The 72089-nt window shown below is 37.0% G+C and overlaps 1 protein-coding gene across 1 annotated transcript; it reads left to right on the top strand.

The window, feature by feature from the left end:
- The first annotated feature begins 32691 nt into the window (after positions 1-32691).
- On the top strand, positions 32692-33327 carry LOC149247763 (cytosolic sulfotransferase 1-like). Its single transcript, XM_089445443.1, has one exon. The coding sequence runs from the start codon at positions 32692-32694 to the stop codon at positions 33325-33327; it is 636 nt and encodes a 211-aa protein (XP_089301569.1).
- The last annotated feature ends 38762 nt before the right edge of the window (positions 33328-72089 follow it).

The following is a 72089-nucleotide window of genomic DNA, read 5'->3' as shown; positions in this document are numbered from 1 at the left end:
CGACGAGGATGGTGGAGGACGATAATGGCAATGTTCAGGGGTGCCATCATTGGCATGCATGCATTCAATCCACTCCTCAGTCGCTAGATCTTCATTTGAAACACATTTCGGCCATCGTAACCTTCTACAGGAAGTTTCCTGTAGAACACAGAGCTTCCTGTAGAAAATTGGCACTTTCCTGTAGAAGATCTGCGTCTTCCTGTAGGAAGACTGTCTGTTCCTGTAGAAAAACTGTATCCTCCTGTAGAAGATCCAAAGCATGATAATAATTGCACATACCTTAAAAAACATTGCTGTTCTTGGAGGTGGTGCTGATGACATCCTTTGCTAGCATGATGAAGGCCCCTGGCTTGGAGTGGAGAGGCTTCTTCTCCTCCATAGAACATCTGCATGCAAACCTTTTATGGTGCTGATTGCTTTTTCCTTTTTTTTTTTTTTTTTTTTTTTTAGAAAGACAATAGGAGCGCCTCAATGAGGTTTTCACCCCTACTGCCTGCCTTGGGCGCCTCAGAGAGGTTTTCACCCAAGGATCTTTATTTTTCTCTCTTTTCTTTTTCGAAAGACAATAGGAGCGCCTCAATGAGGTTTTCACCCCTACTGCCTGCCTTGGGCGCCTTAGAGAGGTTTTCACCCAAGGATCTTTATTTTTCTCTTTTTTTTTTTTTTTTTTTTTTTTTTTTTTTTTTTTGTGTTTTAGATCCTTCAGGGTATGCCCAAAGTGGAGGCAGAACCCTTCTCTATGACCAAAACAGATTTCTCCATAGTGCTGATAAACTCTTGTCTTGAGAGAGGTCTTCTATAGATCTTCAATCGGTGCCCATTGACAAGCATGGGAATGGATTCCTCATCAATGGTTCGAATGAGGACAGATCCATTGTCATGGCACTGTTCCACCACATAAGGTCCTAGCCATCTGGTTCTCAACTTCCCCTTGAAATCTTTGAATCTGGAGTCATACAACAAGGCCCAATCTCCCGGCTGAAATTGCTTGTCATGGAGATGTTGGTCATGCCACACCTTCCTCTGAAGTTGAACCACTTCTGAGTGAAGGAGGGCCTGCATGCAGTGCTCATCCAGTCCATTCAGCTGCAATAACCTTTCTTGCTGTGCATGGCTGAGATCTAGGTCCAGCTGAGCTGCCAACCTCAAAGTGTTATACTCAAACTCAATGGACAACAAAGCTTTCTTCCCATAGACCAGCTCATAAGGTGTGAAGCCGGTGGTGGTCTTCCAAGTGGTGTTGTAAGCCCATGTGGCCTCAACTAGGCGATCTGCCCAGTCTTTTCTGCTGCTGCTCACCACTTTGGTCAAGATCCCTTCTAATGCTCTATTGGTGACTTCCACCTGCCCATTTGCTTGAGGATGATAGGGGGTGGAAGTCCTATGCTTGATCTTGTGATGAGCTAGTAGATCTTCAACCAAGTTGGATGTGAACTGGCTCCCTTGATCGGTCACCAGCTCTCTTGGGTAGCCAAACTTGTAGAAGATGTTCTCTCTTAAGAACTCGACCACCTTTTCTTCAGTTGCTGCTTTGATTGCTTTAGTCTCTGCCCACTTTGTCAAGTAGTCAGTACACACTATGATGTAGGATCTCTGCCTCGAAGAGGGATTGATTGGGCCCACAAAGTCCATGCCCCACTTCTCAAATGGCTCGAGAGTCACTTGAGGTTGGAGAGGCATCTCATCCCTTTGGGTCGGTTTCCCCATTCTTTGGCATTGGTCACACTGGCTAACATATCTCCTGACATCTTGATGAAGTGTGGGCCAATAGTAGCCTGCCTGCAGGATCTTGAAGGCAGTTCTCTTTGCTGCAAAATGTCCTCCACAAGGCCCATCATGACAGGTGAGGAGAATGTCAAAGACTTCCTCCTCCCTTACACAACGCCTTAAGATCTGATCGGGGCCAAGCTTGAACAGGTTGCCCCCAATCCATGTAAATGAGGCACTCTTTCTGATGATTTTGCTCTTCTCTTTTGAAGAGAGGTGCGGAGGAAACTGAGCTGAAACAAGGTAGTTTGCTATATCAGCAAACCATGGAGAGAGTACTGAGATAGCAAACAGATGCTCATCAGGCATCTGGTCATCCACCGTCCCATCTTCATCTGCAGACAAATCCAATCTAGACAAGAAGTCAGCAACAACATTTTCTTTTCCTGGTTTATCAACAATGGTTAGATCAAACTGCTGCAATAAAAGTAACCATCTAATAATACGAGCATTCACATCTGGTTTATTCATCAAATATCTAATAGCAGCATGGTCAGTATGTACAAATGTTTGATATCCGGTAATGTAATGACGGAACTTGTTTAGTGCATGGACTACAGCTAAGAACTCTTTCTCGGTTACAGTGTAATTCAGCTCAGCTTTGGACAAGTTCTTACTAACGAAGTAAATGGCATATGGAAGTTTTTCCTCAATTTGTCCTAAAGCTGCCCCTATGGCTTTGTTTGAGGCATCAGTGTGGATGTGGAAAGGTAGGGCCCAGTTTGGACCTCTCAAGATTGGTGCTGACACCAACTTGTCCTTTAACTCATTCAAACTCTTCTTACAAGCGTCAGTCCACTTATACTCCACATCTTTTGCCAACAAGCCAAACAATGGCGAGGCGAGCTTGCTGAAGTCCTTAATGAATCTCCTGTAGTATCCCGCTAATCCCAAAAAACTCCTAACATCCCTTACCTTTTGTGGAGGTGGAACCTTCTTGATTAGAGAAATTTTGTTAGGATCCACCTATAATCCTTGGCTAGAGATGGTGTGGCCTAGCACGGTCCCTTCAGTCATCAGGAATTCACATTTTTCGGGACTGAGGGACAGGTTCATCTCAATGCATTTGGTGAGGACTTTTCCCAAATTGGACAATGCTTCCTGGAAGTTGGCCCCATAAGGAGTAAAGTCATCCATATAGATTTCCACTGTATCATGGACCAGCTCCGAGAAGATGCTTAGGACAGCTCTCTGGAAAGTAGCAGGAGCATTGCATAGCCCAAAGGGAAGGACTCGGTAGGCAAAGGTACCCCAAGGGCAAGTGAAGGTGGTCTTATCTTGGTCTTCTGGGCTGATTTGGATTTGATTGTACCCGCTAAACCCATCCAGGAAAGAGAAGAACTTCTTTCCTGCCAGTCCATCCAACACTTGATCTATGAAAGGTAGAGGGAAATGGTCTTTCTTGGTAGCTTTGTTCAGCTCCCGGTAATCTACACAGATCCTCCACTTCCCATTCTTCTTGGGAACCAACACTAGAGGGGACACCCATTCACTATCTGAGATGGGGTAGATGAATCCGGCATCTAACAGTTTTTGCAATTCTTCCTTGACAATGTCTTTAAGGGCTGGATTCATTCTCCTCTGCGGTTGCCTAACCGGTTTACAGTCCTCTTTGATGTATATATGATGAGTACAGACCGAGTGATGGACTCCTTTCATCTCCTTATAGCTCCAAGCAAAAGCATCTAAGTGGCTGGCCAACAGGTTGCACAGCTCCTTTTCCTGAGAAGGAGATAGGGAGGAGCTGATTTTCAATGCTCTCTCAGGGCCGAATTCCACATTCTTAACTCTGGGAGTGACAGGGGTGGTTGTACAAAGATCCACTAAGGTGCTGGCTTGGGCATCCTCCACCAATTTTTCTAAAGGTAGTGCACTGGTAGGTGGGTTTTGGATCAAGTTCTCGATCAAATCATCCTCGGTTGGGGGATTTCTTCTATTGGTTTCTATGGTACATAGAGGTGCTGAATACACCTCGTCTTCTTCTCCTTCTTCCAACCAGAGTGGTAAGTCATGCTCTAAAGAGGGTTGGGCAGGAGGGTATAGGACAAGTTGCTTGGACATAGGACCATTTTTGATGGTCATATTTCCGGCATGACAACTGATATAGGCATCTGCAGTGGCTAACCAAGGCCTTCCCAAAATGAGGGGATATCCAGTAAGCTTTGCCTTTGGTTGCAGAACCAGGAAGTCTGCAGGATACTCCCAAGAGTCAATAGAGACCAAGACATCCTCCACAATTCCTTCGGGAGTCACAGTGGAGTGATCTACTAATTGCAGTACTGTCGAGGTCTTCCTCAAGGAACCTTGAAGATTGAGCTTGCACATGGTATCCCTGGTCATTACATTAATGGCAGCCCCCATATCAATCAGGGTGTGGGGTATGATGGTGCCATTGACGTGGACATCTACTACAGGACTTCCAGGATCTAAGTACTTTGGGCAGATGACTTGTCCTAGCATAAGGTCAGACAGTTGTCCTATGACATTGATAGTTGAAGCATCTTTCTTCCGTCTGCCTGGATGTTTGAAACACTTCTCCTTAACCAGCTTGTTATAGATTGGCACATCCTTGATGGCCTGGAGAAGGGGTATCTTCACACACAACTGCTTGAGCTCTCCCAGAAGCTCATCTTCCTCCGGGTTGGGTTGTGTGGTGGTTGTAAGTCTCTCAGGAAAGGGTGGAATAGGTTTTGGTTCACTCTCCTGATGGTTTTCCTCATCCTATGGGGGAGGAGGTTGGCGATCTGGAAGAGTCTTTCCAGATCTAAGATTGATCTCCTGGATCTCCACAGCATAGGTAGGGCATGAGGTCTCCCCAGTATATACCTGCTGAGCCTGTCTATTGTTGGGGTTCGGGTTCGGTTGAGCAGGCATTTGAGGTTGCCTTGGAGGAGTAGGAGGTAATGGTTGTGGCTGAACTGGGGGTGGAGGCAGAATGGCGGGAGGATTGATGTATTGAGGCCTCCACCCCGACTGAGGTGCACTCCACTGAGGCTGTGACTGGGCATGTGAGTGATATGAATGAGTAGTGGGTTGAGTAGGATACTGAGGTGGATAAGACCATGGCGGAGGCATGGACCAAGAAGGATGAGCAGGGGGACCCCAGGAAGGCATAGGAATCGATTGGTTGGGGTTGTAATAGGCTTGTGGTGCCCCTTGCATTCCCTGCTGATAGGGTCTAGATCCTTGTGGCCTCCTTTGGTTGATGAAGTAGAGAGGTTCAGTGGGGGCTTCAGTCCCTTGGTACATGGCTTTAAACCCAGGTAAGGTAGGACACTGATTGGTAGGATGGTCCTCCTCACAAACAAAACACACTTCAACCGAATGCAATGGGCATTCGTTCTTAGGATGTCTTCTTGTGCACCTAGGGCAGAAGACGGCCAGGGCTCTCTCAGCTTCTTCTTTCTTTTGCTGGATCCTGAATGTGTCCAGCTGCATGGCGATGGTATGTCTCACCTCACTCTTAATGTCTTCTAATTGGTTTGTAAACTCATGTTTGGAGAAAGGGACACCAGTGGAGAGGAGGTTTCCTCTACCTCGTTTCCTAGCTGCCCTAGAATTATTTCTAAACACAGTTTTGATGTCCTCATAAGGCAGTTGGTAAATGTCCCCCCCAGCTAACATGTGAAGGGTATCTAAGAGATCTTCAGGTACTCCTCGGAGCAGAACCAACTTAAGGGATTTAGGGTCAAGTGTGCACCTGGCCCGCTTGTAACTAAGTTGGAACCTTTCCTCATAGTCCTCTAAAGATTCATCGTTTCCCATGGTCATCCGAAAGATTTCCCCCTTTGTTTCCTTGGACCTACAATAATCCCGGTACTTGGTGTTGAAGGCTTGCTGCATCTGAGCCCATGTGGTGATACTATTCCCAGGCAAACCCATGAACCAGCGTAGTGCTGCATCCTTGAGAGTAGAAGGGAAAAGTTTTAGCTTTTGTTCATCCTCAGTATAGTCATAGGTCCTACAGAGGACAGCAAACTCAAATAGGAAGGTATCAGGATCCTCAGTGGTCATTCCATGGAAGTGAGGCAAAGCAGAGGGGCTAATGTTTTTCATTTTCATCTCACCATTGGTCTCTCGGATGGGGAAAGCTCCTTCTATCCTCTCATCCTCTCTATTGTCAGCCATAGCTTTAGGTGGAGTGGTCTCTAACTCTTCTTCTTCTATAGGATTTCGGTATGTCTTGGGATGTTCACCTATAGTTTCCTCTGAATCACTGTCACCACCGAAGAGTGAAGGGTGACTAAGTGATGTGGTGGGGGTGTTTGGTAGGAATTTGCCTGATCTATCTCGGTTCCTACGAGGCATGAAAGGGAAAGGACTCTTCTCTGTTTTTAGTGCTTTTGTTTTTTTTTCCTTGTACCTGCAAAACTGAAACAAAGTGATCTACAACTAACTAGATTACTCAAATGAAATTTGCGGAATTGGAAATATTAATCTAGGAAAGCAGGAAATATTAATCTAGGAAAGCAGGAAAGATTAATCTAGGAAAGCAGGAAATACTAATCTAAGAAAGCAGGAAAGATTAGTCTAGGAAAGCAGGAAAGTCTATGCTACTTTTGCAGAATGGAAATGAAGCAAACTACTTAGCAGAAGTAAGAGCACGAAAGTAGAAGAAAAGCAACAATTACTAATACTCTGACGCTTCCCCGGCAACGACGCCAAAAAGATGGTGAGCTCTAGTATTGTAGCAATAATGCTACAACTCCTGGGGCTTCCTGTCTCTTAATTTTATCAACCCAGTAGTTCGTACAAACTTGGAAGCGACGGTGCTGTATGCACAAGTACTAGCCCTTGTCGCAGCTGTCACTTGGTCAGCTGGCACAAGTCCGCTAGGGCTTAAGCCAGCTTCTATAGGCTCACAGAAGAATCTTTATCAATGATGGATGAAAGCTAACTCAAAGGAAGGCTACTCTACTTGACAAACTGAATCAAAAGCAATTTAAAGCATGTAAATCTATGAAACCCTAATTTAACTAGTCTATCCTCTATAATGCAAAGAATGTGGATGAAACTCTTATGAATGTTGTCATTACCTCTAACAAGTGTAAATGCATGGGTCTAAGCTACTTGCATCATGAGAAATGTGTTTTTGAGTTTTTCCTTTAGGTGTGTGGAATGAGTGTGAACTTGGCCTAATTAGGGTTTGATTGTGCAGGTGGGATGTAGAAGGAAGGAAAGTGTGGGACAGGTTGGGGAGGCTAGGAAAGGTCCCTAGGGATCCTTAGCACCCATCCATAGAGGTCCCTCACATTCAGAAGCTCGGCAATGAAGTGAGTGGCCTCCTACAGGAAGGCTGCAGGGGATCCTACAGGATACTCTGTTTTCTACAGGATGTCTACAAATGGCTACAGGATGTCCTACTGTGAGTGGTTGGAGTGATGGAGGAGAAATGGAATGGTGTGGGAGGCTAAGGGAGATGGAGATGGACCTGATGATGTCTCAGGAAATGGAAAGTCAGACGAAGGAAGGGTGCATGCAATGGGTTGATGTTTTGGAAAGGTGGAATCAACGAGAGTGCAGGAGATGGAGCTGTACGTGAAATGAGAGAGTTGGAGGGCAAGTGAGTGAGATAGAAGGTGAATAGAACTTGCAGGTGGATGGAGAAAACGACGAAGGAAGTGGCTTGAGAAAGAGCAGTGTAAATGAAACAAATGACCTGTGCATCAAAACAAGAAATTCATTAACCTATTATGCCATGAAACCTATAAATCCGAAATGGAAAACAAGAAATGAAACTAATGCGTGAGAGTGCAGTATGGATCAATGGCGAGAATGTATGAATGGATCTTCAATACAAACGTTCATGTGGCAGCTTGCGTGGAGATGAAACGACTGCTGTTCTTTTTGGTGGCTGATCATGGTCTACACCCCAATCCCAAACAGTGAGATGGCAGTGAACCTTTACAACCTGTTTTTGTTGGAGCTCCAAGAGATTTATTCTACCAACCTATCAAACTTGAATACTGAAAGCAAAGCATCATACCAGTCCTATCTATGCTAATGAAAACAATTAAACTAACAAGCTGGAAATCCGAATTGCATAGGAAACTAAACAAACTCAAGTGCTGGAACTAGTGGTAAATGCATTACAACACTAAGGAGGTCTATGGCTCTCAGGTTGGGCCCTAACCTGAGAGCTATAGCTCCTTGAGAAAACTCAGAACTAACTCAAAAGTGGCCTTCTTTATTCATAATCTGATAACATGCCAAATTGGCTTACAAAAGAGAACGAAACTTGAGCTGTGCTCCAAAATTACAATAGTAATACGAGAGTTTCAACAACCTAACCAAGGCTAAGGCCTCTATACTTATACAAAACGATGCTCCAACAAGTATCCATGATTCTAGGAGCTCGGCTGTTCAATCTATAGTTTAACTGCTGATCCTGTAGGATGATCATAAATGCTGTTTCCTGTAGAGCAGTTTTGAACTGCTGTTCCTGTAGAACAGTTGGCCGTGTATTAAGCTCGGAGGGAGGATGGAGTGGGGCTCGGAGTTCTTGGTGAGGATCACGAGGAATGTCCCCCAAGACCGTGGACAACCTCTCCTTACGTCAGCAATGCTAACTCGTTGTCTCCTTGCCACCTTTTCGTTGTCTTTTGCTCCCTTTTAATGCCAAAACCTGGAATCACAATGCATTAGCTACGTAGATAAAGTGCCTATCCTTTCTCCTACAAACAACATGAATAAACTAAGAAGTGTATGCATAAACAATAAAAATGAATGGTTTGAGCAAGCAAAATAGGCCAAAAATGAGCCCAAATTGTACCAAAATTGGGGCTCATCAACATCCTCAACAACTCCCTCAGGAGCCATTGTGGACCTATTTGTAAGTTGAAACACTGTGGTGGTCTTTATCAAAGATCCTTGGAGGTTTACTTTGAGCATGGTTTCCTTAGTCATCACATTGATGGCAGCCCCAAGATCAATCAAGGTCTGAGGGATAATGATTCCATCAATGTGTACATCTACCATAAGACTTCCAAAATTTCTAGACACAAGAGAAGTGTGAGATTCTCATATTACATGGACTCTTTCATTGGTAGGAATACATTGCTTGCAAAAGGTGGTAAAGTAGTTTTCCCTGCAGATGTTAGTTATCTACCTGTGTTCAATGGTTTTGATTCTCACAAACTTTTTTAAAATCTTTATCAACAACATATTGCTCAACATAACTTTCATGAGATAAAGAAGCATTTTTCAAAATAACTGATGCAAAAACAAGAGGTCTAGAGAGCATATCTAGTAATTTTTTGATTCTACCCTTTTTGTACTTTATTGCCAAGTGAAACTATTGGAGGAATTCCATTCACCTGAAATGAAAGGCCCACTGCAACTTGGTTTGTGATTGGACATACTATAAAGTTTGGTGGTCTATATGAATTAGAGTCTCCTGCCCAATCAAGTAACGTTCCCATTTCTTGATGCTTTGTACCAAAGCATACAACTCCTTGTCATAAGTGGGATAGTTCACAATAGCTTGATAAAAGGTCTCTGAATGGTAACAAATGGGTATCTACTACTACATAAACACTACACTGATGGCTTAACCACTAGAACTTGTCACAATATCAAATGGCTATTGAAGATTGGGAAAGGCTAGTACTGGTGTAGTAGTAATATTTTCCTTTAGGGTGTCAAAAGCCTTTTTCTTCTTTCGTCTCCACTAAAAAGTATGTTTCACACTAGTTAAGGCAAGCAAGGGAGATTCTATGATGGATAATTTCACTATGAACCTCCTTCAATATTGTATTGCACCCAAAAATTTTCTTACCTATGTTACATTGGTAGGATTAGGCCATTGAACAACTACATCAACCTTTTACGGATTAATTTTCAATTGTCCTCCACCAACAATATGACCTAAATAAACCAAAGAAATTTTTCCATGTTCAAATTTGGACATTTTTAGTATAATTTCTCCTTTTGTAAAATATCAAATATATAGTTTTATCTTTTAGCTATAACTAGAAATTTTCATTGTTCGTATAAATTAGGTTTAAGTAGGCTATAAATTTCCATTATTGTTTTTATAAATTAGGTTACATTAATGTAATGAAGTATTTCCTTAGTCTTTTGATTTCTTCATCTATTTTTAGATCTTGCAATTCCATCTCTCTATTTTGCACTCATAGACAATGTTTTCGTATTTCCATTAAGTCTAGGTGTAGATTGGGTAATTGTAGACAAATATTGAGGAATGATAGTATGATGTAACCTATTATAAACCAAAACTTTTGTTTGAATAGAATTGTACGAGCATGCATCTCACTAGAGAACCAACAACAGTCCATGCTTTTGTTCCAACACATTTCTAATTTTTTTGGGGGGGCTCATATCTACGTGAATATTCTATAATGACATTCATGCTGCTTCATTGGATAAAATACAAGAGTTTATCTTGAAAAGTTTGATAGTTATGCAATATAAAGAGATGCTTGCTTATTATTATTTTTTTGGTTACTATTATAGTTTGTAAGATTATATAGTATTTTTATTTATTTCTTTGGATATTTTTATCTTCTAGCTATAGCTAGAAATTTCCATTGCTACTTAAATTAGGTTAATGTAGTGAGGTATGCCTTTCATTTTTCACTTTTCTTCATCAATTCTTAGATAGTGCAATCTATTCTATGAATGCTCTGCCAGTCTTACACAAAGTTTCCATATTTCAATAAATGTTTTTGTATTGGCTAATTGTATACAAATGTTGAGGATTGTGTTTTGGTTACTTATTTAATTCGAAATTTTTTGGCTGCTTGTTTGCTTGATGTGGTTGCTATAGTAAGTTTTCTGCTTTAATGTTTAATTAGCATAATTATATTAAAAAGGATCATAAATAGGTTATGTTTCATTGGTATTATTTTTATTTCTAATTGATGGTATTAATTTATATTATGAATTACTTTTATTTTTTAAGTATGTGTTTATGGTAATTGAGGTCCATGTGTGTGGAAGGATTAATAGATTTTTAAAATAAAAATAGAAATTGTTTTGTTTTTTAATGCGTAAAAAAACATACTTATGCGTCATGGATTTTTAAATTCAATTCTTATTTTTAATACATATTTTTGGATGGAAGAAGACTTATTATGGCATTATTATGCAAGAATTTTTGTATGGATATTTTAATCTCTTAGGTAATCTAATTAAATTTATGTCATATATCCTTGAAAGTGTAAATAGTGCATTATTGTTATGTGAGAAAGTAAAAATCTTGGATTTTAGAATTCAACTGCAAAATCCAATCTCAATTCTAGTTCTAGTACATATTTTTGGTTGGAAGAAGGGTGGGCATTTTCATACCCAAATTTTTGTGCTAGTCCTTTAAGTAATCCAATTAATTTCATGTCAGAACAAGATAGTCCACTAATGCATGTCCATGAATCTACTCGACAAATTGTGTCAAGACCCATGAAGGATATGTTAGGTAATTTGCAAACATGAAAGTTTTTTTTTTTTTTTTTTATAGAGAGAATGAGGTTGGGAATAGTTACCACATTTTTTTATCCCACAAAATAATGTAGGATTTTAAGCCCTATATAAACCCCATGTTGGCCCTAAAACCCCTTATTAAACACTATATATTGAGTTATTACATTTTTACTATTATATTGGTAGGTTTCTGTCCTTTCTATCCTATATGTATACTAAGGAGACATAGTCTTAGTTTTGCATTATACATTGGATTAATTGTAAAAGGAGGTTTCCCTTTGAAGTGAATTGTAATTATTGGTTTCTTACCATTTTAAGACACAAAATCATAATATTTGGCATCAACACATACAATAATATGGTTTTGTTGCTATAAATAGGTCATCTTTGAATTTGTTTTTATCACTTTTTCCTATGATGTTTTTTTTTTTTTTTTTTTTTTTTTTTAACCACATGGTGAATCGGTAACTATCAAGTTTAATCCACGGGAGACCCAGGATCAAACCTCATTGCTGCCACTATAACACCAAGAGCATAACCAACCACCTGCAAGTCGGGTATACTAAGATCCTATGGTTTTAGCAAGAGCACACCCACGGTAGGGGGGTCTGTTGTGGGGAAAAGTATCCGATGCGGATGACACTAACCCTTTCTAAAGGTGACAGACTTTAGCAACAACCGAATGACAAAGTTTTCATGTTCATCTTTATGAAAGCACAGAGAGAATAGAAAGAGGATCAACCAACCTGGTGTCTTGCGCTTAGTCGATCCTGTTGGCATTATGGTTCAAGTGTTGTCCTTGATGGCAACTCACTCACTGGATGGTACAGGTGCTCAGAGGTTAGTACAGGTGATGGCAACTTAATCAGAAGACAGATCTCAGTACAGCATGCCAAGGAAGCTCATACACGCTGTTTCGTTAAGCCCAAGTCGCGTGTACACGCAAGTTCGACTCAGAAAAAGCGCGTGTATGTGGAAAGGTTCCTTTGGTTCATGGTGGTTAGTCCTTGGAAGTTGTGCCTATGATTTCGGACCATTATGTCTCGACGGGCGTGTCGATCCCTAGTTTTAAAGTTGATGGTATTGTGTTACTATGGTTTTGGCTCTTGGTATTGAGAAAGGCCTAAGGCTATATAAGGAGAAGAAGATCATTAGGCAAATATCATCTTTCGACAAGGCATGAATATCTAAGAGAGAAAGAGATCTGATATGCAGGTTCTGAGTTGGTTGATCTAAGCCAAGGAGAGATCACATCGGTTAATGGAAGACTAGATCTAAGGATAGATCGAGATCTAATGGTTTGAAATGCACTATCATGATATGGTTGATTATGCGTATTTCTAGATCTGCATATTGTCGCAATGTTACGTTCTGAGTCTAACTAATATCTGGTACAGCTGCAAATTGAGAAAGTTTATTTTTAGATCTGTACGCAGGTTGGCTTCGGTAAAAGGGCGTGTATACGCGGTTTCTGCTCATTAAAGTAGCGTATATCTTTTGAAGCTTGATTTGGGTTTACAGTGGGGTCTGACTGTTATTACAGAGTTCTGTAGTCTGCTCTGTGTTCTGGTAACTGGTGATTGACAGGGTTCAGTGGTTCAGTGATTCAAAGTTGGGTTGTTTTATGCTTCAATGATCTGTTGTGAAAATTGAATGAATTGTGGTCTTCAGATTGTAATGTTGTGCTTCAGGAATATCCAAGTCTGAAAATGTATGAAAAGTGATACCTGGAAGAAGGAAGATTGTAGGTCAGCACCTACGTACTAGTATCTTGGCTAGTACAAAAGCAAAGGGGGTTGGAGCTCCCTTCCAAGGAAGTTTGGAGAACGAGAGAAGGTTGAAGCCTTCTGCAGGTTGTAGCCTGCGTACTGGTATAAGGCTGCACCAGTACAAAAGATTGTAAACTGAAGTTTCATATTAAGAAAGATAGAGACAACTTGCAGCAGGTGGTTTTCACCCACATTGGGTTTCCACCTTATATCTTGGTGTTCATGTGTGTGGCTTTTTATCTGTTCTGTTATACTGCACATGTTTACTGTTAATATGATGAATAATGTCTTGATGCACTTAATTGAAGAATAAGCCAACTAAATTGTGAGTTTTCTGCTTATACGCTGTTTTACTTCGTCACAGTAGCGTGTACACGCTGGTTCACTTAACTGAAGTAGCGTATATGTTTTGGGCATTTAAAAAGTTTGATTAATCTGATAATACTGATTCACCCCCCCTCTCAGTATTATTTCCAACAATTGGTATCAGAGCAGGTCCTTCAGAGAAGCTTGATCGCTTGAAGGAAGATCATTCATCATGAGCAACTACGAGAAAGAAGCATCAATCAGGCCACCGGTTTTTGATGGAACAAATTTCAATTATTGGAAGGTAAGAGTTACTGCATATCTTCAATCTCTTGGTACAGAAGTTTGGGACATTGTAGAAACAGGCTATGCTTTTCCTTCAGCTACTCCTACAGATCCAGCTGAGAAAAGGGCATATGAAACAAATGCAAAAGCAGTCGCTACTCTATTAGGAAGTATATCTCAAACAGAATTCATGAAGGTCATGCACTTCAAATCAGCAAAAGAAATATGGGACAAAATGATCACTAGCTATGAAGGAGATGAACAGGTAAAGCAAGCTAAACTTCAAACACTCAGGATTCAATATGAGACTCTCAGGATGTATAATGATGAAAGTGTGGCTAATTATTTTCTCCGGGTAGATGAGATTGTTAATTGTATGAAAAATTTGGGTGAAGAAATAAGAGAAACTATAGTAGTTCAAAAGGTTCTAAGATCTTTATCCCCCAAGTTTGAATCTAAAGTATCTGCAATAGAAGAAAAAGAAAATCTCTGTGTTCTCACTATGTCTCAGCTACATGGAATTCTAACCGCTTATGAAATGAGAAAGGGAGGTCCATCTGACAGAAGGGAAGCTGCTTTTAAGGCATCAGGAAAAGAAGATTACTATGAAGCAAGCCATGTTCCAGAAGAAGAGGAAGAAGAATCAAATTTTGTCAGAAATCTTCAAAGGGGTTCTGGAAGGTTCAGAGGTAAGCTACCTTTCAAATGCTTTGCTTGTGGGAAAGTAGGTCATTATGCTGCAAAATGTCCTTATAAGGATAAAGGAAAAGAACCTGCTAGATGGAACAAGAAACAAAGTGCAAATAGGAAAAGCTACTACACCCATGAAGATAGTGATGGCTTATCAAACAGTGATGAAGATGAACAAGGTAATAAATATAAGCTGTTAATGGCATTTGAAGATGATGATTATGAGGATGCTATAGATGTGGATAATCTCTATAATGAAATCACTAGACTCAAGAGAAGCATAGAAGAAAGGAATGTGATTATTGATACTTTGCAATTTCAGATTGATGAAAAGGAAAAACATCTTGAAAAACTAGAAGGTGAAATTGTTGGTCTCAGAAAAGAAATTGAGAAAACAAAAACTATTAATCTTAAATTTGTCAAAGGATCTGAAACCTTGGATGAGATTATTAATGTGCAGCGGTCTCCTCTAAACAAGACAGGTTTGGGCTATAATGGAGAAACCTCTCAAGCATCCACCTCAAAAAGTTATCTTGATGCAGCAAGAGGAAATGAGCGGAAGAACAATGAAGATAATCAGGTAAAGCAGGGACGAGTTACAAACAGAAACTATCAGGGACAATCCTCCTTAAGGATGAACAAAAGCTACAACCAACCACAGGTAAAATCTTCTCAGTTTGACTCAAGAATAGATGAAAATAGAAATTACAATCAGTTGGCTGGTAGATTCAATAACCGCAGAAGCTTCTTCAATGGACAATGCTTTTCTTGCCACAACTTTGGTCACAGAGCAGCTCAATGTGTTGCATATAAAACAATCATGACTAGGGAAGCTCAAAAACAAAGAAGTATGACAGGGATTACAAAAAGGACCTATAACAACTTTTCGGTGCTTGAAAATGAAGTTGAATGTTCTATTTGCAATAATTTTGGTCATAAAGACTCTGAATGCAGGAGCAGGTTTCAGGAGAAAAAGGAACAAGCCACAAGCACCAAAACATGGAGAATAAAGGAACCTCAAACAGAAAGATGTGGGATAGCATTTTATGCAGAAGGACAGGAAAATCTATGGTACATTGACAGTGGATGTTCGAAACATATGACAGGTGATAAAGAAAAACTTGAATCTTATTCTACTTTAGAAAAGGGAAAGAAAGTCTCTTTTGGAAATGATACTCCTGCAACTATAAAAGGAAAAGGTATTGCTCCTTTGAAAGAAAAGGTCAAGGCTGGAAATGTTTTGTATGTTGATGGATTGAAACATAATCTTCTAAGTGTCAGCCAGATGTGTGATCAAAAAACAGAGGTTATTTTCAGATCGAATGGATGTCTTGTTCGTGATCTTGATACAGGTAAAACAGTTCTCAAAGGCAAAAGAACTCCAAATAATCTGTACATATTTGAAGAAGAACAACAACAATGCTATCTTAGCAAGGATGAAGAGCACTGGTTATGGCATCGAAGGTTGGGACATCTAAGCTTCTCACAAATAAGGAAAGCATGCAAATATCAGGCAGTTCGCGATCTTCCAGATATCAAAATTCCAGACAACACCATATGCAAATCTTGTCAGTTTGGAAAGCAGACCAGAACTAACTTTCCAGAGAAGGAAGGATCAGCTAGCTTGCCTCTTGAGCTAGTCCATACAGATGTATGTGGTCCATTTAGGAAAAGGTCACCTCGAGGAGAAGAATATCTGATATTATTCATTGATGATTTCTCAAGGTTTGTTTGGTTAGGGCTTATGAAGCACAAAGATGAAGCATTCGAAAAATTCAAATCCTTCAAAGCATTGGCCGAAAATGAATCAGGACACAAAATCAAGTGCCTCAGATCTGACAGAGGTGGGGAGTTCACATCAAATGAATTTTTTGATTTCTGCGATGAACATGGGATAAGAAGAGAATTCTCTACAGCTAGAACTCCTCAGCAAAATGGGGTTGTGGAAAGAATGAACAGAACTATCCAACAAATGGCTCGTGCTATGCTCGATGAATCAGGTACTCCTGCAACCTTCTGGGGAGAAGCCGCACATGCTGCTGTTATCATTCTTAACAAAACAAATGTCCGAGTAAACAGCACTCAAACACCTCATGAGCTTTGGAGTGGTAAAACTCCTTCCGTGAAGCATTTCAAAATCTTTGGGAGCAAATGTTATATTAAGAACACTGATGAGCAACTTGGCAAACTTGAACCTAGAGCAGATGAGGGCATTCTTCTTGGTTATTCTCCACATAGCAAAGCATACAAGTGCTACAATAAAAGACTTGGCAGAATTGTTGACAGTATTGATATAGTGGTTGATGAGAAGGGATATATTCCTAGGCAAGTTCATCATGAAGAAGATGAAGGTTACTCTCAAAGGCGAAATGATGAAGAAGAAGAACCTCAAGAAGAAGAAGAATCTCAAGAAGAACCAGAGGAGCAGACAAGAATAGAAGAGAAGACTCCATCCAGATATGTCCAAAAGAATCATCCAGAAACTCAGATTGTGGGGCAGAAAGAAGCAGGAGTACAAACAAGAAGGACACTTGCAGAAGCTTCAAGCTACTTGGCTCTACTCTCCTCCATTGAACCACAAAATGTGAAAGAAGCATGCAAAGATGAATGTTGGGTCAAAGCAATGGATGAAGAACTTGAGCAAATCGAAAGGAACAACACTTGGGAATTAGTTCCTAGACCAAAAGATAAGAATGTAATAGGAACAAAATGGGTCTTCAAGAATAAGTTAAATGAAAATGGAGAAGTAATTAGAAACAAGGCCAGACTTGTTTGTAAAGGGTATGCACAGCAAGAAGGAATAGATTTTGAAGAGACCTTTGCTCCTGTGGCAAGACTAGAGGCCATCCGAATGTTCCTTGCTCTCTCAAGCTTTCAAAACTTCAAGGTATTTCAAATGGACGTGAAATCAGCCTTCCTGAATGGAGACTTAGAAGAAGAAGTATATATTGAGCAGCCAGATGGGTTCATTCTTGGGAATGATCCAAACCTTGTATGCAGATTGAAAAAGGCTCTCTATGGGCTCAAACAAGCCCCAAGGGCTTGGTACTATCGGTTGGACAAATATCTTCACCAACAAGGCTTTTCAAAAGGATCAGCAGATAGCAATCTCTATATAAAAGTTGAAAATAACAAATTGCTAATTCTTGTTGTTTATGTAGATGATATTATTTTTGGCAGCAATGAAGAGACTATGAGTCAAAACTTTGCCTTGGTTATGCAGAAAGAGTTCGAAATGTCACTTCTTGGAGAATTGACATATTTTCTTGGATTGCAAATCCAACAAAATGAAGGAGGTATCTTCTTGTCTCAAACCAAATACCTCAAGCAGATCTTGAAGAAGTATGGCATGGAAGAGTCAAAACCAGTATGTACACCCATGGTTACAGGATGCAGCCTCAGTGCAAATGATGAATCAGCAGCAGTTCACCAACCCACTTATAGATCCATGATTGGGAGTTTGCTTTATTTGGCAGGTACTCGACCAGATATTACTCATGCAGTAGGGATGGTTGGAAGATTTCAAGCCAACCCAAAGGAAACCCATCTTCAGGCAGTCAAAAGAATCTTCAAATATCTTCAAGGGACCCAAAACTATGGCTTATGGTATCCTAGAAATACAGATCTCACTCTTCATGCTTACACAGATGCAGATTGGGCTGGAAGTGTGGATGATAGGAAAAGCACAAGTGGAGGTGCTTTCTTCATGGGTTCCAGATTAGTGTCTTGGTTCAGCAAGAAGCAAAGTTCAATTGCCTTATCTACAGCTGAAGCAGAATATGTGGCTGCAGCATCTTGTTGCACACAACTTCTTTGGATGATGCAGACCTTGCAGGACTTTCAAATCACTTGCACTCCACCTGTCTCTATCTTATGTGATAATACAAGTGCAATCAGCATTTCAAAGAATCCAGTCATGCACTCAAAGACCAAGCACATCCCAATCAAGTACCATTTTCTTCGGGAACAAGTGCTTGAGCAGAAGGTCAAATTGGAGTATGTTCCTTCTAAGGAGCAAGTTGTTGATATTCTCACAAAACCATTGCCCAGGGAAACTTTTGAATATCTCAGACAAAAGCTGGGAGTAGTTGATGCTTCATCCTGTTGTTGAAATTTGTTTGTTCTACAGAAAAGTTGGTATACGCAGGTTACGGAAGAGATATGAGCGTATACACGCGGATTTATGATGAGTAAGTCGCGTGTATGCTGGACGCTTGTTGCAGAAAGAATATCCGCGTACATACGCCGTTTTATACAGGATAAAACGCGTATATGAAGTTCTGAACAGCAAGGGAAAACTCTGAAGTTCTGAACAGCAATAGGAATGTCAGAAGTATTCAGGCACAGTTTCAGGGAGTGCAACAGGCACAGGTTCAGGGGGAGCAGCTCAAAAGTCTCATAAAGCATTGTTGGCATTCAGATGTTTTGGTTGTTGGTTTAAGAAGAAGGAGCTCAGAAAGAAATTCTAGTTGCTGATCTAACAAGATGTTTATCCGATGCTGCTGGTGTCTTTCCTAAGTCTTGGTCTAGATCTGTTGTCTCTATGTCATGTATCTTTCTTGTCTCTTTTATGGTGTCAAGGTCATGTAACGGCCTTTGTTGGTTTCCCCACTATGCCTGGGATGAATGATGAAATGTTCATGTATTATCATGTATCTTCACATGGTTAGGTGGATGAGTCAATATTGGTATATCCCCACTAGGTTGGGTGATGAATGTATGTTGAGTCTTTTGGTGATAGGAAGGTCTTCTTTAATGTATAAGTCTTTGTTCTTCTTGAAGAACATCTTTTGCAGATCTTGCCTACAGTCAAGTGGAGCATGAACAACACTTGGTAAGCAGGACGGATAGATTGGTACACTTTGGCATACACAAAGGGGGAGCACACTTGGAGATTTCAGCATGTACTCAGGGGGAGTATGGACAACAGTATGGACAGTAGAAGGCATACCAAGGAAGAGAATATTTTGGTCCACCCTTTGCCCTTGATGTCAAAGGGGGAGAGTGACTTGGTGTGGTGGTTGCCATCAAGTCCAAAGGGGGAGATTGTTGGCATTATGGTTCAAGTGTTGTCCTTGATGGCAACTCACTCAGTGGATGGTACAGGTGCTCAGAGGTTAGTACAGGTGATGGCAACTTAATCAGAAGACAGATCTCAGTACCGCATGCCAAGGAAGCTCATACACGCTATTTCGTTAAGCCCAAGTCGCGTGTACACGCAAGTTCGACTCAGAAAAAGCGCGTGTATGTGGAAAGGTTCCTTTGGTTCATGGTGGTTAGTCCTTGGAAGTTGTGCCTATGATTTCGGACCATTATGTCTCGACGGGCGTGTCGATCCCTAGTTTTAAAGTTGATGGTATTGTGTTACTATGGTTTTGGCTCTTGGTATTGAGAAAGGCCTAAGGCTATATAAGGAGAAGAAGATCATTAGGCAAAAATCATCTTTCGACAAGGCATGAATATCTAAGAGAGAAAGAGATCTGATATGCAGGTTCTGAGTTGGTTGATCTAAGCCAAGGAGAGATCACATCGGTTAATGGAAGACTAGATCTAAGGATAGATCGAGATCTAATGGTTTGAAATGCACTATCATGATATGGTTGATTATGCGTATTTCTAGATCTGCATATTGTCGCAATGTTACGTTCTGAGTCTAACTAATATCTGGTACAGCTGCAAATTGAGAAAGTTTATTTTTAGATCTGTACGCAGGTTGGCTTCGGTAAAAGGGCGTGTATACGCGGTTTCTGCTCATTAAAGTAGCGTATATCTTTTGAAGCTTGATTTGGGTTTACAGTGGGGTCTGACTGTTATTACAGAGTTCTGTAGTCTGCTCTGTGTTCTGGTAACTAGTGATTGACAGGGTTCAGTGGTTCAGTGATTCAAAGTTGGGTTGTTTTATGCTTCAATGATCTGTTGTGAAAATTGAATGAATTGTGGTCTTCAGATTGTAATGTTGTGCTTCAGGAATATCCAAGTCTGAAAATGTATGAAAAGTGATACCTGGAAGAAGGAAGATTGTAGGTCAGCACCTACGTACTAGTATCTTGGCTAGTACAAAAGCAAAGGGGGTTGGAGCTCCCTTCCAAGGAAGTTTGGAGAACGAGAGAAGGTTGAAGCCTTCTTCAGGTTGTAGCCTGCGTACTGGTATAAGGCTGCACCAGTACAAAAGATTGTAAACTGAAGTTTCATATTAAGAAAGATAGAGACAACTTGCAGCAGGTGGTTTTCACCCACATTGGGTTTCCACCTTATATCTTGGTGTTCATGTGTGTGGCTTTTTATCTGTTCTGTTATACTACACATGTTTACTGTTAATATGATGAATAATGTCTTGATGCACTTAATTGAAGAATAAGCCAACTAAATTGTGAGTTTTCTGCTTATACGCTGTTTTACTTCGTCACAGTAGCGTGTACACGCTGGTTCACTTAACTGAAGTAGCGTATATGTTTTGGGCATTTAAAAAGTTTGATTAATCTGATAATACTGATTCACCCCCCCTCTCAGTATTATTTCCAACAGATCCTTGTCCTTCTCGCTTTGTATCCCGTTCCCAGCTCTTTACTCTCCAAGCCGATCCAGCTACACACAGAATCTGCACAACAAAAGGGAGCAAACTACGAGATACAAGCAATCATAATTGAAGCATGGATTAGGTTGCATCAAATATACATGTAAACACAAAAGCATCTATGTAAAACAAGTATATAGAAGAACATGCAAACTTTATTGATAGAAAGTAACAGGGTTCCAGAGGAAGTTACAACCAATGATGTTGGCCCCAATCCAGCAGCACCTCCTCGGCAGCAAGAACTCTCTTCTTCACCTCTAGTAAAACAATCACCCAATAATCCTGGCAGTATACCAACAGCACCTCCTTGCTTATACCTAATTCCCTCCTCCTTAGACCTCATAGAAGAGCTCTATATATAGGAGAGAAGAAGAGAGGATGAGTCAGCTTGAGGCTGGCATAGAGCTGACTAGTGTCCTCTCCCTCTTCAGTTAATCTTCAGTTCTTGAGTCCACTTGGAGATCCTTGGTTACACATGGTGATCAAGTACCTCTTACTCATCACAAGGCGAATCTGATGAACCAAGTGTCAGTTTGGAAGCTTCCTGGGCAATTGACACCTTGCAGGAGGACTGTGCCACTTGGCCAATCTCGCCCAGCGCAGGTAGCCTTCATTGTTTTTGACTTTCAGCGCAGGTACAGAGTGGGACAGTTGCAATACAGCGCAGAAGCTCAGTTAAGCAGCTGACATGATCCAAAATAAGCCTGTTCTGAAGTGTTTTCAGGTGGAGAACTGATTGGAAGTGTTGTTGATTGATGACCTTGTTCTTTTAGGGGTAAGAACAACATGTTTAGGGACTGAGGATCCCTGTAATTATCGACATTTCCTGCTCCTTGACGCGAGGCACAAAAATGTCTATAACAGTTGCCCCCTAAAGTATGAGGCCGTTAATCAGGTGAAATGCTTTAGCTAGAGGGTCCGAAGTTCGTTCCAGTGCTGAGGAGAGTGCCCTGTAATACAATACAATACAATACAATACAATACATTATCTTTCATTCATCATTATTCTCATGATCTAGCTGAGGCGGGTATTCCCATGCTCAGCTTTCTATAAATACATTTTGGTACATATGACAGACGATCGTCTGAAGACAGACTGATAATCTTCCGCTAAAATTATCATCCTTTGAGGAGGATGATCATCTGCTGCAATGATGTACATGGTAAATGCTTTTATATTTCCTGAATATATATCGCAGCCCGGATGGATGAAACTAGATCCGGGGTCTTCAAACTCGTTCGATCTTCACTCTAAGTACAAGTCGATCCATGTGAGAATTACGCTGAAGTCGAACATGGAAAGACATCGCTTGATTACCGGTCAATAATGAAAACCGTTAACAAGCGCGAGAGGAATCACCAATAATGACGATGACCCTCAAGGTACGGCAGTACAATTCACGTGGCGTGAATAAAAGACTTGGCGTCGAACGCCACGCAAAATCTTCTGGTCGAAGGTCATTGATGTATACCTGTCGCCGGAAGTGAGAAACTTGCCATTGAGGCATGCAAGCTTCAAAGTACTGATGGGGTTGTTCCTAGATCGACTTCTTGGATAATGAGCTGATGTCGACAAGAAGCGATCCATCAAAGGAGGGCCTTAATGAATCCCACATCAATGACACGGAACGGAGCTAATGATTTAGTGGAGGTGGAAACAAACTGTGACATATGATTCAGGGTGGCGATCGTGAAATGGATGAAGGAAAATGTATGGTAGTGGATGGGACACGGTTGACACTTTCTGAATGACCCCTCTTGAACATATAACGACACTGATGTGATGGATCGGTAGCATTACCCCGAATGGATGGTGTGGCGAGGACCATGGTGATGAAACCGGTGAATGAGACAACCCAACCCGATGTGATACGGAAGAAAAGTGTCATGTTCAAGAGTGACTTGCTACCTCTAAACTTTGATGTTCTCCCAATTTTTCTCCAGTCATTTCTGACCAGTACCTCTTTATTTTTGTCAAGCTTGAGGAGGATAACATATGCTTGTTCTATAACCTGCCCTTCGAGCAAGCCCATCGCTAAGATTTAACGAGCCTAGCGATAGGGAAACTCGTTCTCGTCTAAAGACAAGTTTGTCGCTATTTAATTATTTTAACGAGTCTAACAACAAGGAAAACTCGGTCCTTTTCATTTTTAGAGAGTCTAAAAAGGTACAGAAAGTCAACTCCATAATTCCTTTTTCGTCAGCTAATCCCTTAAGTCCGAAAAAGTATAAAACAATACAGAAGGGATGGCTGTTCGGTATTTTTAACGAGCTGAACCAGGCAAGCGCTCGATCCTTTTGTGCAATAATCCCTCAAGTCCAAAAAGATTAAAAATTTAGAGGAGGGATAGCGTTCCGGTCATTTTAACGAGCTGGAAGGCCAAAACTCGGCAAACTTTTCATATTTTACGAGTCAGTGAAAAGAGCTGAAAGAAGACTCGTCTTTTGAGGAACGAGTGATAAATAGGGATAGCTACAGATTCCAGGTACAGGTTGGAATTTCCAATCACGGCAGTGTCACAAGGATGGCTAGGTGAAATCACTCTTTGCAGCTGTTTCTCAAAAGAGGTAAACACACCAATGGAAGTGAATGATCGGCCAAATGAACGGTGGAGGTGGTGGATGAAAACACGATCAAGGTTCTTATGGCTAATGAATTTACGATCTCAAAAGGTTATTTACCGGTTCATTTTTTCCATGAGCTTGAACTCTGGGGGAAACATTTGCTCACACTTTTCTATTTTTTAACGAGCATAAATTCAAGCCTAAAACTGCTCGAATTTCGCGTTTATTTTTTAACGAGCATGAACTATATGCTAAAACTGCTCGATATACCAGTCATAAGAATGCCTCCTATAAGGACCAATTTTTATAGAGCTTATTCCTTACTACAGCTATGCTCTTATTTTGGCAAATTTTACTTCTGCCCCATAGGCTTTCTTTCATGCAAGTTTGGAAACGGCTAATCTTAAAACCAGATAAATAACCGCCCCTAGCTTGCACTCTAGAAAGTTTGCATGCCCCCAGGTATAGGATAGAATTTCGAGGTTGCCCCTCCTCTCTCCTACTTCTGCTTTTCTTTGGGTGTTCATAGTTATTTGTCATCTTGCTAATCTAATGCTAACGATACTTGTCTTCTCGTTATTTTAAGGGGTCTTACGTAGTACTCAGACTTCCTGTCGGCCCACTTTTAACAAACAGCTATTGTGACAATAGAAGAACACTACTCAAAGATAAAACATTGGTATTATCGAGGGAGGCTTGCCTCTTTCTTATTATCCGAAGAGTGGTTCTATTCGCTGTCGCAAATCAATCTCTTTCTTCGGCGGTGTCTATCATTGGGTTGTCCAAAGATGGTTACCCTCTGTCACAACAATACGGTCTCCTTCTTAGTTTACTGCCCCTGCTTATCCTTCAAAACATATGTTTCGATGGGCGAGGCTTGAATTTAAAGATGGTGACTACTTGTTACAATAAGGGAATTCCTACTTGGGCATTGCCCACTTTTTTAGACAAAGGTGAATGATTCCCAAACACATAACTTTAACAAAAGATCATTATTCCAGAACAACCCCACTTCCTTCGGACGGGGTACGGACTAGTCATGTTCTCCTGCGGAAATTCTTCCTTATACCCGGAGTTTCTTCTGCCCGAAGCAGACCAGGGTGCATGCCCCCTGGGTCCTAGTCTTTCTTTCCTAATTACTCGCGCTCATCGGGAAGGAGGACTGGGGGCGGAGGCGAATCTTGAGTGAACAGACCATTTAGGATTGGTATTTGACTATTTGCGATGCGAGATCCCGGAAATGAAAGCTGGTCTACGAGCTTGACCACCCTTCCTTCGTGTGGAAAACACATTACTCTAAAGAGTGAGGAGACTATCGCTCCCATGCAATAAATATAGTCGCGTCCAAGGAGTAGGTTATAATCCAAGGGTCCTTGAACTACCAACACGTTCATCCTGATGGTCTTCCCCTTCAATGTAACAGGTACATCGAGGAGGATTCCTAATGGTCGACTGGTTCCTTTATCAAAACCTGAGAGATTTCTCAACTCAGGTAAAAGCGCTGGGGAACCCAGTGCTTTCCAAGCAATAGAGGAAAGGATACTCACAGACGCCCCTTCATCAATGATAGTACCAGCCATAACCATTCTATAGATCTGGACAATGATTCTAAATGGTGTACTGGCTGGTAACCGGGGTCTGCCTAGTTGATTCCAATCAAAGGATACAACCAGGTTGCTTGGTGGTGGGACCGAATATACGGCCGGATACGACTCAGATGATGTTCCTTCCTGCGATAAAGGAATGGGCGCATTGCCCGGATGCTCGTCGGAGTCGGTGCTGATAAAGAGAACCTGGATGGTGTCATCCTTGTTCTCATCAGTGAGGGTGTCACATGAAGACGACACTTCGGTGACGGTGTCATTTGAAGACGGGTCTTCAATGACGGAGTCATTGGACGATAGAACCTTTGAAGGAAGAACCGGGTCAACTGCCGTTTCGACCTTTAGACTTTCGTCTGGTCTAGATTCGGTAGGTTCATTCTCAATGACTGATACATCAGCTGACCACTTGAGTGGTTCAACTGGATTTTCAACTATCGAGGGATTAGGCGCGAGTTTTCGGTATCCAGGCGGAAGTTGCACCGGTGACACCGGGCGATCTTCCAAAACTCTCTTTGCCTCATCTAAGAATGGACATTTGTGGATGGCATGGTGACCTTCACACAATAGACAGGGTGATCTTGGTCCCCTTCTTCGTCCTTCACTCTCGCTAGTTGAGGGAATGCAATCAACTTGACAACCAGAGGTTGATGCTACCGGATTGTGCAACCTCGGGGACCAGTCCCTTAGTATCCGGGGAATACAAGGACAATCACGATGGAAATGGATCCCTTTGCAAATGACACATGGCGATTTAGGCCCGGTCGGTGCAGTGTGTGGGTTTTTGTCAGTTTTCTTCTGCTTGCCCCCAGTCGCCTTCGCCAGAGGCTCCTTCTGCTTCTTCCCTTTCTTCTTCTTTTCCTTCTTCTCCTTGGGAGGCTGACTTTTGCCGGCTCTACCCTGCGAAGATGAAGGATCAGAGGAAGTATCACAAGAGGCAGAAGGCTGGTGGGTAGTTCTAGATTGTTCTGACAGTTGATTCGACTGCTCAGGATTAGCGGCGATTTGGACAACATTAGTTGAAAAGAGCCAAACAGGAAGGCCGATTGTCAATCCTGGAAGTGACAATGTAGCCATATGAGGCGCACCAACATCTCCCCAAGAGGAGAAGGGATTTGGACTTCCGCCAAGGTTACTTCCTTGGTTGGTGGGCTCCATACTTTTCAACTGAAATATCAACGTGGGAATAACAGGTGATTATGTTCCGCTTTAAAATAAGTTTTATTTACGACGCTTTTAGACACAAACTTGCTTTTTCATGTTTTAAGAGTCGAGAAAAAGCTAAAGATGACTCTAGTCGCCTTCGATGTATTAACGAGCCCGAAGTGACAAATGCTCGGTTGGACCTTTTCAGTTATAGAGTTTGAAAAGGGCCAAAAGAAACTGCTCTGGAGATCTAGGCAGAGGGTGTGCCAAACCTTTCGCGAAACCACAGAATACGTTTTACGGTACGGGTGGTCGATCTTCGTGAATGCTGTGTTCACTGCATCGCGATCAGTAGGGCGGCCGACACGGTTTCCTAAGGATAAAGGATAAAAGCCTATAGGGGTCTCCCAATATACGCGACGGTACGCGGGAGCTCAAATCCGTGTTAGTGCCACCGACTCTCAGGAGGAATCACCCACCTTCGTAGAGATCGACAGTCACTATGTTTAACGACGCCGGAACACGTCTCTACCTAGACCTCTAGATGTTTGCGTTAAATTCCAAAGCGTTGTTATGTAAATTGAGTTTATTTTAATGTTGATCTTCCTTAACAGTTTGCCTTTCAGGTTCGCCACGAAATGTATATATACAACTTCCTATATGCAATCTAAGAATGAGAAGCAAAATCTTTTCAATCTTTCAACTTTGAAAACCTTAATCTACTTAAGGAAAGAGCAAGACACAACTTTTTCCACAGATCAAAGAACACACACTAAAATGCACATTTTCCTAAATCGTCAAGCATACAGTCAAATGCAAAATGCACAATGCATGTATTTCTTTTCGTTATCCTTAATGTTGATGCTTAACAAAAGGAAACTGTTGTATGATTTTTGAATCAACTTTCAAGTAGAAATAAACAAGCTTGTCCACAATCAAAATAACACCTTATGAAAGACTTGTTTTAAATACAGGAAAAGTATAGATTCAAACCATAAAGTGAGAAGCAAACCAATCCAAAACAGCTATGAACAGCAATAACACTAACTCATAAGATTGCAATCTAAGAGGCCACAGCTACTAGGTTCGCTTTTCACAATGGGAAATTGTAACTGAAACAAGAAATACTGAAAGAACGTTTACAATTTCATCACACAACTGAGGCGGAATAATGTCAAGGAGAAGTGGTCTACAGCAAATACAATAACCAGCAAGCAATCAGCCAAAAACAAGTGCAAACAGGGCCAAGACACAAAGGAAGAGCTGAGCTAGACTAAGGCCAACTGGACCAGTGCAGGCACTGGTCTGCCAGTTTCACTCTCAGCGCAGTTCCCGAAGGGAGCACCTGCGCTGTAATGCAGACTGCCTGTGGACAGCCTGCACTGACTTACGAGAGTTACGTCTGCTAAGAATTCCGGGTCATAAAAAGCTCAAAAATGTACTGTTTTGACTGAAATAAAATGCTATGGGTTAAGTACAGGCTAAGGGATGATCAAGAGGATAAAGATCTATCACTAAGAGTAAGGATTCATCTGTAGATTAGCTCTTTAAATCTTGAATTTGCTCAGCAAAGGAGCAAGAGTAGCAACCCTCTACTTCGCTTTTGATAGAGTCAAAAGCTTTTCGATTCGGTACTCCTTTCTTCAAGAAATGAATAGCAAAATTCTACAACAACAAGATACTAGGATCTCCCCAGCGGAGTCGCCAGTTTGTTGTGGGGAAAAGTATCCGATGCGGATGACACTAACCCTTTCTAAAGGTGACAGACTTTAGCAACAACCGAATGACAAAGTTTTCATGTTCATCTTTATGAAAGCACAGAGAGAATAGAAAGAGGATCAACCAACCTGGTGTCTTGCGCTTAGTCGATCCTTGTCCTTCTCGCTTTGTATCCCGTTCCCAGCTCTTTACTCTCCAAGCCGATCCAGCTACACACAGAATCTGCACAACAAAAGGGAGCAAACTACGAGATACAAGCAATCATAATTGAAGAATGGATTAGGTTGCATCAAATATACATGTAAACACAAAAGCATCTATGTAAAACAAGTATATAGAAGAACATGCAAACTTTATTGATAGAAAGTAACAGGGTTCCAGAGGAAGTTACAACCAATGATGTTGGCCCCAATCCAGCAGCACCTCCTCGGCAGCAAGAACTCTCTTCTTCACCTCTAGTAAAACAATCACCCAATAATCCTGGCAGTATACCAACAGCACCTCCTTGCTTATACCTAATTCCCTCCTCCTTAGACCTCATAGAAGAGCTCTATATATAGGAGAGAAGAAGAGAGGATGAGTCAGCTTGAGGCTGGCATAGAGCTGACTAGTGTCCTCTCCCTCTTCAGTTAATCTTCAGTTCTTGAGTCCACTTGGAGATCCTTGGTTACACATGGTGATCAAGTACCTCTTACTCATCACAAGGCGAATCTGATGAACCAAGTGTCAGTTTGGAAGCTTCCTGGGCAATTGACACCTTGCAGGAGGACTGTGCCACTTGGCCAATCTCGCCCAGCGCAGGTAGCCTTCATTGTTTTTGACTTTCAGCGCAGGTACAGAGTGGGACAGTTGCAATACAGCGCAGAAGCTCAGTTAAGCAGCTGACATGATCCAAAATAAGCCTGTTCTGAAGTGTTTTCAGGTGGAGAACTGATTGGAAGTGCTGTTGATTGATGACCTTGTTCTTTTAGGGGTAAGAACAACATGTTTAGGGACTGAGGATCCCTGTAATTATCGACATTTCCTGCTCCTTGACGCGAGGCACAAAAATGTCTATAACAGGGTCTGCCCCTCTAGCCGCCACCACAGCAGGTCACTGTACTCAATGAGATTTGAACTTCAGACCTCCCGGGCTTCGCCCATGTGTCTTACCGTTAAACCACACATCACTGTACAAAAGGTAGTGGGCTTGGCCCGGTTCGGTTACTTTTCGCACGACGAGCACCGACCTTGCTCGGGATGGTGAAATTTTCACGATATTGAGGAGTGATCTCAAGGCACATTTAGCTAAAATTTTAGATTTTGGTTTGCTATATTTTCTTAGATATAGGCAATGGAAGTTAGGGTTATTGATTAATCTTAAAATCTATTTCAAATGAGACATCTCAACATTTTTCGGTATATAATTTTTTTGGGATGCTTTAGAATGTGAAATTTCTAGTGATTAAGAAGGGATCATAAGGTATGGTTAGTAAAAAATTTAGAATCTAGTTTTCCATAACTTATGAAATATACCGTATGGTAATTGAGGTTTGTTAATGGTCTTGAAATTAGATTGAAATGGGTGATCATGGCATATTGGCTATAATTCTTTTCCTGGGAACCTCAAACTGTAAAATTTTAACAAATTTTACAGTACATATTGAAGTACATTAGGTAAAAATTTGATAATCAGATTTGAAGGATTCAATAAATGGCTGGTCATCCAAGTTTTCTCTTGGGAAGGTGCCAAAAAGTACCAAGATTTTGGAAATTTACCATAACTTTCACTTTTCACATTAAATTCTAGTCAGACCTATTGATTTGTAGAGGACATATTAGAGTATTACAAGCTTTTATTGTTCAATTCAATTAATATACAACATATTTTCAACTCATATGACAGGTTTTTAGTGTTTCAAAATTTTTATCTCTTTTTAAAGAAGGCTTTTATATTTTGTGTTTTCAAGTCATATGACAAGTTTTTAGTGTTTCAAAATATTTTATCTATTTTTAAAGAAGGTTTTTAAATTTTGTGTCTTTTTGTCATGTGTGCACAAGTTGACATATTTTCATTAAATTTTTGTATGTGTTAGGTAATTACATACCAAAACTGAGGATTGTGTCTTGATTACTTATCTACATTATAATTTTGTGGCGGCTTACTTGATGTGTTAATTATACTAAATTTTATGGTTTATTTTTTAATTAGGATAATTATATTTAAAATGATCATTTTTTTTCCTTGGAAAAATCGTGGTTGTAGCTGTTACAACACATCCTTAAAATTTACCCTGATCAAGAGGCATGCTGTTGGGGGGGATGGTTTTGGAGGATTTAGTCATTGAGGTCATCTTAATCAGGTTGCCTCCCTCTTATAATAACATGAAGGATATAGATTGGATGGGATGTGGTATGATACACTTCATGTTCCTCCTCCTCTTCTGACCATAGGGGTAAGTCATGCTCCAAGGATGGTTGAGAAGGAGAGTACAATACCAATTGTTTGGACAAATTCCGATTCTTAATGGTCATGTTCCTAGCTCTACAACTTATGTAAGCATCATCATTGGCTAGCCATGGTCTTCCAAGGATGAGAGGATAGCCATTGAATTTGGTCTTGGGCTGGAGACCTAAGAAGTTAGCAAGATACTCCCGGGAATCAATAGAGACCATTACATCCTCAACAACTCCCTCAGGACCCATTGTGGACTTATCTGCAAGTTGAAACACTGTGGTGGTCTTTATCAAAGATCCTTGGAGGTTTAGTTTGAGCATGGTTTCCTTAGTCATCACATTGGAGGTTTAGTTTGAGCATGGTTTCCTTATTTTGAGCATGAAGAGCTAGACAGGGTTACTACAATGTTTGGTGGAGATGTGGGATTTCCAAAACCAACATTTCATAGTGATGGGGGAATTTTGCAGCTAGAGGTAGAAGACATAAGATTTCTGATAGGTTCACACAGGCAAGGTGCACTAATGGTTCTAGATGGTGTGAGGAGAACTATAAATGACAATGTAGATGAGTATGTGGCTCAATATTGTGGGCCATGTGTGAGAAAACTGAGCAATAAGGTATCCATCAAAGATATCTCATAGGTCACCCTACAGACTATACTCTTCACTATCCTTCGAATAATTGGGTCATCAAAACCATACCTAGCCACCAAGTCTCATATGGATCTGGCTATATGATGTGTGAAGCCAAAACTCTTCAATTGGTGTGAGGGATTATTGGAAAACATGAAATACCAGCACACCCAATGTAAGATGGGGTTGCAACAACAAATTTTATATGCCAATATTATTTGTTCTTCCTTGAGTGACTTCTAATTATGAGACCATGGATGTAAGTTTGTTGACATTTGTTTTTTTTTTAAATGGACGTAAAGATTGAATCTTAAGAGAATATACTCAGGATATGCTTTGTCTTAGTGCTTCTTCAACAACTATCATGTAAGGGAGCGTGAACCATTTGAATTTAAATGAAGGTGAAAATAAATTTAAAGTTAATATAAGGAGTGTTGGAGGCGGTGACTTATCTATTAAAGTATATTTAAATGTGAGTTGCTAAGTGTTAGTGTTGGTAACTTATTGATTAAATAAAATAATGATTCAACTATTATTGATTTAATATTTATTGATTTAAAAAGTATTAAATAATATTTTGATTTGAGAGAAATAAGTATTGGTCATATCAGCAATATTGACTATATCGATTAATTAATTAAATTTATATCAACTATATATTAACCGAATATATATATCAACTATATTAATTAAATATATTAAAAATAATATAAAATATTCTATCTAATTAACAGAGCACATAGTGGGTAACGCTATATTAGAAGAAGAATATTCCCAATGAGATGAAAAACAATGACAGATTCATTGAATTCAATATTTGGGAGATTTTTCAGTAACATTGTCTGCTGAATTTTCTTGACACGTGGAAAATACCGTCTTTGTCAGTTCTAAGTGACTTTTGATGTGCAAGCAAACTATTCTTGAGCACCTTTGTCTGTCCTGAATGAATTTATTGACGCGTCGAAAAGGCCAGCTTTGTCCTGAGGTTGAATTTTTATTGCTCGAAAGCTTCACACCAACTTCAGGCAGCATCTGTTTGTTCTCACTAACTTGCTTCAGGCGCAAACTATTCTTGAGTACCTTATGACTTTATTGACGCGTCGAAAAGGCTGCCTTTGTCTGTTGTAAGCTCAAAAGCTTCGCACAAACTTCCCTGACGCGTGGAAAAGACCGCCTTTGTCTGTTGTAAGTGACTTTTGATGTGCAAAGCAAACTTTCCCTGAAAAGGACATGTTTGTTCTTAGTGATTTGCTTGAGGTGTCGACTAAGGCCAGAGCTATTTTCAACCCTATAGATCCATTAATGCACCAGTAAGTACATGTGACACATGACACTCCTGCATCCCCAGGGATGCCATAGCCTCATACATACCATCGACTCATCGCGATTTTCCGGCGACCACACCGCACATGCTCCTGCCTGGCTCACTGCGCAGACTTGCTTCAGGCTGACGATATTAATGTTATTTATATCATTAGTCGATTTGAATTCGAATTCAAATTTGAATTTAACCGCCCACCATACAGCGCTAAAGCCTCCCCTTTTTTTCAGTAAAAAGCCTCCCCTTTACGTGAATCTAAAGCTCCATTGCTCGTAGTGGAGTCGTTTTCCAGTTGTCAACAGCGGCAGCAGTAAGAGGAGGGCAAGATCATGGCAGCGGTAGTAAAAAGCCTGCCCCTTAAGTGAATCTAAAGCTCCATTGCTCATAGTGGAGTCGTTTTCCAGTTGTCAACAGCGACAACAACAACAGGAGGGCGAGATCATGGCGGCGGTAGAAGAAGAATCGACTATGGAATTGAAAAATTCCTCATCGACTGACCTCAGTGCGTCCTGCAGGATGAGGACCCAGAAGTGTGAAGGGTTTTGGATACAGGCCAACACAATACCAGCAGTGAAGGTCACGCAAAGGGAATTCCAACTGCAGCGGGACGACATTTTCTTAGCTTCATTACCAAAAACGGTGACAACATGGTGTAAAGCATTGCTTCACACCACCGTCCAATTTTGGACAGAAGACACGAATTTCGGGGCTTCTATGGAAGACGGAAGTCCCCATTCTTTGGTACCCACCATGGAGGCTTACCTCTTCGATTCTATTGCTGAGCATCAACAGTACGATGTTTCCATTTTTTCCAAGTTTCCATCGCCGCGTGTGCTACACACCCATTTGCCATTGAGTTTGCTGCCTCCTCCTGTCAGGTCTTCTGCTTGTAAGATTGTTTACATTGCTCGCAACCCCAGGGATGTCTCTGTTTCTCGTTGGAAATTCTTCAATAAACTCCATGAAGACGAGTTCTCTTATTCAAATGGAGATTTGAGCAAGGAAGCTCTGTTTGATGGGTTTTGCTCTGGATTTTTCCATGGCGGCCCGTTTGCGGCAAGCGTCTTGAGTTATTAGCGTGAAAGCAGACGGGATCCAAATAAGATGATGTTTGTTACTTACGAGGACCTGCAAGCCGATTGCGTGGGTTGCGTTAAAAAGCTTGGCCTTTTCTTGGGCTGCTCTCCTCAACTCGTGGAGGAGAACGCTGCAATAATTGCGGAGAAGTGCAGTTTCCAGAGCCTGTCAACAGCGGAGGTGAACAAAACCGGCAGAGGGTTGGAAAATAAATTTCGAATGCCCAACCACAGTTTCTTCAGAGAGGGAAAAGTGGGCGAGTGGAAGAAGCATTTCACGCCACAGATGGAGGAGCGTATTTATTTAGAGATCGAGCAGAAATTGAACAACGAGGGCCTCCATTTCAAATACAGTTTATAGAAAGCCATCACATTACTGATCCATTTCCATTATGAGATAAGCGCTAAGTGGTGTAGAATGTTATTATATTACTGTCAACTATTTTTGTTTATCAGATAGGCGTTGTCGAGTCTGCTACAGTGGGTTGGTGAAGGTGTTTCTAATTGTCTGGGTGTGCCTTTGAAGGTGTTTATAATTGTGTGGGTTAAGTTTGCATATTTACGAAAATATTATGTTGTATTTGTTGTAATTGTGTGGGCTTTAAGTTTTGATATTTATGAAATTATGTTCGGTGACAGTGAAGGTGTTTATAACTGTGGGTCTTAAGTTTTAATATTTATAAAAATATTATGTAATATTTGTTCTAATTGTGTGGATTTTAAGTTTTTATATTTATGAAAATAGTATAGTTTATTTGATATAATAGTGAAAATCAATTTTTCTAATTATTTTTGATACATTTTCATTATTGTGAAAAAAATAGAGATTATTGTGTTGACATTTCCTGCCATTATGTAGTGCTGAAATTATTTGTTGTTAATAGGATTAATATGGTAGAAGACTTTGTCTCAATCGTTCTTTGAATATTTAGATAAATAATAATTAAAATGGATAACAATTAAATTTTTAAAATTAAAATAAATTTAGATAAATGATAAATGATAATTGATATTTATTTTATATGTTCAAAATTACATTTAAAAGAGTAGTAACTAAAATAATCTATCTTGTTGAAGGTAAAATATAGTATCTCACTTTTGATCTACACCATCCACCTCCTGTATCAAAACCTACATCAATCAATATGCTTATGTTAGTGACCTTACTGCTTACTGGTGTTGAATGTAGAGTGTGCTCCTTATGGAACTCGAGAAACTGCAATACACTAAAGTACTTTCATCAAAATAAATCCGGTATACTACTATATATTATGCCATCTTTATAAACAATTTTGTAAATCAATACCATGAAATAATATAAAGTCAATTTCTTTTAGGTGTCTCTACTTAACCCATGAGAACTTGCTTTGATGAGTTTCAAGCATTGTATTCTTAAGATAAAGAAACAAGGACATCAATTAATTATTATTATTATTATTTTAAAGACTCAATGACTTCCCATTGTTGAAAAGTGTAACTAGGTTCCGTCTTCATAATGACATGTGTAATTGATGTAAAGAAGAATATATATATATATATATATTTTGTAATGCTTGAATCATAGGTTTCATGATCAAGGAATTTTATTTTAGTTAAGGTTCCCATTGTGAGCCTATAGGTTTTGTCATCAAGTCATAAAAGTCTATTGAGTCAATGTCATGTATGGAATACCCTTCTTGGGCATGTTACATTTGTATATGAGTCAATGAAAGAGTAAAAAGGCCCTCCAAGACCAAGCTCAAGCTCCACCAAGAAGTCGGCCTCAAGATGGAATATTAAACCTACACCAAATGGCATGTCAGCCTATGTACAAGGAGAAGTCGACTTATTTCATGGGAAACCACTATAAATAGGTAGCTCAGCCTCCATTTGGAACTCAGTTTTTTGGTCAAGAATAAGTCTGCAATAAGAAGTGCGAGGGTCACTTGGGATGGAACCTCATAACCAACGAAGAGAAGGAAAGGAAGAGCAAAGTCTTTGATATTTTTTTTGGGTCTGGTTATACGGAAGTTGCGCATATACAAAAGATATGCACGTCGTTTATGTATTTGCATCATATATGCGCAAATTCCATATACAGAAATTGCGCATATACGGAAATTTATATTTCCGTATATGCGCAATTTCTGTATATGGAATTTGCAAATATACGATGTAAATACATAAATGATGTGCATATACGGAAGATATGCACATATAAGAAAGTTAGGGATATACGGAAGATATGCGCATATCTTCCGTATATGCACAATTTCCATATATGCGCATATCTTCCGTATATGCGCAATTTCCGTATGCACATAGAAGATATGCACATATAAGAAAGTTAGGGATATACGTAAGATATGCGCATATATTCCGTATATGCATACACGGTAGATATGCACATATAAGAAATTTACACATATACGGAAAATATGCGGATATCTTCCGTATATGCCCTTGCCAAAAACCAGACCCAAAAACAATATCTTCTGTATAACCAGACCTATTTCCACCTCTATAGATCCATTAATGCCCCTTAAGAGACTGTAAGAACAGTCTTGGAAGAGGGGCTCTAACATCGACTTTGGCTGTCAACCCATGTGCATCATTTCTCCGGCTAACAGATTCTGATTCCTTGCGTGCATGGTAACATACATGCCCATACATCATGAATTATTTTCCGACGGTTTCCATAGCTCTGACTGCAGCAGGCTCCATCACCGCTCCCGCTCTGACAGGCTCCTATGCTCTGACTTAGGCTCCACCACCGCTCCCACTCTGACAGGCTCCTCCTCTCTGACTTAATCACTTGGATGTACTTAATGCAAGTGGATGTAGTTAAGGAAAATGCACTTTCCACCTAAACAAATTCAACTAAACCTCCGCGCACAAGATTTCAAACTCGTAGTCCCGCTCAAAATTTCAAACTCACAGTCCCGCTTGAAATGAAATGTGAGAGGGTGGGCTGTGCCACGTAAATTTTTTGAATTGAAATGAGCATTGATTCTTTTCAGCTTCTTGGTATGGGACAATCAGGCATGCTTCCTGCTCTGTTTGCTGTCAGATCAAGATATGGAACTCCTCTTCTGGCCATTATGTTTTTTGCTTCTGGAATTTCATTGAGTTTTCAAGAAATTGTAGTAGCTGAGAATGATCTCTATTGCTTTGGTATGTTTGCAGAGTTTCCTACCTTTATATGTTTAAGAATCAAGAAGCTAGGACTTGCTCAGCCCTATAAAGTTCCTCTTGGGACTGTTGGAGTTATTCTCCTCTGTCTAATACCTTCGTTGTTACTGGTTCTGGTGGTAGCAGTTGCTTCTTTTAAAGTCATGGCTGCCAGCATCAGCGCTGTTTTAATTGGGTTTGTATTGTGGCCTTGTCTTGAATTTGTGAAGAGTAAGAAATGGTTGAACTTTGTGATAGGGTCAGAGCTTTCAGGTGATCTTCATGATATATTAGTGTCTGATGCAGTCGCGCTTCCTGTCATTTGAATTTTAAATTTGTTGTCCCGCCCTGTTTTGAAATCAGTTGTCCCGCCTTTTTATCATATAATTGTTTTGATGCATGCTCTTTCATCTGGAGTTTCTTTTATCTAAACGTCCCCTGATACTGCTGAACAATATCATGGGCAACTGCAACTTTGGAAGCAGGTTCGAATCAATGCTCGTTGTGCCCACCTGGTGCCATGTGTGAGATCTTTCATTAGCAATATCATCGAAGAGCACCGTCATGTAGAGCAGCGTAGGGAAACCGCTGATCAATCTGATTTTGTTGATGTTCTACTGTATATTGGTGGGTGAGCAAAGCTTGAGAAGGTAAGCGAGCAATTGAGAAGTTACATGCGAAGGAATTGGTTTCTGCGATAATTGTTGTTGCGAACATGTCAAACGACTGCGCAAATTGTGACTGCGCTGACAATAGCCACTGCACGTATGTTTTCTACTCCTCTCTTTACAATTTTCTTTTAATCTTGATTTCTATCAATCTTTCTTCCTTTCCCTTTTCAACTTTCGTGTCGTTTGTCACGAGTTCGAATCTAGCTATGTCTGAGCTCGTTCGATTTTGGGTTGTTTTGTTTCACAGTAAAAAGGGCTTCCAGATGGACTGTATTGTGGAGACCACTTATGAAATGGGGTATTGCGTTATATGTAGTTGTTATAAGTTTCATTTCTATGGTTTCAAAATGACATGATATTTGAATTTATTTGGGTTTGGTGTAAACAGGCATGCTGCAGATGTATCTCTAGAGAATGACTGCAAGTGCCACCCAAACTGCCAGTGCGGCACGAGCAGCTGCCACACCTGAATCAATAGAATCTCTTGTATAGTGGTCGTCTCTCCAATTGGTGTGTAATAAGTCCAGTATGTTCCACCAGACATGATGGATAGTTGTGCAGTGTCATAAATGTCACTGTACCATGAATTTTAAATAAAGACTCAGTTTACATATATTTGGGATTTTCGGTGCGACTTGTATTGTTCATGAAATGCTAATTATTATGCTGCTCAACATAAGCTATCTTCGATTTTTTTTTCCAAAAATGTTTTATAGGAATATGTATATGGGCTTCTGAAATGACATTTATAGATGTGTTAATTTCTGAATTGACATTCATAAATTTGTTAATTTGTTTTTAAATTAAAGTAGATATACATGAAATTGCATTATTAATGTTAAGAGATAATTTAGTATCAGTGTAAATTAACCTAAGATTTTCAACTATTTTTAGTCTCTTTTAAAAAATGTTTAAGGTAGGTTTGTATTAGAAGTGTTTTAAATAAATTTGCATATGTTATATGGCCTTTTTCTATATTTATAGATCTCTTTAATTTTGTTTTGTTTTGTTTTTTTTTTTTCCAATTAAATAGAGTTGTATTGTTGTTTATGTAAAAGTAATAAATTAAATTGAAAAACAATTCACATTTATAAAACATAATATTTTTAACCAGTTAAAATTTTAATTTTAGGATTTTAGGAATAGAGCGATATAATTATCAATGAAATTATAATATTCATTATTCTGAAATAAAAATTCTTAATCCATCAAAATATTGCAATCTTATATTTATAATTTTAAATTGTTTTTAAAAATTTAAATTAAATTTTAAATAAAATTAATAATAATTAGAAAATGTTAAAAAATAATGGCATAATAAAATAAATTAGTCTGAATTTCATATTAATAAATTGAATTTAAAATAATTAAAATTCATAAAATATATAATTAAACCATAATAAGTTAAATTATATGAATTAATTTTTGTTATATAAATAAATTTCAAAATCATACATTTTTATTTTTTAAAAATATTTAACTAATTAATATAATTCAAGTACTAAAATCTACAAAAGAATACATTCTATCTAAAATATACTAAATTTTTAGTTTCATTTATTATTGTAGTTAAAGTCTTAAAACCTAAATTAATTTCAAAATTGAAATCATACATTTTTTGTTTTATTTTTAATTTTTAAAAAATATTTAACTAATTAAAATAATTCAAGTACTAAAATCTAAATGAGAATACATTCTATCTCAAATATATTGAATTTTTAGATTCATTTATTATTATAGTTAAAGCCTTAAAACATTATGATGTTTTATGTTCATTTATATATGTTGTTGACATATAATAGAAGTTAACATATTGGATATAAGGTTGAGACAAGTAGAGTTAAGAAATGACATATATGTAGTGCTTCAAATTTAATGTGCAAAACATAGTTTTGTATTAAGAAGTAGTCGTTTTACATTTCATAAAGATCATATTTGTAATGTTTATTTTTAGAAATTAATTGTTAATTTACAAATTTAATCATGAATAGATAAATTGTTAGTGGAATTTAATTTCCAGTTTTAGTTTTAGTTTTCATATACAATTTATAGATTTTAAACATGAAATTTAGCATTACAGGTAGAAGGGACATCCATGGCATTAAAGGTAGTCGTTCTTTAATGTCTATTGTCAAGATACTTATCTTTTGGACATCCATGGCATTAAAGGTAGTCATTCTTGAATGTCTATTGTCAAGATACTTATCTTTTGATTTGAGACAATATATAAAAAGCATCACTAATAGTGAAAGGCGATCTCATGTATATGGTCAAGATAACCATCTTAATTCTAGAAAATATAACCTTGTTTTGAGCGAAGATCATATATGTTCCCATTAGTATATTATGTTATTATATTTCACTTCAATGGAATCCTCATTCCCTAATAGAGTTCCTTTCTGGTGGATCTTACTTAGGAAAGTGTACTTCAACTTGTTCTAAATAAAATTGCAATACCAATAGGCATAATGATGATTCCAAAATAAATTTCAAATGATCTCTAGTTGGCGACAAGAAGGACATGCTTCTTTCGTGAAACTTCTACATAGTAAATGCTAATCTAATAAAAAACATTCATATTAAATTAGTGTTTGTAATATCATACAAAGAAAAAATTATTTTCCATTTTTTTATAGGGTCAATAAGGCCTTGTTGCTTCTCCTGAAATGAGAAAGGGAGTCGGGACTATAGGCAATTGATATAAGCATTTCGACCTTTAAATCTAAACAAGTTTAGCATATTTCCATAACTTATCTCTCAAGCATTAGAGAAATTTTGAGGTTTAAAATGGGCCTATTAAACAATATTAATATAATAAGAGTGGAAATAATAAAATAAGATTATATTACATCATCAAATTTTAGAGGGGAAAAAAACTACTTTTTCAACTCGTATTTTCAACTTATCTCCATACGATTTTACTAAAATTTCCAGCGGAAGCACTCATTAGATGTGGAATTTAATTCTTCATCCAAAGAATGCCCATGTTGCATACTTTTGATGGACCCCGCTATATGAAAAATGAGAAATACATGAAAAGTGTGTTTGCAATCGTGTTTTTCATGTATTTCTCATTTTTTGTTTGGCATGGTCCATCAAAAATATGCAACATGGGTACTCCTTAGAAGAGGAATTAAATTCCACATCCAATGAGTGATTTGGCTCTAAATTTGAGTAAAATCGTAGGAGATAAGTTGAAAATATGAATTGAAAAAGTGTTTTTCTTTATTTTTCTTTAATTTTTTTACTTTTTTACTCCAAAAATGGTGAACCATCCCCCATGATTGACATCATCATCATCATCATCTTGAATCATATCAGTTCTTATAAATTTGATTTTGGTTGTACATTTTTGTTTTGAGGTTCATTTTAAAACTAAAAAATTCTCTAATGGCTCCACTTGGACTTTGTGCATTAAACTTGAACCACTCCTCTTCTAGAATTAACTTTTGAACTCATATTTGTATTACATTGTTTGTGCTATGATCTCTTAAGTCATTTTATGTATTTGGTTGGCATGATGCAAGTTAATGCTTCCCCATCATGACAGTTTAGTTGTAATAGAAATCTAGAAAAAAAACAATCTATTGACTAGGATTTATTATATGTACTTGCACAACTTATTAGGATATGAAATGAAAAGTAGTTTGGTTTTTGGAATATATATCACTTTCATTTATGGAAATTTGATAAATTAAAAAAATTGCATTCTTCTATTTGTGGTATGTTACTTTTTATTCTATATGCTCATGTATTTTTTATTGAAATGAGCAAATATCGTGTATCTTCATACAAATATTTAATGAGTGCACAATTTCATCATTGATGAACATGTAGACTATATCTAAAATATATGGTTGAAATTAGCGATAAGAATAGGGTGTTAAAAAATGGATTTGTTTTTTATTATGCAGATTGAACAACAAGGTTTGCTAATTTGAAGCTAAAAACAAAGTAGCTAACTCATCTAACATATATAGGAAAAGAGGCAAGCCCACCATTTTTGGAATATACAAGAATGCACATGCATTAATAATAATACTCATCTGTTTTATTACATAAATTCATAAGTATGTGAGTCTTCCTTTCCTTTATTATTAGGACTTATGTTTCAAACGCAAAACATTAGCATTAGGACCTACTTTTCTCTCCTATGCATAGTCAAGAGCGTAGGCCCATCCCTTCTATGCCTAATGACAAAGGGAATACTACATGGGTGTTAGAGACTCTATAGAGAGGACATGTGTCATGGTTGAATACCATGTTAATAATACTTGCAACCTAGAAGGTTTAGTTTCCCACATAAGGACCTTGTATTCCTTTTTGACCATGGTCTAGGCTTTTAGATCCAACATTGATTCCCAAAACCAAATAATGACAACCATATCTCACTTAGAGAGAAAGCATCCCATAAAAAGGTCCTATGTGGTGTGTCAATGCATATTTCACCATGCTCAAGCCCAATAGCCTTTGTTAAATGCCAAAGGCCCTTATTATACTTTATTAACCATTATCAAGATGGAAAGACCCATTAATATCATTGAAAACACATAGTGTCCCTTGGTAAATAACTCATATTGAAAATTTGCACATGGTATGCAATATTTTGTCGATTTTAGGTTTTTTTTTTAGCAATGGAGATAAGAATAATTTAGAGCATAAGGTTGTTCTTGTTTCTCACAATCTTGGTTATATATCTAGATGCATTCTTGGTGACCAACTTATTAATGGTGCCCACATCACCCTTGGAAGCAAATGATAACCAACAAAGATCTAATCTGCATGTTTGAGGATTTCCATGGCACTTCACTGTGAACTTAGGAATATCAATCCCACTTTTTGGCAAGCCATGCACATGAAAATGGCTTATGTGGACCCTCAATCAAGATTTTATCTTAATCAAGTTTTTAACCCTTGAACAAGTTTTGAAACCTTAATCGAGGGCTTAAAACATCAATCAAGACTTTTAAACTAAAAACAATTATATATTTGAAAATAACCTTGATTAAGGGTTTTAAAATACCACAGTTGAGAGTTTTTAAGGAATTTTAAAAAATGTGATTGAGACTTAGACATCGATAAAGGGCTTCAAAATTAATAATCCTTCGCCATTTTTGTGAGTTTTCATGGAACTTCATCTTTTTCAATGGGTGAAATTCTTTCATCTCTTCTATGGAAAGTGGTGGACTTGATGCATATATATTCATCATTGAATTCTCTATCCAATGACAAAACTTTCTCATTTGATCATTTTTATCATTCTAAAACTTATACATATAATTTTATCGAATAGTCAAGCCCCCCAAAGACAAAAAGATATCTCTAAAACTACACAACTAAAACATTTAAAAATATGTGTGTGCACTCTATAGATGTTTTCTTATTCAAAAGAGGAGTGTTATCGGTTTTACATTTTCGGTAAAAGGTGAAATGCAATTTTGGGAACAAAAATCTGTCTTTAATTTGTTCACTTCAAAAAAATAATAAAAAATATGTTTTCAATTGTTTTTATTTAAATATCAAGGATTACTTATTCATTCAAATATATGAGTTTGAAGGTTTAAATTAAAAAAAAAATGTGAAACATCAATTTTTCATTCCCACATTTCACTAAAAAGTTGTTCATATATTTATGGATTCACCCTTTAGCATGAGAAGAAAATTTAGGGCTAGAGTCTCTTCTTTCCCTCCCTCAACTATGGCATGAACCTAAGACAAAATAATTCCACCAATATTCAACTTACATGTGCAAAACCCCTTAGAGAGGGCATTTGTCATTGCTTATTGGTGTCGTTCATGGTGCTTATGTTTGAGAAGGTTCAATTAGGGATTCATTTCATTGTTTACCCCTTCACCATGTTTATTCCTTGACCCACATTTCAGATGCCTAAACAAACCCATGGTACATGTATCCTACTAAGAGGCCAAAGAAATCCTACAAAGTTCATGTTTGTTCATTTGAGTATTTGTTCAAGGCTCTTGATCATGACAAGCTTCAATAACATTTGAAGATAATTGTTTTCAATGTTTGATGATGATAAGGACCCATAAACCATCTGGGCCCTCATGTAGTGGTTATTTATGGAATGAGGTTGTTATTTCCCTCCCTTGACTAATATCAAGGTTGTGAGTTTTTTTTCTATACCAAATATATGTTCAAAGCATCAATACCCAAACATAATGCATGAAACATCTTAGTGCCACCCATATCCAACTCTTAGGGCAAAGACCCCTTATTGACATCTTGTGTCATTATGTGTAGGGTATATTCATAATACTGGAGCTTCACATGGTTCAATTATGGGTCAAGACCCTTTTTTACCCACTTAATCATGTTTAGGCATCCAAACCCATTTCCATTGCATAAAACCTATTCATGGCACCCATATTCCGCTCAAAGGCCTACCAAAAACCCATATCAAAGATTGATGTGTTGGTTCTATGAATCATCTAAGGCTCTTGATCCCAAGAAGATTCAATAGTATCTTATGGAAGTTTTTCCTTTACCATGTTCATATTCTTGCAACAAATCCTCGATGCACAAAAACTCCTATTGGCATCTATATCCAACATTGATCCCAAAACTTCCCTAGATATTATTGGTGTTTGTCTAGTCAATTTAATGTCTTAAATTTCTCTACATAAATTATCAATCCGGGTATCGTAAACTGATGAAGTGTGGTGCACCATATGTGCTTAGTTAACCTTTTTCTTACTTCGTTGTTTTATAGATTTTATTTTGTTTTGGGTTTTTGTTTTTGTTGGTTTCCTAAAGTGTCTAATGCAAATGGAAATCCTATTCTAAGGTCTTAAGAATACTTTTAAAGGACAAGTATGGATAGAGATTCCAAGACAAGGCCTATGTCCTTAATGATAACTTCCAAAACTTAGCACTTCAAAAGATCTTAAAACATGTTATTGATGGAATTAGTACTTAAACAAAAGTGTAAATATGCAGCTACTTCAATCAAAATAGAATGCAATAACCAATCAATGAGCTAGTGACTATGAAACCCAGTATCCTTACTGCTGTATAAAAAGAAAACTGAAGAAAGTAAAAACTGAACTTAAAGCAACTCAAAGACTGAAAGAAAAGCAACTAATTCACACTACTTCAATTCTTTTGATCCTTTACCCTTCAGCTCAATCTACCTTATGGGAAGCAATCATGAACAAGTTAAGCAATATGATATCTAAATTGCATAAAGGAAACTAATCACACTACTTCAACTCTTTTGATCCTTTACCCTTCAGCTCAATCTACCTTATGGGAAGCAATCATGAACAAGTTAAGCAATATGATATCTAAATTGCATAAAGGAAACTAATCACACTACTTCAACTCTTTTGATCCTTTACCCTTCAGCTCAATCTACCTTATGGGAAGCAATCATGAACAAGTTGAGTAATATGATATCTAAATTGCATGAAAGTAAATGAGCAAAACAAAACTGAAAGAAATAACAATGCTGGAATTAGAACTCAAAAAAAATAAATCAGCAGAAGGACAAGATGATTCCGTCATGTCATTAGTCATTAAAAAGCTATGTGCATTATTAACCTACAATCAAAATAGAATGCAACAACCAAACAATGAGCTAGTGACTATGAGACCCAGTATCCTTGCTGCTTCAGCAGAAGGACAAGATGATTCTATCATGTCATTAGTCATTAAAAGGCTATGTGCATCACTAATCTACAATCAACCGGTTGAACACACTTGCATGAATTAAAATTGCATGAATGAAAAATCTAATCTACCAACTTGAAAGCAATCAAATGACATAATGAAATCAAAGCAAAATTACAAAATGAAATCTACTCTACCTTACATTCTAATGTGCTCCATGACATCTACTTCACATCTCCTTCCATGTTGAGAACATCAAAGCTTTATTCAAATTCTTCAAAATTACAAAGTACAACAAAGCTTTCCGAAGCTTTCAAAAGCCATCAAGGAAGAACTAAAAACTCACAAGCTAAAAAGACTTAAGAACTCCAAACTCTAAGCTAAAGAGGACTAACAAATGAAGGAGAGAGATCCCCTATTTATACAAAAAGATGAGAGCCATCTCATTAATGAGAATCCATGAATCTCTCCCTCGACCTCTAGAGTCCTAATCAAAATAGGAACTGATAAGACACATGTCTTCTTAGAGTTACAATACAATTAGGAGATGTGACACATATCCTCATGATCCCATGATTCTTTCCACTCAAATTCGAATTTGGCCTTGGGGTGCCACATAAGGGTCTTATAGAAGCCTCCTTTCAACCTACACATGTCAACAATCTCAACCCATTTGTTAGGTATAAGCATATGCACATTATTTTCTAATGTTTAACCACAAATTCACTTAAAAGGCTTAGAATTAATAAAGATTGGAAAAACATAAATGTGGCCCAATGATAATGAAAGTGGGATGAATGTGGTGACATAGTAGTGAAATGGAGGTGAAATGGAGGTGATATAATGGACATAATAGTGAAAGTGTAATGGAAATGAATGACATTTTCAAGACTCAACATACCCCCCAACTGAAGCTATTGCATGTCCTCATGCAATATATATTACATAAACTCTTTTGATCCTTGAGCTTTGGCTTAACTTTGCATGATATCATTTGATAACTTCATATTTCTGCAAAGTGTTTCACTTGAATTGCAACATGGTTGGTTCTTGTGTTACGACCATTTTTTTTTTTTTTTGTTGCCTTCTATTTTGATCTTTGAACTTTGCATAATGATATTTTGATTATTGTTGCAAAGTATATCTTTATTGGATTGCATGATGGTTGGTTCTTGTGTGACAACCATGATTTTGTTTGTATCCAATTTGTCCTTTAAGCACTTTTTTTTTTTCAAAAGCCATTGTATGCTCATAATAGCAATGTAATAATTAATATATGTTGGAAGTATGTGAGCTCCTGAATATGATATAGACATGGCAAGATATGAATATGAATGTATCCCCCCCCCAACTGATGGTATTGGCAATTTTATGAAATGAGGAAGAGAAATGTTTTTCCAACAATTATCATTCTAGTTTTTTATGGAATTCTATGGTCAAAAGTTAGAAAATGACGTACCTTCACTTACCCTTTGGAATGGATGAGTTGTATGTGTGGTGGCTGAAAAATTCTGATCATATTCTTCTTCAAGTGGCTGAACAAGAGGAGTCATGGATAGAGAGATAAGATGACTTTTTATTGCTTCTACTAAAACTTGCTGAATCTGCTCCAAAATGCTGAAAATAATAGTTTTCATGTCTTCAAAACTCATTAGCACAATTCCTACTATGTGAAAAGATGTTCTGATGTCGAACATAGTAGGAAATTGTTGGCTTAGTGGCCATTAATGGATGCCACTAGTCAACACGAGAACTCTCACCGTTGATGACAATGAGAGTCAAGATGCCCAAACACATCTTGCTAGGTACGAATGAATTTGCTGATGTCGAGTCACCTAGAAGATCTAACGAACAAGGGACATTAATGTATTCCCATTGTTTGTTAGCATGAGGACTTGCCATTGAGGCATGCAAGCCTCAAGGTGTTTTTACAAAGAACTTAGACTCAAAGGACTATGGACTCAATAATTTGCATTGAAGCAGGGCTTATTTGCGGAATGAAAATGACCAGGAATGGAAGATGAAAATGGAAAATGGCAATGGAGAACAGAAATGGCAATGGCAATAAGCATGTGAATGAGCCTCTTGCTTTTATTTGTGGGTTATGAATGGACAAAAAGAGATGGAAAGTGTATGTGAATGTCAGTGGAAAGTATGGAGTGGAATGAGGTGAATGGTTTATTATGAAGTATGGATGTGATGGATGGATGCGATGGAGACAATAGTATCTGAAAGTTTTTTTTCAAGTGTTTGGATCTGATTTTACATCAACATATTTCCTCTTTGTTGCTGATCATCCTCTTATGAAACAAATTGGTCTCTTAGAGAGACACCATTCTTTTGTAGTCATTAGTCCTTCCTCCTGGAACCTGCAAAAAAGCTAATACTTCTTCTGCAATGGAATGTAAGATTATCAAAGGAGAGAGATGGCCAATCTCTCTACTTATGATATTTACACACAAAACTTAAGAATTTGTATTAGTGAAACAAGTTCTCAAAGGAAAAATCAAAAGAATTTATACCTGATTTGTAATTAGTGCCTCAAGTTGATGTTGCTTCTTTTCAGCAATTTATTTCATTATTTGCCATTTCAAACTCAAATGATGGATTTATCATTGTGTAGATCTTGTTGAGATCTTTCCAATGGTACTTAAATCATGAAAATCTGATTTTGTATGAAAAATATAGGCTGATTTGAACAATGAGGTTTTTCTGGCTGCGGAATTAGACTTTAGCTGCGGAATGTGCACGGTTCTGTAGCTACAATCTTGGATACAAAGTTAGCCATTCATTTTTCATCATCAATCCAAAATTAATCAATACCTTCAGAAAAGTGAGCAAATAAATTATTCATTTCATTGATTCAAAATTATTATTTTTTCTTGACATGCAGCGACTTAGTGTGGCGACTCAGTGTGGCGACTTAGTGATAACACACAATTTGACTTCCTTTTGACCGGGGTCTTTTTCATCAAATTTGACCAAATGAATAGGACACCATCCATGTACTGACATTCCCCCAGCTACCCATGTGGCTTGTTTTGCTTGATGACACCTGCAACCTAGAGTTTAACAAAACAACTGCGGAAAGTTGAACCAGCTGCAGAAAGTGGGGCCAGCTGCGGAAAGTGGCTAAAACAATTGATCATCAAATTTGAAAAAAAAAATTTCATTGTCTGCATGTAGGAACTCTCTGAGTGGAGAAAAACAATTTTATTGATGGACTTATAGTTTTATAAACAGCCTATAACCATAACCATCCGGCCCTTCCACAAACTTGGGCCCTTCCGGTTCTGCCCTCAACAACAGACCCATTCTTTCCTTCTTGTTCTAACAATTCATCTGCGTGAATGATGGATGAAGAAGATTCATTATGTGTTAGCGGGGAATTGACATGGTTTTATGGAGAAAAATACAGTGATGGTAAATGGAGAAACAGAGAACAAGTGGCAGGAATGGAGCGGAGTAGTGAAGTTAGATAGAAATTGCCAGATCAGTTTGGACTGGTTCACGTAATGGAGAGCTGTCTTCAATTGGATTGATGTTAACAGGTGTTTTGTTTAATTGGAACTGTTATTAATCGAGAGGTGGCAGAGCAAGTGCTTAGACGGGTGGCAAAATCAACAAACGGTTTTTTTTTAATGACAGAGAGTCGTCTTGGATTGGAACTGCTGTTTAACGGGTTTTAATAAATTACAACGAGTGGCATATGGGCAGAGGACGTGGTGGCAAAGGGTGGAAGACGTGGTAGAGGCAGAGTAGGTGCCAGCACATAACCAAATTGGAATTCCCCTTCTTCAGGCACGCCGAATTCAATCACACTAGTTAATTAACTCAAATTCCGTTTTTCTTCACGTGGCAACAAAAAAGAGGCTCTAAAGAACCGAGTATTTCTCCCAGACCGCCACAAATTTCTTCAAACGGTTTATGGGTTATCTAATTAACCCAACTGGAAAAAAAACCCATGTTTTATTTTCTTGAAATTCGTCTCTATTTGGGAAAATCGAACGTTTGAAGTTAGACGTTTTTTCAGCTATTACGTTTTTCTGAATTTTACTGTTCTGCAGGTGTATTACACAGGTTCAATAATTACAAGAAGCTCAAAATCATCATCAATTATTGCTTCCTGAATCTCAGGTTCAACCACAACATATTGTTTCAATAATCGATTGCCAAATGCCCTAGATACAGCAAGAACACCTCCTACTCTCCATGTTCCAGCCCACATAACATTGCCCCCGGCTTGCTCAATACGCTCCCGTTCATCAACCCTGTTAGGCTTGTGATCTTTAGACAGAGAGACAGAGTTGAAGAATTGGGGCGACTGATAGTCACAGGTTTTTTTATCTGAAACGTTTCCAAACAATTGTTGTAGTGGTTGTTTTTAATAATGATACCTTGCATTTTTAAAACAACGACTTAAGAATTTTGTTGAACTTACAGCTTAGGTCGTTTATATCACAGGTTTTGTAGGTGGCGGAAATCTAAGTGGCAACAATTGAGCTTATTGATTCATTCTAACTCAGATCAATCTCCAAATAATTATGGTGAATGCTGAACTCATCCCATGAAGTAGACTTGCAATCTGATGGATATAATGGCAGAGGAAATTGGCTCCAACAGTAAGAGGATTTGACCCCTGAAATAAGATAAAATTCAGCTAACAAATTTGTCCTTTTGTCAGCAAATGTAATCAGCTTACATGCTCTCGCCCTTGGAGAAAAATGACTACTCTGCCCTTAATAATTTAATGGATCACCAGAAGCTACCTTCAAGAATTCAACCCTCTGTTTCTAATCGATAATGTAGCTATCCAAAGGTGAAATCAACTCAGAAATCTGCCACTAAATGATGAATGCCTCCTACAAGAATCAACCTCCAAAAATGCACGATTCGGTCCTCAAACAAGGAGCTCAATCCACCTGAAATAAATTTCAGCGTCTAGAAAGAAATGCCGAGGCCCCTTGATGGAGTTAATATGGTTTCTAAAAATTTTTATTCGCCTCCTCATTATTACCTAATCGTTTAACATTCAATCTCTTGGTTTTTTTTTTTTCACATATATAGTGCATTTTTTATGTTGCAGGTTTATTTCAGGCCAAAGCTTGAACAGTGGGGCAGATTTTCTTGTTGAAGCCACAATGAAAAGCTAGGATTGTTTTTCTCTTTTATTCTCCTCTGAAATTGTAAAATTTTATAAAAAGGATTAATGATTTTTAATTTCAGGCAGCAAATACTTCAAGAAAAACATGTTAAAAACAGGACTTTGACTGAGGTCTTAGGCTGGTTTTTCATTGATCTGAGCTGGGTGACTAGGATAGGATCCATGTCGGGACGATTCTGGAGATGCCCATGTGGTCAGTTTTTTCATTGGATGCTTGTAACCTGCTAAACCTTAAAACAGCTGCGGAATTCTCAACTAGCTGCGGAATCAGGGCACTTTCCGCAGCTAAGTTGCAAAACCTTATTAAAACAGGATACAGTGTTTGAAGACCACTACAAACCATAACCTTATAATTTTGGACAATTTGAACCTATCAAAGTAGTTGAGTTTCATTTTTTTTTATTGAATCAATTGAAATGTTGAAGTTTATTTTGTCTCCCTTTTTTTTTTTTTTTTTTTTTTACATAACAATTCTTTTTCTGATCCTCCAGATCACACAAAGTGTAGGAGGAGAGCATACTCAAGAATTATTATTTCTTTTTTTTACGTAACAATCCTTTTTCTAATCCTCCAGATCACACGAAGTGCAGGAGGAGAGCATACTCAAGAATTGTTAATTTTTTTTTAGATGTAAGAAATAAGGTCTCCTAATTACACTTCCCTGGCAACGGAGCCAAAATGTCTAGTCAATTTAATGTCTTAAATTGCTCTACATAAATTATCAATCCGGGTATCGTAAACTGATGAAGTGTGGTGCACCATATGTACTTAGTTAACCGTTTTCTTACTTCGTTGTTTTATAGATTTTATTTTGTTTTGGGTTTTTGTTTTTGTTGGTTTCCTAAAGTGTCTAATGCAAATGGAAATCCTATTCTAAGGTCTTAAGAATACTTTTAAAGGACAAGTATGGATAGAGATTTCAAGACAAGGCCTATGTCCCTAATGGTAACTTCCAAAACTTAGCACTTCAAAAGATCTTAAAACATGTTATTGATGGAATTAGTACTTAAACAAAAGTGTAAATATGCAGCTACTTCAATCAAAATAGAATGCAATAACCAATCAATGAGCTAGTGACTATGCAACCCAGTATCCTTGCTGTTGTATAAAAAGAAAACTGAAGAAAGTAAAAACTGAACTTAAAGCAACTCAAAGACTGAAAGCAAAGCAACTAATTCACACTACTTCAACTCTTCTGATCCTTTACCCTTCAGCTCAATCTACCTTATGGGAAGCAATCATGAACAAGTTAAGTAATATGATATCTAAATTGCATAAAGGAAACTAATCACACTACTTCAACTCTTCTGATCCTTTACCCTTCAGCTCAATCTACCTTATGGGAAGCAATCATGAACAAGTTAAGCAATATGATATCTAAATTACATAAAGGAAACTAATCACACTACTTCAACTCTTCTGATCCTTTACCCTTCAGCTCAATCTACCTTATGGGAAGCAATCATGAACAAGTTAAGCAATATGATATCTAAATTGCATAAAGGAAACTAATCACACTACTTCAACTCTTCTGATCCTTTACCCTTCAGCTCAATCTACCTTATGGGAAGCAATCATGAACAAGTTGAGTAATATGATATCTAAATTGCATGAAAGTAAATGAGCAAAACAAAACTGAAAGAAATAACAATGCTGGAATTAGAACTCAAAAAAAATAAATCAGCAGAAGGACAAAATGATTCTGTCATGTCATTAGTCATTAAAAAGCTATGTGCATTATTAACCTACAATCAAAATAGAATGCAACAACCAAACAATGAGCTAGTGACTATGAGACCCAGTATCCTTACTGCTTCAGCAGAAGGACAAGATGATTCTATCATGTCATTAGTCATTAAAAGGCTATGTGCATCACTGATCTACAATCAACCGGTTGAACACACTTGCATGAATTAAAATTGCATGAATGAAAAATCTAATCTACCAACTTGAAAGCAATCAAATGACATAATGAAATCAAAGCAAAATTACAAAATGAAATCTACTCTACCTTACATTCTAATGTGCTCCATGACATCTACTTCACATCTCCTTCCATGTTGAGAACATCAAAGCTTTATTCAAATTCTTCAAAATTACAAAGTACAACAAAGCTCTCCAAAGCTTTCAAAAGCCATCAAAGAAGAACTACAAACTCACAAGCTAAAAAGACTTAAGAACTCCAAACTCTAAGCTAAAGAGGACTAACAAATGAAGGAGAGAGATCCCCTATTTATACAAAAAGATGAGAGCCATCTCATTAATGAGAATCCATGAATCTCTCCCTCTACCTCTAGAGTCCTAATCAAAATAGGAACTGATAAGACACATGTCTTCTTAGAGTTACAATACAATTAGGAGATGTGACACATATCCTCATGATCCCATGATTCTTTTCACTCAAATTCGAATTTGGCCTTGGGGTGCCACATAAGGGTCTTCTAGAAGCCTCCTTTCAACCTACACATGTCAACAATCTCAACCCATTTGTTAGGTATAAGCATATGCACATTATTTTCTAATGTTTAACCCCAAATTCACTTAAAAGGCTTAGAATTAATAAAGATTGGAAAAACATAAATGTGGCCCAATGATAATGAAAGTGGGATGAATGTGGTGACATAGTAGTGAAATGGAGGTGATATAATGGACATAATAGTGAAAGTGTAATGGAAATGAATGACATTTTCAAGACTCAACAGTGTTCTAGCTTACAAGTGTTTTTCATTATAATTGAGATGAAGAAGTGGTTTTTATAGCCTAAGGAAGAAATTTTTTCCTCTCCTAACCATGGAACTTAAGCTCTAGAAGGCTCATTTATGGCTTAATTCCCTTGTTTTCCAGTAACCATATTTAGATCTTGCAACATATTTATAGTAAATAAAAGCTACCTAAGGCAGCCATGTCCTACGTAGATGTTAAAGAACCCCAACCATGGTCCTAGGAATGGTTCATCGGGTGGGCCCAACAGACATTCTCATTCAAGGCATGTTTTATGGTTCATGGCATCCATATCTCTCCGGTAACCCAAAGATGTCATACAAGGATCTCATGAGGTTGTTTAAGAACATGTTCATAATTATAGCCTTAGAAACTCCATGGGTATTATGTTTTTTTCATAGTGATTGAGATTGAAAAGAATCCCTTAAGGTATAAGGCCCATTATTCGTCTCCCGTGACCTTGTTTAGACATCTAAACATGTTCTTAGTGCATAAATAACCTAGTCATGGTACTGATAGCACCCATAGAGCACATTTATAACCAATAGATGTTAGATGTGGAGGTTTGAGGAATTATCCATGGCGTTTGAGCCTAAGAACCAAGGTATAGGGATAAACGATCTTATTTCCCTCCTCTAGATATGGTCACCAACTAGAGACCATCCATGATGTCTAAGACCTGATAGTGGTGCACATGTTCAACTAAAATGTCAAGGAATCCCTATAGAGGGCTCAATTCATGGTTTCTAAGTGTTTTTCATGGTCTTAAGATTTAAAATGTTCAGTAAGGCATTAATAACCATCCACTATCCTATGTGGTGCTCTAAAAACATGTTCATGGTTCTTTCATGGTTCTTGAGTCAAGGCCTTGCAAACCATATTTCTCTTATGTGGTGGTATGAGAATGTGTTCATGGTGCTTGAGTGAGAGAAGTTATGCATATGGATTAATGTTTCTTTTTTACTCCCCAACCAATGTAAATGTTACTTATGTTGTTATGTAAAAGGATTGTTCATGGTTCTCAGGTAAGAGAATGTTCAATTAGGGATAAAATCCCTTATTTACCCCCCTGACCATGTTTAGACATCCATACCTATTTTCAATTCACAAAACCAACTCATGGCCCTTGTATCCCACTCAAAGGCTTACAAAAAATTCCTAAAAATAATTCATATAGTGGTTCAAGGACTCATTCAAGGCTCTTGAGCTTGAGAAGATTCAATAATATCTTAAGGAACTTGTTTTCCTTCCTTACCCATGTTTAAGGCATTGTGACCCATCCTTAATGTGTAAAGGCTCCCAAAAGCCTCTATATCCAACTTTGATGCTAAAAGGCCCTAAAAAGGGTGTGTGTCATGATTTGTAGTTGTTGATGATGATTGTGCTCGAGAATTGGAATTTAGGGGCTAATGCCCAAGTGTTATCCTCTAGAAAGTTCATTTAATTCTTAAGCTCCTTATTCCTGCCCCCACCCCCCCCCCCCCCCAACCAACCATGTTTAGAACTTGAAGCCCATTTCCAAAGTACAAAACCTACTCATGGCACATGTATCCCACTCAAATGTTAGAAATCCTCAATCATGACCCCATTAATGATTCATGATGTCGAACTACGGTACATTCTCATTGAGACAATGTGTTTTTGTTTAATCATAGTGCCTATATCGCTTTCACACGCTAAAACGCCATACAAAGGTGTTATATGGCCATTCAAGATGTAATTATCATTATAATGTTAAAAACATTTATACATTTATTTAAACCTAATAAAAAAATAAAACTATTATGTAGGGGGAAAATGTTTTGGAGTGAAGAACAGATGTTTTACTTCAGTTTTTGGCCAAGTTTTTTAGTATGGTGTTTGGATAGAAGTGGAAGTTTTAGATTGACCTTTATGGGAAAATGAAGATGATTTCAAAATTATAAGACATGGGTTTTGTGCAAAACGAACCCAATTATCTTCTACATGAGTATTTTTTTGAAATTCCGTCCAGATTGGGAGAAAAAGAAGGTTCTCTTCTTTAGACGCATGCATAAAGGCTTATGGGAGCGACTAGAGGGCCTCTGGATGCTAGCACAGTGTGTCATGAGAGCGATTAAGGACCTGGAAGCTTGCACAATGTGTAATGGGAGCAACTGGGCCTGTAAATGAGTTTTCTCCATGTATGGAAGTTTTACAGGTTTTGATCTCATCTCTCTTTCATCAGTTGTCATCATCATGCCTTCAAAGAGATCATCCTCAAATGAAACTATGTAGACTGCATTTTATATACACATAAATTCCTTATATGCATACATCTTCCGTATATGCATAACTTTCTTATATGTGTATATCTTCCATATATGCATGTATTTTATATATGTGAATCTACAATATATGCGCAACTTTCATATACAGAAATTGCACGTATACACAAATGTGCACATATAAGAAAGTTATGTATATACGGAAGATATGCATATATCTTCCGTATATGTACAATTTCCGTATATGCACAATTTTCATATACAGAAATTGTGCATATACAGAAATTGTGCATATACGAAAGATATGCGCATATTTTCGTTATATCCATAACTTTCTTATATGTGCATATCTTCCGTATATGCGCAAATTCCATATATATAAATTGCACATATATGGAAATTGTGCATATACGGAAGATATGTGCATATATTTCATCTATACATAAATTTCGTATATGCGCAAATTCCATATACAGAAGTTGCGTATATATTAAAATTGTGCATATACAAAAGATATTGTGCATATAAGGAAGATATGTGATCACTTAGGACTTTCTCTGCTTCTAGATCTAGGGAAGCCAGTGAGGTGACCTCTTGGTTCTAAGGCATGAAGTCAATGTACTGATCTAACTTAGGTTGAACCATATCTATGTCCATCTACTCCAGCATCTGTTCAATCTCCTGAGCAAAGTCCTCCTCTTGCGACTGCTCACGATGTCTTCTATGTGCCAGTTGTTCGAATGAATCAATAACCTATATAGGCACAGTTTCATCAATGTTTGCATGTTGTGCCTCTTGTTTTTCCTATTCCTACTGCACTTCCTTCTCTCTTATGTGTAACTCTTGTTCTTCCCTGAGTTGTTGCTTCAACTCTAGCAGCTAATTTTATGCTTCCTCCAGCTTCTACTTCTCTATTTGCCTTTACGCGATCCTCCTATCATGTTGTCGCCTCTTCACCTCAATCTCCAAAGTTTCTTTCAACACAAGTGGATTTTCCTTGAACTTGCAACTTTGCTCCGCCTCTACAATTTCAGCAACCTTCCTCTTGTCTTTGTCAAGCACAGGTATGTTGCCCTCTTCTGTTGATGATGATGTTGCTCTCTGAGATGCTGGTTCCTTCTACACTGCTAACCACTCTACAACTACTCTGCCTGGTTCATTGAGCCTTGAAAAATGATAGCAATATCTCCATGGGTCTTCCTCACGCCAATGAAACACCCCATGGATCCAAGGATGATACATTCTCACAAAATGTTCCTTCACTAAGAAAGCAGGTCATATGGATTGATACTTCCGGTGCTGAAGGTGAATCTCTTGAATTCCTCCGTCTCGGCCTCAGCATGCTTGAGATTCTGGATCTCATACAACTTGATCTACAAAGGAAGAGCGGGACAAGGTGCCTTCTTCTTCCTGTGCAGTCTCGCTGAAAACCCTTGTCGAGATGTGATATGCAACCTCTTGCATGACCAGCTTGTCCATGGCAAACTTCGGTAAAACATGCGGAGCCTTCTCCGCGTTGAACATCTAGATGAAGGTGCCAAGAGGTGAGGCATACCAATCTACTATGTCGATCAATGCCTCCATCGTTGCCTGCGACATGCAAGGTGGATCCTGCTCAAATATCATCCTGTATACCGGGGTGACGAAGTGGTATGATAGTTGTATGATAACTCCATGGAAGTTGCATTCGGAGAACAATATGTAATAGGTGTGTAAAAAGGTTTTTGAAGGTGTCGATGCCCAACCCAAGCTTGGGAACTGTTGACGGGAAAAAACTACATCAAGTATGTAAGTGAACATGAAAATATTTGCTTGTTGTCCCTTGGGTGGATGTTAGGCATCTGTCACTTATTCCTTCAGTCAGAGAGCCAACATGTTGGACCAGTTGAAAGACCTTCCTTCGTTCGCCAGTTGATCCAACACAATCACCCAACTCTACGAGAATGTTTCTGCGCTATCTTAGTCATATAAGCAGCATGCGAAGGTAACAAAGAGCTGATAGGCATTGCCTTGTACAGTTGGGGGTTGGTATATGCACAGTTTCCATAGATGCGCAATTTCTGTATATGAAATTTGCGCATATACGATGCAGATACATAAAATATGTGTATATACGGAAGATATGCACATATAAGAAAGTGACATATATATAGAAGATATGTGCATATCTTCCGTATATGCACAGTTTCCATATATGCACAAAAATGCAGCTTCTATATAGACGCAACCTCTGTATATATGGAAGTTGCATATATACGGTAGATGCACATACATAAAAGATGTACATATATGAAAGATAGGCATATATAAGAAAGTTACGCATATACGGAAGATATGCGCATATCTTTTGTATATGCACAATTTCCGTATATGGGCAATTTCTGTATATGGAATTTGCGCATATACGATGTAGATACATAAACGACGTGCATATACAGAAGATATGCATATATAGGAAAGTTATGGATATACGGAAGATATGCGCATATCTTCCGTATATTCACAATTTCCATACATGTGCATATCTTCCGTATATGCACATATTGTCGTTCATGTATCTACATCATATATGCGCAAATTCCATATAAAGAAATTACGCATATACGGAATATGCGCAATCTCTGTATATGGAATTTGAGCATATACGATGTACATACATGAACGAAGATATGTGCATATACGAAAATTGTGCATATACGAAAGATATGCGTATATCTTCCGTATATCCCTAATTTTCCTATCTGTGCATATCTTCCATATATGCACGTCATTTATGTATCTGCATCGTATATGCGCAAATTCGATATACAAAAATTGCGCATATACGAAAGATATGCGCATATTTTTCATATATGCACAATTTCCGTATATGCACAATTTTTGTATATGTAATCTGTGCATATACGATGCAGATACATAAACAATGTGCATATACGAAAGATATGCACATATAAGGAAATTGTGTATAAACGAAAGATATGCGCATATCTTCCGTATATGCACAATTTCCATATATACGCATAGAAGATAAAGAAAGTTAGAGATATACAGAATATATGGGCATATCTTCCATATATGCATACATGGAAGATATGCACATATAAGAAATTTACGCATATACGGAAGGTATGTGGATATCTTCCGTATATGCACAATTTCCGTATATGCGCATATCTTTCGTATATTCCTAACTTCCCTATATGCGCATATCTTCCATATATGCACATCGTTTATGTATCTGCATCGTATATGTGCAAATTCCATATACAGAAATTGCGCATATACGGAAATTATGCATATACGGAAGATATGCGCATATCTTCCGTATATTCACAATTTCTGTATATGGAATTTGTGCATATACGATGCAGATACATAAACGACGCGCATATACGGAAGATATGCACATATAAGAAAGTTAGCGATATACGGAATATATGCGCATATATTCCGTATATACACAATTTCCGTCTATGCACATATCTTTTGTATATGCACATATCTTCGTTCATGTATCTACATCGTATATGCACAAATTCCATATACAGAAATTGGCTATATTCCGTATATGCGCAATTTCTGTATATGGAATTTGCATATATACGACGTAGATACATGAATGAAGATATGTGCATATATAGAAGATATGCGCATATAGGGAAATTGTGCATATACAGAAGATATGCGCATATCTTCCATATATTCCTAACTTTCCTATATGTGTAAATCTTCCGTATATGCATGTCGTTTATGTATCTGCATCGTATATGCGAAAATTCCATATACAGAAATTGCGCATATACAGAAATTGTGCATATACGGAAGATATTTGCATATCTTCCGTATATGCACAATTTCGGTATATGCGCAATTTATGTATATGGAATTTGTGCATATACGATGCAGATACATAAACGACGTGCATATACGGAAGATATGAATATATAGCAAAGTTAGGAATATACGGAAGATATGTGCATATCTTCCGTATATGCACAATTTCCGTATATGCGCATATCTTCCATATATGCGCAATTTCTGTATATTTGCATATCTTCTGTATATGCATAAATTTCTTATATGTGCATATCTTCCGTGTATGCATATCCGTAAGATATTCGCATATACGGAAATTGTGAATATACGGAAGATATCCACATATCTTCCGTATATGTGTAAATTTCTTATATGTGCATATCTTCCGTGTATACATATACGGAAAATATGCACATATCTTCTGTATATATCTAACTTTCTTTATCTTTTATGCGCATATATGAACATATACGGAAGATATGCGCATATCTTCGGTATATTCCTAACTTTCTTATATGTGCACATCTTCTGTATATGCACGTCGTTTATGTATCTGCATTGTATATGCGTATATACGGAAATTGTGCATATACGGAAGATATGCGCATATCTTCCGTATATGCACAATTTCTGTATATGCGTAATTTCTGCATATGGAATTTACGCATATACGATGCAGATACATAAACGTCATGGATATACGGAAGATACACACATATAAAAAAGTTAGTGATATACAGAAGATATGCGCATATCTTTCATATATGCACAATTTCTGTATATGTACAATTTCCTTATATGCACAATTTCTGTATATCGAATTTGTACATATCTTCATTCATGTATCTACATCGTATATGCACAAATTCCATATATAGAAATTTCGCATGTACGGAAATTTTGTATATACGGAAGATATGCGCATATACAGAAATTGTGCATATACCCAAGATATGTACATATCTTCTGTATATCCCTAACTTTCTTATATGTACATATCTTCCGTATATGCACGTCGTTTATGTATCTGCATCGTATATGCGCAAATTTCATATACAGAAATTATGCATATACGGAAATTGTGCATATAGAGAAGATATGCACATATCTTCCGTATATGCACAATTTCCGTTTATGCGTATATCTTTCGTATATGCACAATTTCCGTATATGCGGATAGAACATAAAGAAAGTTAGAGATATATGGGAGATATGTGCATATCTTCCATATATGCATACACGGAAGATATGCACATATAAGAAATTTACACATATACGGAAGATATGTGGATATTTTCCGTATATGCACAATTTTCGTATATGCGCATATCTTCCGTATATCCCTAACTTTCCTATATGTGCATATCTTCCGTATATGCACGTCGTTTATGTATCTGCATCGTATATGCGCAAATTCGATATACAGAAATTGGGCATATATGGAAATTGTGCATATACGGAAGATATGCACATATCTTCCGTATATGCACAATTTCCGTATATACGCAATTTCTGTATATCGAATTTGAGCATATACGATGCAGATACTTGAACGAAAATATATGCATATATGGAAGATATGCGCATATACAGAAATTGTGCATATATGGAATATATGCACATATATTCCGTATATGCACAATTTCCGCATATGCGCATATCTTCCGTATATGCACAATTTCTGTATATGCACATAGAAGATAAAGAAAGTTAGAATATACGGAAGATATGTAGATATCTTATGTATATGCATACACGGAAAATATGCACATATAAGAAATTTACGCATATACGGAAGATATGTGGATATCTTCCGTATATGCACAATTTCCGTATATGCTCATATCTTCCGTATATTACTAACTTTCCTATATGTGCATATCTTTCGTATATGCACGTCGTTTATGTATCTACATTGTATATGCGCAAATTCCATATACAAAAATTGTGCATATAGGGAAATTGTGCATATACGGAAGATATGCGCAAATCTTCTGTATATGCACAATTTCCGTATATGTGCAATTTCTGTATATATGGAATTTGCGCATATATGATGCAGATTCATAAATGACATGCATATATGGAAGACATGCTCATATAAGAAAGTTAGGGATATACGGAAGATATGTGCATATCTTCCGTATATGTACAATTTCCGTATATGCGCATATCTTCCGTATATGCACATATCTTCGTTCATGTATCTACATCGTATATGCGCAAATTCCATATACAGAAATTGCTCAGTTTCTGTATATGCACAATTTCTGTATATGGAATTTGCGCATATACGATGTAGATACATGAACGAAGATATGTGCATATACGGAAGATATCCGCATATACGGAAATTGTGCATATACAGAGGATATGTGCATATCTTTTGTATATCCTTAACTTTCCTATATATGCACAAATTTCATATACGGAAATTGTGCACATATAAGAATGTTAGGGATATACGGAAGATATCCGTATATCTTTCGTATATGCACAATTTCCGTATATGCATACACAGAAGATATGCACATATAAGAAATTTATGCATATACGGAAGATATGCAAATATACGGAAGTTGCGCATATACGGAAGATATGAGCATATACGGAAGATATCCACATATCTTCGTATATGTGTAAATTTCTTATATGTGCATATCTTCCGTGTATGCATATACGAAAAATATGCGCATATCTTCCGTATATCTCTAACTTTCTTTATCTTCTATGCGCATATACGGAAATTGTGCATATACGGAAGATATGCGCATATCTTCCGTATATCCCTAACTTTCTTATATGTGCATATCTTCCGTATATGCACGTCGTTTATGTATCTGCATCGTATATGCGCAAATTCCATATACATAAATTGCACATATACGGAAATTGTACTTATACGGAAGATATGTGCATAATTTCCGTATATGCGCAATTTCTGTATATGGAATTTTCGCATATATGATGCAGATATATAAACGACGTGCATATACAGATGATATGCACATATAAGAAAGTTAGGGATATACAGAAGATATGGGCATATCTTCCGTATATGCATAATTTCTGTATATGCACTTATCTTCCGTATGTGCACAATTTCCGTATATGTGCAATTTCTGTATATGGAATTTGTACATATCTTCATTCATGTATCTACATGGTATATGCGCAAATTCCATATACAGAAATTTCGCATATACGGAAATTGTGCATATACGGAAGATATGCGCATATACAGAAATTGTGCATATATGGAAGATATGCGCATATCTTCCGTACATCCCTAACTTTCCTATATGTGTATATCTTCCGTATATGTACATCATTTATGTATCTGCATCGTATATTCGCAAATTCCATATACAAAAATTGCGCATATACCGAAATTGTGTTTATACGGAAGATATGCGCATATACGGAAATTGTGCATATACGGAAGATATGTGCATATACGGAAATTGTGCATATATGGAAGATATGCCCATATCTTCTCTATATCCCTAACTTTCCTTTATGTGCATATCTTCCATATATGCATGTCGTTTATGTATCTGCATCGTATATGCGCAAATTCCATATACAGGAATTGCGCATATACGGAAATTGTGCATATACGGAAGATATGCACATATCTTCCGTATATGCACAATTTCCGTATATGCGCAATTCCTGTATATGGAATTTGCGCATATACGATCCAGATACATGAACGAAGATATGTGCATATACGGAAGATATGTGCATATACGGAAATTGTACATATACGGATGATATGCGCATATCTTCCATATATCCCTAACTTTCCTATATGTGCATATCTTCTATATATGCACGTCATTTACATATCTGCATCGTATATGCGCAAATTCCATATACAGAAATTGTACATATACAGAAGATATGCCCATATCTTACGTATATGCACAATTTCCGTATATGTGCAATTTCTGTATATGGAATTTGTGCATATACAATGCAGATACATAAACAATGTGCATATACGGAGGATATGTACATATAAGAAAGTTAGGGATATACGGAAGATATTCGCGCATATCTTCCGTATATACATAACTTTCGTAGATGCGCAAATTCCATATACAGAAATTACACATATACGGAAATTGTGCATATACGCAATATATGCGCATATCATTCGTATATGTGCATCTACCGTATATGCGCAACTTCCGTATATTTCCATATCTTCCGTATATGCGTAACTTTCTTATATATGTTCAAATCTTCCGTAAATACGCATAACTTTTGTATATGTGTACAACTTCCGTATATGCGTATATCTTTAGTATATGTGAAGCTTTTGTATATGTGATACATAAACCAATCTGTGGCTTACAATGCAGATACATAAACCAATAGATGTATCATCTACATGAAGAGAGTATCTCCAATAATAGGTCCATGATAAGGAGATACTAGCAATCTAGGCCATTCAAAAAATAGATCCATGTTAAGAAGTATTCTTCATAAGTCCATGAAAATCATATGAAAATTAAGGCTTCTTGCTTAAAATTGTACATATCAGATTCGAAATGTAAGAAATTTAAAAAATGTGACACAGTTCAACCCCAGAAAACAACTCAAGCAATATCAAACTCATAGAAAACAACCTAAGTGATATCAAACTAAAAAAATTGTTAATGCTAGACACTCACCCATTTCCATGTTATTTACCACACAAATAATTTTTTTGTGATATGGAGGTCCTTCTCCTCTAAGTCACTAAAGAATTCTTTGTTTATGGTCATATGGAATGAGGCTCAATTATCCAGATACCACACACTACCCATCACTGATATCACCATGCAAGCAATGAGGGTGAAATCCAACTCGAATTATGAAGAAAGAGATTCACTTGCCGCTCCTCCTCAGGGATTCTTGCTGAACTTATTGTGTGAACACTTTGTGGCATAATGTACTAGCTCATGATAGTGAAAACATTTAATCTTTGAAAAGTCGTTCTTCTTTCTTCTTTGACTGGAATCTGATTTAGAATGGGATGACTTCCCTTTCCCTTTATTTTTCTTTCCAGCTAAGGCACAATTCTACTCATCATCATGCTTGGATGAGGATGCATATATGATGTTCCACTAAATCTATTTTTACACCAAGTCAGACCACAAATGCTCGCACTCTGGTAGCTTCTCCCTCCCATTTACTGAATCCTAGTAGTTGTGTCAACTCTTTCTGCCACGTCATTTTGTTGAGGATTTTTAGCTACAAAAAAATGTCTTTTTATGCCATGTTGTTCACTGAAATCAAAGAATTCATCTGATATGTATTCTCCTCCTCTGTCAGATCTGAGACATTTTATTTTTAGATCTAATTTATTTTCAAATAATACCTTGAAGACTTTAAATTTATCAAATGATTCATCTTTCTGTTTCAATAAACCGATCCAACACATTCTAGAAAAGTCATCAATGAATAAGATATAGTATTATTCTCCATGAGGTGACTTTTTCCTTACTAGTCCACACAAATCAGTATGTATAAGTTCAAGAGGTTTACTTTCTTATGCTTCTTTGGCATTGAATTGAACTCTGATTTTCTTACCGAATTGACATGACTTACATATGGTACTTTCTGGTATGGTCATGTAGGGTAGATAATGAATAGCTTTGAGCCTGCCTGATTTGCTTATTTGAGAGAAGATTAGATGTCCCAACCTTTTTTTCCATAACCAGTTTTATTCTTCCTTGCCTAGGTAACATTGTTCTTGGCCACCTTTCAATTTCTACAGATTGCTCAGGGTTCTTGTTCCTTTTATTATGGTCTTTCCTGTGTCAAGTTCACGAACCACACATTCTTGTGATCGGAATACTACCTCATTTCCTTGATCATGCATTTGGATAACACTCAACAAGTTATGCTTTAATCCATCAACATACATAACATTACCAGTTTTAACTTTTTCTTTTAGAAAAACAGAACCTTTACCCTTAATGACAGCAGGTGAGTCATTTCCAAAAGAGACATTATTTTCTTTCTCTAAAGCATTCTATGAAATAACTTTATCTTTATCACTTATCATGTGTTTTGAGCATCCGCTATCAATGTAGCATTGGTTTTCTTGTCCTTTTGCAAACGATGCTATGCCACAAATTTTAGACTGTAACTCCTTCCTTTTCCATACCTTTGAATTTGTTGATATTTTCTCCTTTTGAGATGTTAGCTATAATTTTCTCCTGCATTCAGATTCTTCATGTCCAAAGTTATTGCAAAATGAGCATTAAATTTAATCTATAAGATGTGAGAATATATTATAAGTGTTCTTCTTGAATCCTGTCTCATTCCTTTGTTTTTTTCTTCTCTAGTCATGATAGGTTTGTATGCAACACATTGAGTAGCCTTATCACCAAAATTATGACATGAGAAACATTGTCCATTAAAGAAGAAATTTATGTGATCATAGAATCTTCTAGTGTTTTTTACCTTTTGATTGGTGCTTTTGTTGTTTTCCATCCTTCGATTGGAGTGAACATGATTTACCTGTGGAATGCCTTTATTCTTTTGGTGAGTACTGAAGCTTTGCTCACTGATTTTTGTTGCATTACTGAAGCTTTGCTTACTGATTTTTGCTGCATTCCTGATGCTTCGTTGACTAGCTTTTGCTACATTTAGTGGCTAAAGACTTTTATCTTTGAGATGTTTCTCTAGTGTATCCAAGACCTGTCTTCATAAGAGGAGAGCATTGTACCTTGATAATTTCGTCTAAAGTTTCAAATCCTTTAGCAAATCTAAGATTCAGAGTTTTTATTTTCTCAAGTTCCTTTCTTAGGCTTACTACTTCTCATTATGCTTTTCCTTTTCTATGAGTTGATGCTTCAAAGTATCCATGGCTACTTTTGTTTCTTCCAAGAAAATTTAGAGTTGAGTAATTTCTTCAAAGAAATATTTTTCCTCTAAAGCATCCAAAAATTTATCATCAGACTCATTAGTATTTTTCTCAAAATCCATGAGTAATTTAAGATCTTGATTAGATTCACCTTCTTCACTATTTGATAAGTCATCACTATCTTCATGAGTATAATAAATTCTTCTATTGTTAAACTATCTCCTATTACCTTTTGCAGTATCCTTCCCTTTGTCATGGTTGTCTTTATGAGGACATTTAGTAGCATAATAACCAAATCTACCACAAGCAAAACATTTGAAGGGAAGCTTACTTCTAAATCTTTCGGTGCCCAGTTGAAGTTTCTTTACAAAGTTCACCTCATATTCTTCTTATATGTATCAAGATTACTTGCATTCGTCCTTTTCTTTTCCTTTTGTAGATGCTTTAAATGCACCTTCTTTGACTTCTGAGGCACCTTCTTTCCTCATTTCAAAAGTAGTCAGGATTCCATGCAGTTGAACAATAGTAAGAGTCTGTAGATCTTGTTTTTCTTCAATGGTGGAAAGTTTTGAGTCTAATTTAGGAGTTAGAGATCTTGAGATTTTCTCAACTAAAGTAGTTTCCTTTATATATTCACCCATATTTTTCATGCGATTTACAATCTCATCTATACATAGAAAGAAACTGGTAATATTTTCATCATTATGCATTCTGAGAGTTTCATATTAAATTCTGAGAGTTTGGAGTTTGGCACTTTTTACCTTGGTATCGACTTCATAGCTTTGAATGATTCTATCCCATATTTCTTTTGTTGTGTTTAGCTACATAACTTTGACAAATTCTGATTCTATCAGACTTCCCAATAATGCATTGACACCTTTGGCATTGGTTTCATACGTCTTATTTTTTGCTACATACGTGGGAACTGCAGCTGGATATTGGTAACCTCCTTCAACAATTTCCCAAACATATGCTCCAAGAGACTGAAGATAGGATTTGGTTCTTGTCTTCCAATATATAAAATTATTTCCGTTGAAGAGTGGTGGTATGATAGATGTCGTTTCGTCTTGATTTCTCATCTTGGGAGGTATTCCTTCAAGTGATCAAGCTTCTTTCTAAGAACCTGGCTCTGATACCAATTGTTGGGAAAAATACTGAGAGGGGAGTGAATCAGTATTTTTAAAAACTCACAATAATAATTTTCTTTTCTGAAATGTATACGTGACTTGAGTTAACCCAACTAGCATATATACACGACTGTTGTAAAAGAAACTAGTGTATGCTCAGTAAATATGTAAAACAACTAATTCTTTATCTGTTAAACTTGAACCAGAATGTAAGTGATTTATCAGGCATTTGATAACCAGTAAATAGGTGCAGTAAGAACAGAATAAAGTATCACACATAAGTAACACACATGAACACCAAGATTTAAGGTGGAAACCCAATGTGGGAGAAAACCACCACTGCTGTCGTCTCAGTCTTCAAAACTTATTAATATCAAAAACTTCTTACATTCTTGTATTGGTGCAGACTCATACCAGTATAGACACCCACCTACTGAAGGCTACAACCTTCACTCGTTCTCCAACTCCTACTGGAAGGGAGCTCCAATCCCTTAATTTGATCGCTAGCTACTACTGGAAGGAAGCTTCGACTTCCTTGCTGAAGGCTCCAACCCTCAACAACATCCATGGACCACATTTCATAATTTTTCCCACTAGATCCAATATCAACACTTATTCTCAATCATCATTGTAATAAAATCATCAATCTTTGACACAAAAAATCATCCAATCACTGAAACCGAATCAACTGACATTTAATCAAAACTCAACCAATGAACTGGAACAGTCAGATCACTGTAACCAGTATACAGAACTGAATTCATAATACTGCATCAACACATAGAGTCAACTGCAACCCTGATCATTCAAATGCTGAAATGTATACATTACTTTGCTTAAGGAAAGCCGTGTGCATACGCACTTTTCTGTAGAGAAACCCATGTACAGATCTTAATATACTGAAAATTTAAAACTTGTAATTCTGAATGAGACACAGAGTTGACCAAAGATATTCTAAAATATTATGTTAGCTTACATAACCCTCTTACAGTCAACAACATCAATAATCTTTTCAACCAATCAACATGTAAACAAATTCAACTTCATCATTCAATCAGTTCTACTTCAGACATTATCCCTCAACCCAGATCAACATGAGGACATCATTGACAAATAGTAGAGAAACAACAACATTGATAAGGTTGATCAGTCATTTATGAACATAAACCCCTTACTTTATATACACGGCTTTAAAGAAGTGAACCCACATGTATACACGCTTTTCTCAAGACCAACCAGAATATAGATCGACAAATTTTGACCTAAAATTGTGCAACTCTTCAGAACTTCAGAAAGACCCAGATCTTAAAAAACATGCGTCAGTACTGAGATCTAGTCAATCCATGAGCAGATCATACAATGAAAAGTCATTTCAGGTCTCATAATCCTGATCCATTATTGTATTCATTGGTGCATAATTATTTCAGATCTATGTGACAATTATGGCCCTTACAATGCAAATATACTTCAGATTGAAGTATTCATCAACAATCCTTTCACTTGCACAATTAACACTTTGATCTTCACCTGTTTATATAGTTTATTCCTTATCCAATACAACGAGTCAAAACTACACTAATGTCGGTGGTAATCTTTGACGGGATCAATATCGGTTTTCGCGCTCATTACTATGGGCCAATACCACAGTAAAGACCTCCGGTATTTAGAATACCATGGTGCAAAAACCATATGCTACTTTGCTTCACTAAACTCACATGTATACGTAACTTGGACTTGACGATCCCATGTATAGATTTTCAGATATTCACCTGTATCAAACTTCTGATTCTGGCCTATAAACCTTTGACCCATCATTCTAGTATTATGTTCCGTCATTCTTTCACCTCTGAACTAACCTATGGATTCATTTCGTTGCCATATACTTGTTCTGTTACAAGTAAGTTACCATCAAGGACAACACATGAATCATAATACCAAGAATAATGAATTGCATCATCCATCACACTAAGGAGATGAAGAAACTTTCTTAACTATTTTAAATGTATTTCCAATGAAAATGTTAAAGCCATACTAGAAAAATCTTCCATGTTTCTTGAGAAATCTACATTTATTTATAACTATACTAATCCCATTTCATTATTATTTAATTTAATTTAATAAATTATTATTAAACGATATTAAATTAGTTAATTAGCATATATTTATTAACTTTAATTCTAATGGATCCTTATGCCATATTAAAGAGAATCGTACCATACCTTAATGCCTTTCATCAATAATTAAAATATCAAGAAGACACAATATCATATAAAAAATCCTATCATACGTACTATTAGAGAGAGGAGGGCCTTCCCTAACCACTTGAATGGGTATGCTTCCTCTATAAGGGGTATGCTTTCTCTATAGTGTCAAATTATATATTAAAAAAATAGAAGTATACAAAATATAGAATGGATTATTTGTTCCATCCAAAATCCAATATGAAGGAGATGTTTAATGTCTTAAGATGAAGTTGATATGTAAGATTTTAAAAGGATACTAAAAAAAGATATTTAGTATTTTCCATAAATAAAATATTTCAATGTTCATCTATGTAAAATATTTCAATATCGATTTTAAGTGAAGTATTTCAAGATAGACTTTATATGTGTGAGTGCATGTCTAGAGAAAGAGAAAGACATAAAACATATGTGTAGTGTACTGCTAAATATAAAGTATATTGTGTGTATGAGAGAGGTGTATAATTCCTTTAATACTTAACATAAAACTGACATATAACATATTTATAAAACAAATATAATTTGTATACTAACTATAAATAAAATAATTTACAAAATATCATTTATTTTTAGAGCTATAATATATTAATTTCAAATAATAAAACATTTCTAAATGAAATAATCACATTCATTTAAAGAAGTATTCACTAAAAATATTATCATTAATATATTAAAAATAAGAATGAATCATATTACCTACTAATATAAAACAATAATATAGAATAAATTACAAAATAAAAAATATTATTGTTAATATATTAAAAATAGGAATGAATCATATTATCTATTCATATAAAACAAATATAAAACAATAATATGGAATAAATTACACAATAAAAATACAAGCAACATAAAGTCAAAATGTTAATAAAATGATATATATATATATATATATATATATATATATATATATATATATCCCAATATATTATTAAAATCCAATATAAAATATATTAATAATAAGATATAAAAAATATATATAATTTTTCTATTTATTAAAGTGGGTATTAATTTTTTTACTAATTACATAGGAGCACAATTAATATAGATTTATACTATTATAATTTTGGTTGATAAATGTTGATAGATATTAATCTATAATAAATATCAAAACACTTATTCCATGACACATTTCACATTACTCAGATTAAAAAAAGTCATAAAAATGAAGTAAAGTATAACGCTATTTTAAATCTATTATTATTATTATTATTATTATGATTTTGTGACTAGGTTGACCCTAGGATTGCGTTAGGCTTTGTCAACCCTCGACACTTAATTCTCCTAAGGAAGCTACCACATTCAACCTCTCTACGAAAAATCTATTATTATTATTATTATTAATTATAAAAAAATAATTATGGAGATTCACCCTCATTTAGTTTTTCTATGCTACGATACCATAAGGCCAATACCATGGCTTAACAGTACCACATGTCAAATATGACACATGTTGTTATGACATTTTCTTTAATTAATTAATTTGAAATAAACTAACTAAAATGAAATAATTAACTTGGCGATAAATCTTAACATTTGATTTGTGAAAACTACTATGAATATTCTTATATTTTCCATAGAAATTAAATTTCTATCATTCACTTAATAATTATTGATAATTAAATTAAAATTTTATGAAACCTATTCTAATATAGACATGCCCATAATTTATTTAGACATGACGTAATTTATTTAAATCTATTTTAAATTTAAAATAAATAAAAAGCCATCAACATTAAATCTCTACTATTCACTTAATAATTAAATTAAAATTCTAAAAAACATATTTTAAATCATTAAATCTCTACTATTCACTTAATAATTGTTAATAATTAAATTAACATTTTAAATTAGCATAATTTGTTTAAATCTCTTTTAAATTCAAAAAATTAAATATTTTGAAATACAAAACTTTCCTCTCAACTTTTCAACACAGCTATTCAAAAATGTCAATGGATTTTCTACGCACTATTTAAGAATGCCCATGGATTTTGTAACATCATTAGTCATAGAGGGACAAATGTTATAATGATCAAAGCAAGATTCTATGCATATTATGGGTCATGAATTCAGTATTTGTGAAATGATTGAATCTAGGTTTCTTGTTGTATAACGAAGGTTAAAAAAATGCATCAGTAATTATTCAGACTACATACAGATTGGCAAGATAAAATAACGCCAAATATATGAACTACCCGCAGATAAGCAAATTATATCAATAATAATTTTGAAGATGAAGCACCCGACTTTGTATGAAAAAAAATTAAAAAAATTGAAGGGTTGATGTTAATTAGCTTTGGTTTAGATGATTAGAAGAAAGGCCATTATCTTTTCCATCCAAGTACAGTTCTAACATTTGACATACTACTACAATTCTAGCATTTGACATACTGAATTCATATTGATTGTTTTTTATGATGACTTCAAATCTTATTATCTACCCTGACTTCAAATCTTATTATATATTGAAATCCAAAAACATCCTTAATCTTTTTATAAAATATAAAAACATTTTCCAGAGAAAAAACGTAAATGGTTGATAGTTGTTTTCCCCTCCAAAATAAGCAGAAACAAATGCCCAATTCATCATAACTATATCTTGATGGCATTGTTCAAATCCTACAATTCTGCAAAAACAATCCATGTGTGCTATTTCAGACCTACTAAATATCATGAAATAAGCTTCTTTCAAATATATAGAGAGTCGATCTGGAAAGTACATGAATGATTCACTATCCTATTGGCCATGCATCTACTTCAAATATAAAACATATTGAAAGAAGTCCCTGCATTACAGGGTCTGCCCTTGTCCATCCTTCCACTGTATTTAAGCCCCCAAAGATTCCCAGGAGTTTGGAGGATTTTATCTGGACAAAAAATTCCATATGTTCTTTGGCTAAAATCAAAGTCCTCAAATGAGATATATCTATATTCCAATTCTTTGCCCTCTCTATAATGCGCAAGAATGTACAAAATCAAGGACTTTATCAAAAAAGTTGTGTATTTTTAGTTGACAGCAATCCAACTCCTGCATCAGACACTAATATATCATGAAGATCACCTGAAAGCTCTGACCCTGTCACAAAGTTCAACCATTTCTTACTCTTCACAAATTCAAGACAAGGCCACAATA

Source organism: Pinus tabuliformis, chromosome 7 (assembly GCF_031772625.1).
Source record: "Pinus tabuliformis cultivar Carrire ecotype Pingquan chromosome 7, CPIR1, whole genome shotgun sequence".
NCBI classification, from domain to species: domain Eukaryota; kingdom Viridiplantae; phylum Streptophyta; class Pinopsida; order Pinales; family Pinaceae; genus Pinus; species Pinus tabuliformis.
The sequence above is the reverse complement of the archived record's forward strand: the minus strand, read 5'-3'. Positions and strand labels throughout refer to the sequence as shown.

What these genes read in the sequence shown, in the direction of transcription:
- LOC149247763 (XM_089445443.1), top strand. Translation starts at nt 32,692, where the DNA reads ATGGCGGCGGTAGAAGAAGAATCGACTATGGAATTGAAAAATTCCTCA.